The 71,590-nt window shown below is 42.6% G+C and overlaps 4 protein-coding genes across 13 annotated transcripts in view; 3 read left to right on the top strand and 1 right to left on the bottom strand.

Annotated features, from left to right (window-relative positions):
- The window catches only part of myt1a (myelin transcription factor 1a), a 19,637-nt gene extending 13,204 nt beyond the window's left edge, over positions 1-6,433 (top strand). Inside the window, exons 16-23 of the mRNA XM_076081709.1 lie at positions 1,248-1,316; positions 1,569-1,631; positions 1,724-1,807; positions 2,608-2,829; positions 2,963-3,054; positions 3,371-3,474; positions 3,813-3,956; positions 6,290-6,433. Of these exons, the coding sequence (XP_075937824.1) occupies positions 1,248-1,316; positions 1,569-1,631; positions 1,724-1,807; positions 2,608-2,829; positions 2,963-3,054; positions 3,371-3,474; positions 3,813-3,956; positions 6,290-6,433 (922 nt within the window). The remainder of the gene's footprint in view (positions 1-1,247; positions 1,317-1,568; positions 1,632-1,723; positions 1,808-2,607; positions 2,830-2,962; positions 3,055-3,370; positions 3,475-3,812; positions 3,957-6,289) is intronic.
- Positions 6,434-12,724: 6,291 nt separating this feature from the next.
- Positions 12,725-29,567, bottom strand: asxl1 (ASXL transcriptional regulator 1). 8 transcript variants are annotated; one of them, XM_076081753.1, is made up of 12 exons: positions 29,207-29,548; positions 25,922-26,011; positions 25,030-25,113; positions 22,083-22,202; positions 21,394-21,595; positions 19,146-19,315; positions 18,850-18,934; positions 18,375-18,541; positions 17,747-17,843; positions 17,273-17,378; positions 15,856-16,960; positions 12,725-15,762 (listed from the first exon to the last, which is right to left on the bottom strand). In XM_076081753.1, the coding sequence occupies exons 3-12, from the start codon at positions 25,084-25,086 to the stop codon at positions 13,162-13,164; spliced, it is 4,710 nt and encodes a 1,569-aa protein (XP_075937868.1). In that variant the 5' UTR covers positions 25,087-25,113; positions 25,922-26,011; positions 29,207-29,548; the 3' UTR covers positions 12,725-13,161. The 8 variants fall into 8 exon arrangements, 7 of the variants coding, with proteins under 7 accessions (XP_075937868.1, XP_075937867.1, XP_075937866.1 ...); XM_076081752.1 differs by lacking the exon at positions 25,922-26,011 and having other exon boundaries at positions 29,207-29,302; positions 29,405-29,538; XM_076081751.1 differs by lacking the exon at positions 25,922-26,011.
- Positions 29,568-31,500: 1,933 nt separating this feature from the next.
- LOC142938495 (zinc finger protein PLAGL2-like) lies at positions 31,501-48,710 on the top strand. The gene is made up of 2 exons (XM_076081708.1): positions 31,501-31,642; positions 41,788-48,710. Exon 2 carries the CDS (start codon positions 42,235-42,237, stop codon positions 43,522-43,524), a length of 1,290 nt encoding a protein of 429 aa, XP_075937823.1. The 5' UTR covers positions 31,501-31,642; positions 41,788-42,234; the 3' UTR covers positions 43,525-48,710.
- A 2,137-nt stretch (positions 48,711-50,847) lies between these two features.
- On the top strand, positions 50,848-70,053 carry mfn2 (mitofusin 2). Of its 3 annotated transcripts, none has more exons than XM_076081686.1 (18): positions 50,848-50,971; positions 53,451-53,632; positions 54,859-54,994; positions 55,582-55,744; positions 58,294-58,418; positions 58,878-58,986; positions 59,156-59,263; positions 60,338-60,491; positions 60,859-60,926; positions 61,331-61,452; positions 61,733-61,859; positions 62,118-62,222; positions 64,041-64,143; positions 64,358-64,578; positions 65,680-65,835; positions 66,206-66,402; positions 66,598-66,732; positions 68,180-70,053. In XM_076081686.1, the coding sequence occupies exons 2-18, from the start codon at positions 53,455-53,457 to the stop codon at positions 68,247-68,249; spliced, it is 2,277 nt and encodes a 758-aa protein (XP_075937801.1). In that variant the 5' UTR covers positions 50,848-50,971; positions 53,451-53,454; the 3' UTR covers positions 68,250-70,053. The 3 variants fall into 3 exon arrangements, with proteins under 3 accessions (XP_075937801.1, XP_075937800.1, XP_075937802.1); XM_076081685.1 differs by having other exon boundaries at positions 50,865-51,249; XM_076081687.1 differs by lacking the exons at positions 50,848-50,971; positions 53,451-53,632 and adding an exon at positions 53,649-54,364.
- Positions 70,054-71,590: the final 1,537 nt, after the last annotated feature.

The raw sequence follows: 71,590 nt of genomic DNA, 5'->3' as shown, positions 1-71,590 counted from the left end.
AATCATTTTAGAAGGAAAAGGGGAGTGACTGGTAAATTTGATCGCATTTTTCCAGTTGTATATGGAAACACTGAAAAAATTTGGCAAAATTACAAGCTCTATTAAATCTTACTTCCTGGAAAGACTCAACAAATCTGTTACCAGCCTGTGGAAATGTAGATAAGCATGACGCAGAGCTTGAATGAGTCCTGCCCCGTTAGATTTCTGTCCAACCGAGTACCACTGCTTGTCATTCAGTACGGCCACTTTCTAATGAATGTACGAATCTAATAATATAGTTACTGTAAGTGTTGGATCTAAATAGATCCTTTTTCTGCTCAAACAAGCCACAAGGAGGCCAAATGTGCAGCTGTGTTAAGTACAATATGTTGGAAGTTGGAAAGCTGGTGGATAAGAGCATAGACTTCTGCTTGAGCCTGTAAAAGCCTCTCTCCATACATCATGGCCTGAACAGAGGCTGGCAGGTAGCAGAGATATGTCTTAATATCATTTATGCACATCAATTTCTACTTGTATTTCATATCACAAATTAAGCCGTCAAATTAATAATTCTTGCACTTGCTCATGCCCCCAAATTCTGCATGTACATGCTTTGTAGGCTGAGTCGAGTACAGTTTAAGCACTGGCATGACAGGCTGCTCTCTGGTATTTAACCCCTTAGGAACACATAAGGAACATTCATTCAAAATAAATGTTTTTCTAGGTATAAAGATCTGCATAAACCCTTTCAAAAGAACCACACTATTTTCACATTATTTGCTATGACTGGTGTTCAGATGACATGGGTCCAAGTAAAATAATCTACTGAAAGTTGATGATGTTTCACCATTCAAATGTGGCCTCTTCAGTTCCAATGAGAGGGCTAGAGTACCGCCTGGTGAAGGAACATGAGTCCTGCAGAAATGCTGTCATTAGAATTAAAGAGGCCTTTCAAATCAGCAGCAAACATCAGCAGTGGATTGTTTCATTTGCACCTGATATCATTCTGCCTCGATGACTGGGATGACTCGACACACACACACACATACACACACACACATTCATCGCTGATTATTTTTCCTATCCAACTACTCCACCACTGTAGAGATCAGATAATAAAATAACTCCTGTCCTCCCTGTGTGTGTGCTGCCCAGTCCTGTCCTGGTTCTGTAGTCCAGTTCAGGTTCTGGCTCTTTCCTTCACTCATACTCAGACATCCTGTTCTCAGTCTGGTTTTCTGACGCTCTCTCTCTAACCTATCTTCCAGTCTGTCAGGCTGTCCTCTTGCTGATAAATCACTTCGGACCCTCATGGCTGCCCACACAGCTGAACTAAAGTATGTCTGCTTCTCCTGTCTCTCACCTCCAACATGTTCACTGAGCACTCAGTCTGCAGCTACAGCTCTGTCCCTGCTCTCCTTTTAACACAAATATAAAATAGTCAGAATCAATCATAATTAAGTCCAATATTGAAAAATCAAAACCCAAAACAATGAGCCCTAATGATTTAGTGAGAAAAGCTGGTTTCTGCCTGCAGTCTGCTGATAATGTAAGCCTGTGGAGTGAAAGAACGTCTGTGTGTGTCATAGGTGTCCCACTCCAGGTTGTGATGGATCAGGCCACATCACAGGAAACTACGCTTCACATAGAAGGTAGGAGCTCTCCTCCTGTTCTGCCTGCAGTACCATCAGTCACTCTGTGCAGACGGATACTGTGATTGGTCCTCTTTGTTCCTTCCTGCCAGTCTGTCCGGATGCCCTCGAGCCAAGAAAGGCGGGGTCAAATCAACCCCCACCAAAGATGACAAGGAAGACTCTGAGCTCTTGAGGTGAGCAACAGAAGCTCATTGGCTCTTGCAACCAAGCAAGACATATCTAACATTCGACTGTCACTGTACCACGACTGTTAGGAGATGAGGGATATATATAATCAAGTGATTAACAACAGTTGCTCACTCTTCATGAAACTTATCGTGGATGTTCTTACACTCTGGAGGAGGAATCCTAGTGTTCTGCGTGACCCCCTGACCTTTCAGTCAACACCACCATCAGGACAAAATGTGTACTCATACACGAGAAATACATCTAACAGGCAGGTTGTCATGACATTTACTGAACACTTTACCACCCTCAGAACAAAGGCAGATTACCATCCACTGTACTGAGCACATTCATGTTCTGAAGGTTTTTAGTTCAGTTATCTGTTCTATTTTACTATTCTATATGGAAAATGGAAAAGAGATCAATGATAGATTTATGCTATTGAGAAAACAGGAAATGTTAGGTCATTCAAAAGTAAAGTGGAGTGTCAAATAAGCTTATTTTTAATTAACTGAGGGGTGTAAATGTAAACTTTTCATTTAACATAATTCATTTTTAATTTTTAATTTTATTTATGTAATAAATCGTACATACATTTGAGTACATTTGTCGGAACCTTCTGGGACCTCCCAATTGACTCCCAATTAATTCCTGGTGCATTTTTCTTGAGCACTGCTTTCTATTATAATTCTAAAACTAAATCACCACATTTGGACTGATGTGTCAGTCTTGTGCTGGCCTCTTGACATCTCCGCTGTCCATCGGTGAGAGTGCAAACAGTCACACGATGGTCTCTGCCTATCTCCAGGTGTCCAGTTCCTGGCTGTGACAGCCTGGGCCACATCAGCGGGAAGTATGCCACCCACCGCAGTGCCTACGGCTGTCCGCTGGCAGCCCGCCGGCAGAAGGAAGGTCTCCTTAACGGCACTCCCTTCTCCTGGAAGGCCTTCAAGACTGAGGGACCAACCTGCCCGACGCCAGGCTGCGACGGCTCCGGCCACGCTAACGGCAGTTTCCTGACACACCGCAGGTATCCTCAATATCTGAGGGTCTCAGCACACACAGTGTTATCCCAAACCTAGCTGAGAGTTTAATCTCAGCCTAATAATCTCAGCCTTGTTAGAATGTTAGAGCTCTTGATCCTGATCTGCTGCTCCTCTCAGTCTGTCAGGTTGTCCCAGAGCAACGGCCAACAAGAAGAGATCCAAATTCCCCGGAGACGAGTATATCACTGCAAAGTTCAGAGCCAGTGATGGTAAGAGACAGAACTTTCCAATCTACCTGATAGTGTGACCCATATGTCCCCCAAACTACTAATAATACCAAAAGACATAGAGACATGAAGACATAAAACTTCCCTTAGGTTTGTCAGGGACAACAACACATAACATGCACAGACTCAGAGACAGATGTGTAGCCCAGATGTAATGTCCTCTACACTTTGATAGACTTGTTGCCACTGCATGCAGCACCACTATGGATCTGCAAATATAAGTGATGTCTGTGATAAAAATGTGTGACAGTTGTCTTGATGCTCTGTTTGCTAACTGTGTGTTGTTGCTTTCGCCCAGTTCTTGACAACGATGAGGACATCAAGCAGCTCAACAAGGAGATCAACGAGCTGGGCGAGTCCAACACAGAGATGGAGGCTGACATGATGAACCTGCACACTCAGGTGAGCTCAGCTGCTCAGCTCGCTGCACTTCTGCCAGCAGGAGGAGGATGAGACACCCAATGCCTTTTAAAGTACATCAAGGAGACACTTCCATGTGATGGGAGGCTGTTTAAAATTGATCAGAGGCAATAACTGACTGTAGAGAGAGATGGAAGCTGTACAGACCAGCTTCATTGATGCATTAGTAGAGCTGAATATGGTGCAGCCAGTAAGTCTCTCTGCCAGTTTGTCAGTGGTACTAAAACTGAAAAACCCCTGCAACCCAAAATCATGGTTCTATTGTCAAGCTCTTTGTTTTGCTACTTCAAGACTGAGTTCTGTGTCTGTCTCTGCTTCAGATCTCTTCAATGGAGAAGAACCTGAAGAGCATGGAGGAGGAGAACAAACATATCGAGGAGAGGAATGAGGCCTTATTCCTGGAGCTATCCGGCCTGAGTCAGGCCTTGATCCGCAGCCTGACCAACATCCGCTTGCCTGCCATGGTGAGAATACACAATGTCTTTTGGTTTGTTTGAAAGGACATTGGGTTCTCTCCACACAGTTACATATTCCACATGTTCGGGGGCTGACCCCACTGGGACAGTTGATGTGGATATTTCTTTAAAACACACCACTACGTGGTAGGGGTGGGAATCACCAGAGATCCCGCGATACGATATTATCACGATACTTAGGTCACGACACGATATTATCACGATACTTAGGTCACGATACGATATTATCACGATACTGCGATATTCTGAGTATTGCGATAACATAGGCCTATATTGCGATTTATTACTTTTTTCAACTTCAAATTATGTCCCTGGAAAACTGTGTCAACATGTTTTATCTAATAAGATAAAGTTTTCAGTCTGTTCATCTCATTTTTATTGCAGCACAATAGGATTGTCAAGCAGACAGACTGACCAACAATGTCATAAATGTTGCATGAACCCGACAAACTGAATGTATTACTACATAGTCCAACTTAACTAAATGCAAACGTGTGGACTCAGTATATGAACTATAACTTATATAAGTAGGATATAATAGTTATATAACTCAGTATAACTTGCGATGCGTGGACGTCAAGGGCAGAGAGACAGTTATGCGCTGCACTCTCCCCATGAGCCTGGCTACTGTTGGCAGATTTAACCCCGTTGTGAGGCCAGATGTCTCTATCTTTGTTTTGACCAACTTCCTACCAATCACGCTGACCCGGGACCTTTGCTGACCTCACCAGAAAACAACTCAGCACCATCTAGTGGACTGAAAAAGCAATTGATTTTTTTAAAATAGTTTACATATTAAAATATCGATACTTGGCGTCCGTATATCGATACAATATCGCCACGAAAAATATCGCGATACTATGCTGTATCGATTTTTTCCCCCACCCCTACTACGTGGCCCATGCTCGGGCTTATGTGTGCATGCATTCATCCATTAACATTGATTGGAACGGCCTCTTAGCGGCGGCCTTGAGAGAACCAATGTTACAATGTAACCAAGCGTTACCTTACACTTTCTCCCATTTTAGAATAGAAATACTGTATATAGAGAAATAATTAAAGAATATAAATAATACTAAGTATGTAAAATATGTGCATAATACTACAATATAACAACATACATGTAATAAATAATGTATAAAACAATAAATAACAAATAATAATTCAGTGTGTAAAAATGCAAGAATAAAATAAATAAATAGGAATATTGGTTCAAAAGAACAGTATAAAAAAAACAGTCTTAATGTAAACCAGAGTGTTTGAGTAAACCAGAATATTAAACAGTTGCACTAAATGATTGTACTCTTATTGTTATTGTTATGTCAAAACTGCTGACTTGAAGTTTACATGTGACATGCATAACAATGACCTCCTCAATGAGGTGTGGGTGTTATTCCTGTGGGACCCGTGGGACCCGGGCTGACCGTAACCACTTAGTGTAACTAGCATGGAGAGTGGCGCACATGCACGTGGGGCTGAAGGAGTCTCTGGGAAGACAGAGGCTGAGGGTCTTTTCAATAGAAGCACTTTCAGGCCCCTTTTGGAGAGTGACCATGTGGGCATGTGTTGTAACTGAGCAAACAGACAACAGCCTCTTTAAACTGGGATCTGTGAAGACCTATTAGCGTTCCCAGTTACTGTTAGCGAGCCAAACTAAGTGAGCTTAGAACACACAGTTCAGAGCAGCAGTTCTTACAAAGTAACAGTACAAAAGCCTCTCAGAACTGAGAGCACTAAAGCTGTAGATAAACCCTTGTGCTCAAAATCTGATCTGCTCAGTTTATAATTGAAAAATGAGAGTGGATGAGGTTCTTGTCTTGTTTGTTTGACCCATGAACCTCCCCTCCAGCCTACCCTGTGAGAGTTATTTTGGTCATATACTACGTCATCCCAATAATGACGCGGATGGGCTTACAATGCAATAATTTGAACGCCCTGAGTGTTTCATTCAGACGCTAAAGGATGTCTTGTGCATCCTATCAGACACCGAGGGGCGTGACCAAGCTCTTGTTTTGACGCCCTGGGAATGATGACAAGCTGTCCTTGATCAATCTGCTTTTCAAGACTAGCATATGACCTTTTTTCCCAGAGGACGTGTCTTCAGACAGCTATATTCTCATTTTAGAGAATATAGCTAACTCCTCCTACCACTAGTTTCATCTTCATTCATATTGAGGGGGAAATGTCCATAGCACATTATGTGCTCAACTGATGATTGTCATTTTGTATTCTATGAGTCAGTAATAAGTAGAAGTTTACCATTCAAACTCTTACTCTGAATCGACTCAAACTTTCTGACTTCTGAACTTGTGTGTGTTCAGCAGGAGCCGCTGTCAGAGCAGAACTTTGACAGCTATGTGGACACCCTGACCCACATGTTTACCAATAAAGACTGCTACCAGAACCCTGAGAACCGGGCTCTGCTCGAGTCCATCAACAAGGCAGTGAAGGGCATCGAGGTGTGACGGACAGGAGGAGGACAGGGAGCGGGGCATCACAGTGACTACACCAATCTTTCTTTCCCAACCCTTTAGATACTGTATGTAATTAATTCTTCTCATTTGGAACTTTGTCATCTGTTCTTTGCATTAGTTTGCTGTTTGCATGTTGCTTTATGATGGTATGAGCGTGAACAGATTAGGGTGTGGACGTAAAGCGTGGTACAACACTGGAATGAAACTGTTACTGTAAGTAAGGGCATCTCAAGGTATACGCAGACAGGCAAGAGTACAGAACAAAGTCAGGAGTGCAGTATACAGCCTGAGCTGAGCAGACTCTCTTAGTTAGTGAACATATTCCATCTCCACTTAATAATGTTGATAGTATTCTACTGTATATGAGCATAGTGATGTTGCACCTCCAGGACTAGTTTGTAGATTCATTCTTACTATTGCTGTGTAACTAGTTAAATCCTTTGCAAATGTTGGTTTAATAACTTATTCATTCATGTCTGCTGTATTATTTTTTATGTATGCCTATTTATTATTCATTATATATTTATTATTTTTTTTATTTCCAAATGCTACCTGAGAAGATTTTAAATGGTAACCAAGAGAAGGGAATCATTTCCTCTGCATTGTTGAACAAAGAGGAAATATTTTAAGATATCAACTATAAATTGTTTTATATATCTTATTATTTATTTAAAATACTGGGATCTTTTTAAGTGCAAATATTTTGTAACTGAAAGTTTTTTAATCATTTTCTAAAAATTTTTTTTTTGGGTGCTTCTGTTTATATTATTTCCCTTTTTATTTTCACAAACTATTTTGAGTACATTGCAATACACTGGGAATATTGAGCTACACATATTTGGTATTTATTTGGTGATGAAGAACAAAGTGATGGTGAATATTTATTTTGTATTGTCTGTGTGTTAATGATGGCTGTGTAAGGATTAGTCTTTAACTTGCTCTTGAAATAAAGGTTAACCCACAGTATATGTGGACTGGACCGATTGTCTTTTTGTATTGACTCAAACTTACATTATTTAATTTTTAGGGCCCGAGCACCGACGTAGTCGGAGCGGAGGACCTATTGTTATTCTAATGTTTATTAAAAAGGAGGTACTGGGGATACTGGGAATTTTTGGAAATTTGGCATGCAAGCAAGAATTTGCGTAAATTGCAGTCTGATTGGGGTGTCCAGCTACGGTATGAAATATTGGCTCGATAGCGCCCCCTATTTAGTAGCCCCAACATTGGGTTTCACTTAGCTGTATGAAATTTGGTAGGTATGTGGAACGTGATGGGACGTACAAAAAATCCTCACCAAACCAAACAGGAAGTCGGCCATTTTGAATTTGCTGACGTTTTTGGACCATTTCAAGGAGCCCTACTTTAACGAACTCCTCCTAGAGATTTAACCCGATCGACTTCAGATTTGGTCAGTAGGCTCTTAAGACCTTGGCATTTAAAAGTTGCTCAAAGATCAAAAAGTTATTGAACTATGTGTCCGTGGCATGGCGGCAAAAACACACCATTCGCCATGAAAAAGGAAGTTGGCATAACTCGGCCGTACATTGTCGAATCTGCTCCAAATCTCTCATATGTCATAACATCCTGACTCGGAACACATCTATATGATAATTTAGAATCATAGTAATAGCGCCACCTAGTGTCAACTGGAAGTTGTAAGTTTTGTACTTTGACATCCTGCTCTTCACAGATTAATCAAATCCTTCTCAAATGTTGTCAGAAAAGCCTTAAGACCTTGATAATGCTTCATTGTGAAAATTGTAAGACGTTGTTGAAGGGCGGCGACGTGGCAGCTCGGCGAATTTCAATTCTTTGCCATGAAGAAATAAACTGACGTAACTCGACTCCACATCATCAGATATTTACCAGATTTCACATGTTTGATTAGACTCCAGGCCTGAAGACATTTGCAGGCCAATTTTGAATCAGTCATAGCGCCACCTACTGGTAACAGGAAGTTAAAGTCTTTATACTTTGGCTTGTTTCTCTTAGTAGGTAAATCAGATCAACATCAAATTAGTCCCACACAAATATAAGAAGTTCATAATGCCAGTTCATGAAGCTTTTGATGTTTCGTCGAACGCCATTGCCGTGGCGATGCAGTCTTCGCCGTGAAAAACGAAGGTCATTTTGAGAGGCTAAAAATGCTCGAAACATAAGCAAACTTGGCATTCATATTTAAAGCCCAAAATTTAGTTATATAATATGATTTTATTGCTTCAGTGTCAAATCGGCTCAATAGCGCCCCCTACAACATTTCGAAGAAGCAGCCCTCGCAGTACGTTTCACGTAGATTTACTAAATTTGGTAGGAACATGTATCACATGTGGACTTAAAAGAAAGTCTCTTGGTGCTCTAAACCCAACCGGAAGTCAGTCATTTTTAATTTTTTATGAATTTCTAGTGTCGTTTTTGTCATTTCCAGGCGCTGTACTTTAACGAACTCCTCCTTGGGAAATAATCGAATCAACTTCAAATTTGGTCGGAACAATCTAAAGACCTTTGTGATGAAAAGTTACTCAAAGCTTGTTGTTTCGTGAAAAGCCGTTACCGTGGCGACGTATTCTTCGCCATGAAAGATTAAGGTGTTTTTGAGGGGCTAAAAATGCTCTAAACATAACCAAACTTGTCACAAACATTTAAAATCCTGAATGTAGTTATCTAATGTGATTTTAATGCTTCAGAGTGGCAAGTCGGCTCGATAGCGCCCCCTACAATATTTTGACGATGCAGCCCTTGCAGTACATTTCACCTAGATGTATAGAATTTGGTAAGCAGATGTATCACATGTAGACTTAAAAAAAGGGGTCCATGCTCTAAACCCAACCGGAAGTCAGCCATTTTGAATTTTGTATGAACTTCTCGTGTTTTTTTTCCATTTCCAGGTGCTGTACTACGAACTCCTCCTAGGGAATTAATCCGATCAGCTTAGAATTTGGTCAGAACAATCTAAAGACCTTAGCGATTAAAAGCTTGAGGTTTCATTGAACAACATGGACTTGGTGTGGCGGCCATTTTATCGCCATCATCCATCAAGTTGTTGTAACTCAACTGTACTTTGTCAAAACTGTCCCAAACTTGACATGCTTGATTAGTCATGATTTTAGGACTTCTGCATGCCAATATTAACTCATACTCATAGCGCCACCTATTGATAAGCACGGACGTAAGCAGGATTCTATAATTACAGTGGCCCAAACACTGAACTTATTGAAAGGGTTTGTGGGCACACCATGAGAAAAAGACTTCTCTGATCTAAATATGTGCAAACTAAGATGCTTGGAGAGCAAAAGTTAGATAACAATGGTTCTCAAACCATGTCAGTGGGCATTAGTATAAATGATCTGTCCAGAGCTTCTTCATGACAATCAGGTTAAATGTTACAATGAATGCTTCACACTAAAATCTAAAGTTACAGAATAACTTAAAATGAAAACAGTGTCAAATTAAAGTGTTCAAGTAACAGCAAATGGCACTACTGTTTTGTTAACTTTCATGTAAGTCCAAATACAATCAGTAGGACACTGCAGGGAGTTGAACCCCATCCCAGTAAACTGACAGTCTGTTATGTTACAAACACTGAAGCACATTCACACACATTCATTTTCTTAATGATCTTTAAAGGCTTACATTTATGATTGTATCGGAGATACACTCAAAACATTTGAGGCTTAAGACCTGGCAACATGATCTTGCTACGATGCTGGTCGACGCAGGAAATATCATCTAACTCGTGCACGCAGAGTGTGATGGTCACAGAAATGCATGGCCGTGTCAACCAGAGTCCTGCCAGTACCCTTGACGTGTGTGAAGTTGCGAGGGCCCGATCAATGCTGCTTGCAGCTTTAATTTAAATTTAGGACCGTTTGATTCAACAAGAAAAAAAACCTCCCTGTATGTAATGCAAAGTTTGAATACAAATGCTAAGAGAAGAAGCAGGAGAAGCTATTACCTGATCACTTATCAGTTAAGATCTTACCAGGGCCGGTGAAAGCGACCACAGCTCCTTTATCATATGTGTACACTAAAGGACATGTGCACAGCTTCCCACATGCAATACCTTCCTCCTGATGTACAGTGCCTTGCATAAGTATTCACCCCCCTTGGATGCTTTCCCCTTTTGTTGCTTTTATACATGAAATCATGGTCAATATAATTTGGCTTTTTTGTCAAGAATTTGCAAAAAAAGCTTCTTTCATGTCAATGTGAAAACAGATTTTTACAAACTGTCAATTAATTAAAAAGATAGTGTAAAATAAGTGTTTGCATAAATATTCACCCCTTTTAAAGTGACTGACCTAATTCAACAGAAGTCCAGCTAGTTGATGCCAGCAGTGTCACAAGTAGTGAAATGGAGATGACCTGAGTGCAGTTGATGTGTGTCAAGTGATTGTAGTATAAACACACCTGTCTGGGAGGTCCAGTCTCTGGTTCATCAGTATTCCTGCTACAACTGCAACATGAAGACAAAATAACACTCCAAGCAACTCAGAGAAAAGATCATTGAGAAGTACAAGTCAGGAGATGGCTCCAAAAAGATTTCCAACTCACTGGACATCCCACAGAGCTCAGTTCAGTCCATCATTAAGAAATGGAAGGAGTATGGCGCTTGTTTAAATCTCCTAGAGCTGGCCGTCCTCACAAACTGAGTGACCGGGCAAGAAGAGGACTGATCAGGGAGGCCACCAAGACACCTAGGACCACTCTGAAGGAGTTCAAAGCTTCAGTGGCTCAGATGGGAGAGACTGTACATACAGCAACTGTTGCCCGGGTTCTTCACCAGTCGAAGCTGTATGGGAGAGTGGCAAAGAGAAAGACACTGTAGAAAGAATCCGCCCAAAGGCATTGTGGGAGACTCCAATGTCAACTGGAAGAAGGTTCTTTGGTCTGAGACAAAAATTGAGCTTTTTGGCCATCAGACTGGACGCTATGTTTGGTGAACACCAAACACTGCACATCACCACAAACACACCATCTCCACCGTGAAGCATGGTGGTGGCAGCATCATGCTCTGGGGATGCTTCTCAGCAGCAGGCCCTGGAAGGCTTGTAAAGGTAATGGGGAACATGAATGCAGAAAAATATCGCCAAATCCTGGAGGATAATCTGACTCAGTCTGCAAGAGAACTACGACTTGGGAGAAGAGTTATTCTCCAGCAAGACAACGACCCCAAGCATACAGCAAAAGCTCCACAGAATGGTTCAAAGACCACAAGGTGAATGTTCTGGAGTGGCCAAGTGAAAGCCCAGACCTCAATCCAATCCAGAATTTGTGGCTGGACTTGAAAAGAGCTGTTCACGCCCGATCCCTGAGTAACCTGACAGAGCTTGAGCTGATTTGAAGAAGAATAGAGAAAAATCTTAGTGCTGTGATTGCAGCCAAAGGTGCATTTACTAAATACTGACCTGAAGGGGGTGAATACTTATGCAATCTTTACTTTACCTTATATATTTTTTATTAATTTACATTATTTTGTAAAAATCTGTTTTCACTTTGATAGTTTTTTTTTGCAAATTCTTGTCAAAGCCAAATTATATTGACCATGATTTCATGTATAAAAGCAACAAAAGGGGAAAAAATCCAAGGGGGGTGAATACTTATGCAAGGCACTGTACTGTAGTCATGTGTATTACCCATTTCCTTCCTGCCTCCCTTTGCAGTCTTTCATCTGGACTTGGGAGGCTCCAGCCCAGACTGTGCACAGATGTTTGCCAAATCCCTCCAACTTTGTGGTGCTGTATCAGTGTGTGCTGTTCCAGTCTCCCAGCAGCGTTCCTCCATAATGTAGGAGTGGGCAGATCACTAATACTTGTATCGATACTACTGATCATCAGTGTTGTGTTGAGTATCACTAACAAAAGGGAATAAACAAAACTCTCCCCCTAGGATACAAAATGAGCATTTACCATGCATGCGATTAGGTAATTAACAACTGCAAGACATACTAAATGTTTGGTATGTTATGCATCAATCATGAACTAATAAATGAAACTCCTCCCCCCTTCAAGTTGTGCATTAGCTGACTTTAATAATACAACTGTATTGGTGATTGTGCCCTTGTATTACATGGCATGGACCACAGCTATCTTTAACAGGGTGGACTTTCACAGAGGAATCTTCATACAGTCTGCACAAACAGGCCCGTCTGGGTCAGTATCTGTGATTATCAAAGGCTGCAAGGATCCTATCACCGTTTATGACCACTTTATTTGGTCATCGTACTTAGCAGACAGGAGTTTAAGGGAACCATGAAATGAGTCAAAACACAAACCAGTGAAACAATGTCATTTACTCATTTTAATGGTTAAAAAAATACTTCTTTGCGGAAAGAGACAATAGGTCCCCGTTTGCTGAGAAAACGAGGAGACCAAAACAATGGCACCCACCAAATGATGACTGGTGGAGAGAGATAAGATGAGGTAAATGTTTTTGAGGAAACAAAACAAAAAAGGCACAATTTACAATCAACCATGCCCAAATTCACAATAATAATAATAATGATAATAATAATAATATATAAGTACAGCTAAAAAAGAAATCTGAAAATCTGCAACAACGAAAATACAGACCACTTATATTATACAAGACAAATCTTGCCCGTCAGGCTCCTCCTGTGTGCTCTAGCCTAATCGGGCTTCTGTACACCGTGGAGCCTCCCAGTCCTGCTGCTGATACTGTACAGAGAGCAGTTCTCAAGTGACAGGAGCTCCAACATACTATCTCACCACCAGACATGACACACACAGTTTGGAGGGCCCGATGCAATCGTCATGGCAGAAGGCACCGCAGCCTTGGCACATGATCATGGCTTTGAGGCGGCACGAGCACTTGAGCGCGACTTCCTCAGCCGTACTGTCAGTAAAGGCCTGGATACTGAGGGTGGTCTGGCTGGAGGCCAAGCGGGGGCGCAGCTGGAGCACACTGTTTGCCATGCTCCGGGAGAAACCGCCATTGTCCATCACTGACACATTGGCTGTGTAGCTTACTCCTCCAACACCACTATGCTTGGGGAACTTCCCATAGAGCTGGAAGGGAAGGGCGGAGGGGGAGGAGGAGGGAGAGCCAGAGGAGTAGGTAGCTTTGCTGTGCTCCTTCTTTGCCATCCTGGCTAAAGTCATCTCCATGTTGAGGAGTCCTTCCATCGCCCCTCCGCTCAGGTAGCCGTCCACAGAGCCCCCCGGCTCCTTTTTGGTAACACTCATGGGTTTAATGGGGAACAATTTGGCAAGAGCCTGGCAAGAGGGCCGTGCACCTACTTCATTCTTTACCGTGGGTGCAGGAGACAGCTGCAGTTGGTGTGAGGGGTGGGCCTGAGTATGTGAGGGCCGCCAGTTGATCCTAACAGTAGGCACCACCTCTGTGGGACAGGGGTCTGCATGGGGAGGAGAGGGGCCATTAGGCATGGTTCGGTGGGTCAGCTGCGGCCTGTCTGGAGTGACCCCCTGGGAGGGCTGAGGACCATGCGAGTCTTTTATAACGGCAGACTCCACTGCGGTCTGAGAACTACGGTCTGACTTGCTTCTGAAGGACGAGGAGGATGAGGAGGGTGGCAGAGAGGTGATGACCGGGACAGCCCCGGGAGCCTGCTGAGACTGATACTGCTGCGCAGCTGGGGCCTCCATCAAACAGGACACTGGGCAACCTGTTGGAGACTGGTTGTGGATCTGCGAGGCTGCACCCAGTTCTGGGCTAGGAGACTGGGCTGTGACCTCAGGCCTGTTGCGAGGCCCTAGGGTCCTTGCCATTGGTGGTCTGGTTTGTGGTCCTGGCAATCGGCTGATCTCAAGCCTGTTGGCAGAGTGTGAGGGAAGAACTTTCTCCAGGGGCAGGCTGCCCTGTAGTAGCTGAGTGACCAAAGGGTTGTTGGCCTCAACACTGGATACTGGTCTGACTGAGCTGGCCAGTCTCTTGGAGGCACCTGCAGCAGTTGGGTGAATGACAAAGGGCTTTAAACTTCCACGACACTCGTCTTCAGTAGAGCTCTCTCCGGAGGCTCTACAATCATCTCCGGGTTCCATTTTGACCACAACGTTGGTGTCAATGATCCCATGTGGGTGGGCTGTGGGGAGAGACTGGTGGTCCTGGTAATAAGGGCCACTGTGCTGAGGGTTAGGCAGGCCATTGGGAAAGCAAGGCTGAATGACAGTCTGACCTTGACGGCTGGAAACGTAGGCCTGGATGACTGGATGCTGGTTCTGAGGAGGAGGGCTGCAGATGACCAGCTGGCCGTTTCTCTTGATGCTCACTTGGGGGCACCAGTCCTGGTCAGGCTGCTGCTGCTCATCCTCCTGGATGTCATTCTCACAGTCTGAAGCAGTTTCCGTGGAGTCGCTATGTGTCCCAGCCTCGTCGTCTTTCTCTCCACCAGAGTCTGCATGTTGGGGAGAGGATGCGTCTGTTTGCAGTCTCTCTGCAGCTGAGTGAGAGAATACCTCGTGGGGTTCCACGTGGTAGGAACCATGCTGGATAACGCCGCCCAGCCCAGCCTCCTTCCCTTGTACCTGCTCTTTGGACTGACAGGAGCTTGCCAGTGTCTGAATAACATCCACACCCTGAGCCCCGAACCTGGGAAGGGAATCTGGGATGGAGGTTGGGGCCAGTGAGGGTTTTTTAGAACCCTGGTCAGCCATCTCTGTGGGGGCAGCAGCAGACTCAGGCACCTCAGGCTTTGGAGTGGGCGAGTCAGCTGCCTTGTCTGTGAGCCCATTGGAGGAACTCTGGACACTGGCTGACGCTGTTTCTACTTCCTCTAAAGCCTCTGACCCCCCAGCTGCTTCCTCTCGAGGAGGGCTTGGGGTCTGTGGGGGCTCCAAGGACATGGAGGTTGAGGTAGTGGACAGGGAAGGGGATGGCTGGGGCATCGGCTCTACATTGAGAAGCTGTAGTTGTGTTCCAGACGAATTAGTGCCTGAAGACGATCCCTGCTCCTCCATCCCACCACCTCCCCTTCTTCCACTTCCTCCTCCTTCACCTCCTCCTCCACCTTCACCTCCTCCTTCACCTCCTCCTTCGCCTCCTCCGGGCTCGATAGGTCCTGGATGCTCTCGCGCTCGTCGTCCATTGCTGCTATCCGGTAGCCCAGAAGCAGGCCGCAGCCTGACCCCGACCGACCCTGCCCCTTCGCCAGTGGCTGCAACAGCAGCAGCGGCCTCGCGCTGGGCCCGGGCTTGCTGGGCACGGGCTTTGATGTCCGCCAAGGTGCGCGCGCCCCCCGTCCCCGACCGCCGCGAGCCCTCGCCGGGGGGCACGATCCGGGGACAGATCTGGTAGGTGGGGTGACCTTTGACCCAGGGGGGTTTGATTCTGGACAGTTGAATCTGGGATAAAGACACAAGGACAGTGAGTCAAACTTTATCTGGACAACAACTCATTGCTGAACAGGCAAATTATTTCTGTGCACAAAGTCTTACCCGGATAGGTGGCACCTTGGGCTCCTCTGTTGTCGGCTGCGGCTTCTCTGAACGGACACTGTCAATTGTGGTACGAAAGGACTGACGGTCATCAAGCCGCGGCCTCTTTTCGGGGAAGCTGGAGAAGGCCTGAGTCTCATCTGGCCTTCTCTTCTGCTCCTTGAGCTGAGCACTGGACACAGGGGTGGTGGCTGGGCTGGCTGAGGGGCTACTCTCACGGCTGCTGGTGGCGGTACCTCCTGTAATAGAGGTGACCACAGAGGCTGTGTCATCCAGGGGATAGGCAGCGACTGCAGCACTGGAGGAAGCTGAGGAGGATGAGGAAGAGTCCAGGCCTGCGGCAAACGCTCCCTGTCTATCAGAAGGTGAGGAGGGTGAGGAAACAGGCGAGGAGGCTGACGAAGAAGAAGAAGAGGAAGAGGAGGAGGAGGAGGAGGAGGAGGAGGAGGAGGAGGAAGAGGAGGAGGAGGAGGAAGAGGAGGAGGAGGAAGAGGATGGTGAGGAGGTGGGTGCCAGTATTGGTGGAGTCTCCTCTGGGAGCAGGCGGGCTGCTGCTTCTGGCTCTTCGTTTGTGCTGGTGGAGGCTGGGCTGGGGCTGGGAGTGGGAGTGGGAGTGGGAGTGGGAGTGGGAGTTGGAGTTGGAGTTGGAGTTGGAGTTGGAGTGGGAGTGGGAGTGGGAGTGGGAGTTGGAGTGGGAGGTGGCAATGTGACTGGCTCTGGAGTGGGAGAGGGCTTTGGCTCTATGGAGGCACTCTCAACTGGGAGCTCCACGCCACACTCAGCCTGCAGCACCACCTCCCCTAGAACAACCGTGTTGTCAGACATGGGAGAGCCAATAGAAACTGCCGGGCTGTCCAGTGCGGCACTGGCCTCAGCTGCTTCTGTTGACTGCAGGGCTGGAGGAGTGGCCTTGCAGAGGGTCCGACGGGCCCGCCGACGCAGGTCCGCCCGTGTGCGTCTTCTCATCCTGCCGTCTCTCCTCCGCCGACCCACGCTGCGTCTCTTGGGCGCACCAGTTGCCACATCACTGTCCAGCACACTGGCTGCAACTTCACTGGCTTCACTCATGGTAAGCTTTAAAGACTCTTCTTGTGTCAGACCAGACCTACAAGTACACAAACTACGTTTTAGTGCATTGTAGAAACACTGATTTGTCTGCATATCGCAGTACCCTTATCTGATGTAGGTTATACCAGAGTTGTCTAAATTACATGGAGGACAGAAAAAAATGGAAAAACAGCCTAAAACAAGCGGTCAAAATGAATATCTACATCATGGCTTCTCTAAGTAACACTATTGACACTAGCAGTCAACTAATAAATGTTAACTTTAAAGGAACCGACCCAAATATGACAAACTAATATGGCTGTTGTGTGAATAGTGGATTCAGACTTGGATGAAATGGGTTGGCTCTTACTTTTGCCCATGGTACTCTTCAAAAAACTTTTCCTTCCACGCCTCTACCTTCTTCTCTTTCTCCATTTCCTGCCGGAAACGCACCTGCATCTCGTGGGTGAACTCACCTAAATGTGTCAAACACATGTGAAGGTTTAAAAAAGTAGCTCCAAAACTGAACCTTTTGAAGTGTATAACCAGTATAATTTTTGTTAAAAACCTGATTTAGCCACCCTTCAGCTGTTAAAATAAGCAGCTGGTTTTCAGTTGCAGTAATGTTCCGGGACAGTGCTACCAGCAGCAATATAAAGACAGGACATTCGCTGAATCAGATCCCTAAATGGACTGATTCACCAAGATCATGCAGAAGTGTTTGTGATTGTGTACTTCTACACTGTATGGCCTACTCCTCATTCACAACATCTTCTGAATATTAAAGCCTGGCAGAATTCTCAGACAAATGTCGCAACTTGTCCATGATTGACCAATCACGTACCCTCGGACAGCCTTTCTTTCCAGCTCTGGGAGGCATGGGTGAAGAACTCATTGTTGAGAGCCGAGCTACTCAGTCTAGCCATACCATCTGGTCCAATCTGAAAGAAAGTGGACACAATGCATAAATAGCAGTAAAACCATATACCAGAGGATTGGAGTAGCCTATACCTCACATGCATCATATTGACTCATAAAATGACAAAAACAGTGTTTGCCAGAGCTCAGCCTCACAAAATTCTAAAATACAAAAAACTAGGCTAGCACACTGCAACAATATCCGACAAAATGCATATTTCTCTTGTAATAGCCATTGCATTGCCCAACAATTCACAGATTGCAGGTCAGCATTCTGTCAACACTACAGACTAATGTGTCAATTACACAATGCTTCATGTTTTAGCTTTTTTCTCTTTTAATCAACAACAATTGCTACCTATTTAGCTGTTAATTCACAATCTTCGATGAATCTGGCAGCGGTAAAAGGCACAGAGCAATGGCCTGTGATGTTGATTCCTACTACTACACTAAATGTCCAGAACACTTTTTCTCAATTCTAATTCAATTCATGTTTGGTAGTTATTGGGGTATCAAAGCTAGGGATAAAGTGGAAGGACAGAAACAAAACATACCTGACGGTCCACCTCTGGCAGCAGCTGCAGTAGCTGCTGCTGTGAGTGTGTGGGGAAGGCTGAGAAGGTCCGCACGTTGATGAGGGCTCTGATGTTGGTGTTGACCAGGATGGAGCCTGGTGTTTCAAAGTCTACATCCACTCCTCCCCGACTCCTCTTCATGGGCCCTGACACAGCAAAACCACACGTTTCATTTAGCCTCTCAGCCAGATGCTAAAGCTATCTGCAGGTCTAGGCTGCTAACCACAAAAGACCACACGCACACAAAATCACACTGGGACATTTTTCTGACCAGTGTCTGACATCTTGCCTTCAGATAGTGGCTTCATCTTCTCTGTATTCTTACTGCTGGTTGGGTTTATCAATTAGGATAATGTTGAGGTCTGACCAGTGAGGCCCATAGGCATTCTGAATTATTGCTTTGATTATTTGTGTTGTTAATCCAGGTGTTCTCAAGACAAAAAATGGTTCTTACCTGAGGGGACATGCTCTCCATTCACTTTAAGAGGGGTGAGGACAACACGAGGCATCATGACTGCTTTCTTCCTCTGCCTCCCTGACTGTAGCAACACAAATAGCAGGATGGACAGGTGGACATAGTAGACAATTTTACACTCCGTATGTTAAGCAGCACTGTTTTCCTGTCCCTCTACAGATCAAGTCCAAATGCATGGCATAACAGGGAGACATGGATAACATGTTAAACTTGAACACATGTTGTAATTTCCACTGTAACATGGAGCAGCTTGTGGCTTCCTGCATGGTGCTGACCTGTCTTGAGCGGCTCAGTCTGGTCTGGGTGTGTTGAGCATGTTGGTTCTGCTGCGTGTCTGTGCGTCCTTGCTGTCCTGCTGCCCTGCTGAGGCGGGTCTGGGGCTGGGTGCTGAGAGTCTGCAGTTCTGTGGAGCAGGATGCGCTGGACGAGCTCTCATCCACCGAGGCTTCAGGTCAGAGAAAAACACATTTACAACTCCACTCTGTCACACCCATATAACATTATAGGCCGTTTGTGATGTGAATGCATTGAACTTGGCACTATCTGTCTGCACCAGTCTAACCCCTACAACTTAAGGAATGATGTAACTCAATTTTATAGAATAGAGGAGTTAATGAAAGGCCATTTTTGACTATGCATGTTCACAATGTTTTTGCATGTACAAAATTATACAGGTACTTATGCACATTTGTTCATTCATTAAGGCCACTTTTATGCACAGATAAGTAGAAGCTGGAACAGATTTGCCAAGACGTTCAATAAAAGAATGACCCACACTGGCATTCAAATACTATAGACATACTGAACTGTTGGAAACATCAGGCTGAGCCTCCCCTTGAGTCAATTTACAGTCCAACCCTCAGCTATGATCATGAGCCCTGGGCACCAACAGAAAGAGTGAGACGGTGTAAAGACTACCTCTCCAAAATTAATACTTAAAAAAATCAATACACTTTTAGGAAATATGCCCTCATCTTCTAACTTAACTGATGATGAGACGAGGTACTTCAGGATCTGGGTGGCTTACCACCCTTGCAATTTTCTTGGGGAAAACATGAAATGGTTGGAATGAGTTTTCTTCCCGGGGTCTGTGGGCTCAGACATCCAGAGGAATGGAGCAGCAGGTGTCATAGGATGCCAGTCGGAGGATGAGGAAGCCCTCTGTTCATAATCCATGCCGCCCCATCAAGATCTAGGACACTGTAGGATTCAAGTCCTTTCTCTTATTACTCTTGCCAGAACTAGAGTAGGCTTGAGAATGGAAGGATACCAGTTCTATCCATAGACTGTATATAAGAAGTGGACGTAGCTGCTGTGGTGTCACCCACTGGATTGTGGACTGCGGTTTAGAAGCCTTATATTCGACATTTAGGCCATCGCCATCTGTGATTTTGGCCGTCGCCATATTTGGACTGTGGAGGAGGGTCATTGCAGTAAAGACGCCGTATACGTCTCTGGTAGAGACCTGTCAATCGCTGTGTAGCCCCGCCCTAAAGCATCCCCTGCTTTATGGTCTGTTTGACTCTAAATGGACCATAATGTACTAAATGAACATCATGCTGTATTGAAGAAGACTTGAAACTAGAGATTGAGACCATAAACTCATGTTTACAATGTTTACTGAGGTAATAAATCAAGAGAGAAGTAGAGTCATTTTCTCATAGACTTCTATACAACCAGAGGAGTCGCCCCCTGATGGTCAGTAGAGAGAATGCAGGTTACGACATGAAGCGTTGGCTTCACTTTTCAGAACCGGATGTTTTATCCCAAGGACAGCAGGATCAACAGCACTTGCCTCTCCCACATTAACACCACTGAAGTACCCTTGAGCAAGGTGATCCAGGCTGCACAATTAAAGTCTTAAAGAGGGAAAGGAGGCAACTACAGCAGGAGACAATCATTGTGGTATTTGACATCGTTTCATGCTGTACATTTGTCCCTGTACAAAAAACATGAAATCATTAAATATACAGAACGTGACTCTATGGTCGATAATCAGTTTGAGGAGAACATAATAATGGAGGTATGCTCATTCACTGCCAGCTCAAGCTCTGCACTGGTATTCAATATAACTCTGTCCTAGTACTCTGGTACCAGAACATGATCTGAACTATTCAACCTTTGGAAAGGTGAATGCCTTTAATATACATTCTCCCCATATGGGTCTCTGCCGGTAAACACGTGAGGCCACATGTAGGTCACCAATGACATGAAATACCAGTAGGGTTTCTCCATGGGTCTGGGAAACAAATCCAATGGAGTTGCTTTCCTAATAGTCATAATCTTGTGTCTGTTGAGAGAAACCCACGTACCAACGCACAACACGGAATAAACAAACACGACAACAGTGTGTAGAAACACAGCCAGGTCAGTGATGAGCATGGTAGGCTACTTCTTATACCGCACCTCCGCTTGGTAATGGGAAAAAAGAGTTGAGTGTTTCATTGCATGGCTTGGGGCGACTACCCCACCGTAATGGAAAACCCCCATTAGAGAGGCATCTTGTGTGTGGTGTAGTATTACCGTCATTGTCTCCACTGGCAGCAGCGGTGGTCTCAGTGGAGTCGCAGCTTTCTTGCTCAGTGGCCTCGGTAGGGCCGACAGAAGCCACCACCGTGCCTGCTGCAGGTGTGCTGCTGCTGGAAGCTGGGGCGGCGGTGCTGCTGGCCGGCTCGGCTGGAGTCTCAGACTCTGACGTAGTCTTTGTCCACTGGAGGGCGTTCTTCTACAGTGTGAAGAAAAACAATGTTCTCTGAATGTGTGATGCGCATCAGACGGATTTCTCCTATCAATTGATTTTTGTGGTTCTGCATCAAATATACAAAACAATATGCGATTAAACAGATTGGGATTACCCTGTGGTGTACCCTGTGGTGTACCCTACAAGCAATTACAGCCACCCATCAATACTGGCTTCCTTTGGTGTCCCTGTGAACAAACTCCTTAGCAATAGATTACCTGACTAGCCCTACACAAAACAACTGAGCCAACTCTTTGTCTGCACAGGAGTATCATGAACTAGAGCATCTCATCAATAAGTTGGTCAGCAGTTGGACTTCACAAGAAAAAGATATTCACTGTGGAACTTGTGTACTATATTGAGTAACTGTCGCATATTTTTTTCAAATGCAACTTTTTGGATCAATATATACGACTGCCACCCATTATGATGGTAATGTAAAGTGAGAAAGAAGAGGATGGTGTTTGTGTACCTTGAGAGTGAACAGGCTCATCCGTCCAGGCAGCTTGAAGAAGATGCTGTTCTTGACTCGGTCTCCCCTCACCTGGGAGTGGAGCATGGTGACCAGGCATGCCAAGGGTGCTGTACCACTGCGCGCACACACAGTTACAATTCATGTGACTGGACACAATGGACATAAAGCCACATTCAGATCAGAAGACGTGATAGTTCTACCTGGTGCTCATGTCTGCATTACAATAAAGCTTGCAATAACAGTCCTCCTCTGTGAAATTACTGAAAGCTAATGTTGGGCGATATGACCATACACTGCACACGGTGGAAGATATTAACATCTCAACTGTCAGAGATTTTGCCACAACGTTTCTATTGTGGTATCCATCTTTCAAATAATTATGGTTGTATTAGTCATTTTTGGCCAAATCCTTAAAATGGACTGTTTGATGGCAATATTGGATTTTTGCATCAATGTGATTTTGTTTTTGCTATACAGTGTATTGCAGAGCACTCTCTGCTTCTTTTATCAATCAACAGTCTCTAAACTTTACTATATATATATATGACATGCAACAACACTAAACATTAACATACAAGCTTGTATGTTACTGTAAATACTCAAATCTTCCATAATAATATACAATAATGTCAAACTACTAATAACACCAGTGGAGGAACGTAGAGCCAGGCTCCTTCTTAGAATATCCTTTTAAAATGACATGTCCTTGCCTGAATGTCTTTTCTCTTTGACATTTAAGCACGGTCCAATTGGAATTCAATTCTGTGAATGGATGAAAAATGGACTGTACTCGTATAGCGCTTTTCTAGTAGTGGTGCAACGGATCATGAAACTGACGGTTCAGATCGTATCACGTATCAGAGTCACGGATCACAAATCGGATCAGCACAAAAGAAAAAAAAAGGAGCAAATATAAGTTTCAGAGATCACTGATCATGTGTCTCTTTGCCGCTGATACTAACTGATCATTGATGATCCATATTAACAGATACAGATCCCTTTGTTGTTTGATTATAGCAGCTGGTCTACAAGGATCCAGACTATTTCTTTCTTTATGCCACTGTCCCAAAAATACTTTCAACCACTCTGAAGTCTGTAAACCTTCAACTATTCTAAATGTTATCCTTTTAGGCATCTATACGGTTTTTTTCTTCATAGAAACACAATTAAAATTATATGGAAATAACAGCTGCTGTTGCAGGTCCACTCACTTTGCAGAACAAGTCTAGCAGTTCTGTGTCTGGGATCATTTTATATAATTTAATAACCAAAATATTAACAAGTAAGTGGGGAGATGATAAGAGTATTTACCCTGTGGTGTTATCAGTGTAACATTTGGCATTTTTTATACTCCAATTTGACCTATTGATTTGATTATAGATGTCACCAGCTGTAGCTAACCAATGTTACAGTCACCACCTGAAAAACCACAAAATTGAACTTGAAATAGTACTTTGATTGCGGTGTGCTTCTTTTTGTCTTGAACAGTAAAAATGCCTCTCTGTATTGTTTTGCTATTTGAAAACACAGAAAGTGTTTTTGCAATTAAATGGGACAAACAGAACCGTTGCTATGGTAAATGTTGATTGCATCACTTTTCTGTCTGATACCAGACCTGATTATTTTGTTGGGAAAGTTACAATTAATTTGCATATTGTGTCAAATGAAAATAGGCCGAGCACATGAGGAACTGTGTGCCCTAAAATGACTGACAGAGTGCCCCTACCCCCGAATAATGAGAGAAACTTTAAATCAGGACCCATGGCAAACATTGTATCCATCTATTCTACCTAGTAAAACTGCATTTGACTGGAGTCCCCCAAGACCCCAATACATTGGTATTTCAAATTATTAAAAAATGTAAGCATAAATTAAAACAGATATAAACAAATTATGATATAAAGTCATTAGGAACTTTGGATCGACAAAGTCATGAAAATTTGGAATGATAGAATAAAGCACCAGTGAGATATGTTTTAATTGTGTATTGTATTATTTACATTGCCAGGCCGTGCATGCTTTTGCTCCATGTTAGCGCATGGAGTGCATGTGAGCGTGCTCCACTGGTTAGATTAGGCTGCCGCTCTGCTCTGATACAGCCTAGTTGGCTACAGCTGATAACGCCGTCTAGACCGACAGCACCGCTGCTGAAGCACAGCACCCTCTCTCAGGTTAACACTGTTTACTCTGTCAGCACTTTCACCATAGTTAGAGCTGTTAGCATCATTAGCTGTGAGACGCCTGCCATGTTGAGAGCCAATCATTTAAGGTGAAATGGTGACCGTGACATTTTCCAGAATTAGAGTATTGGGCCCATTGTGTTTGCCTTAACCATGAAAGCACACTGTGCCAGGAGCAAGTGCTTGGTTACAGAAAATAAGTTATTAATATAAGTAATGAAGATCTCGGATCCTCCAACCTACCTCCTGTTTAGGCCAGCAGCAGGACAGGTGGTCCATGTGGGAGGAACATAAAAAACATCAGTTACACACACACACACACACACACACACACACACACACACACACACACACACACACACACACACACACACACACACACACACACACACACACACACACACACACACACACACACACACACACACACACACACACACACACACACACACAATGCGTGTGCTGTGAGATCAGTTCACCGACTGCTTAAAAGACTAGATAAATACAAAAGATAATCAATAACATTCTTATATTTGATAATCAATCAAATGCAATGATCTACTCTGGATTGAATGATGATCAAAAAGCCAGTGTCACTGTGCTGGGCTTATGGTTCTACACTTAAGGTACAGCTCTGCCACAGAAGACTCCTAACATTAGTTACAGCAGTCAGGTTGAAGAGAACAGCGTGTTTCATAACAGTTGATACCACTTCAACAGCAGCAGCTGACACTACTACAGTGTGTGTGTGTGTGTGTGTCTGACCGCATTTCCTTCAGCCCCTTGGTCTGGATGACGTGGAGGATTTGTTTGGGAGTCATGGGTGCATCTGAGAAGTTCTCCAAAACCTGAAAAAACATCCACATTTATTTTTTACCGCAGACTGACGAATACTTCTGCACTGCCAAGAAAAAAAACATGAACACATGACAAATGAAGATCCATCTAGAGCAACTCAATTTCTCCTCGTGATTTAACCTGCTGGTGTAGGAGACTAACATCTTGGCTAGTCTTTGCAGCAGTTTGCTCATACTGACATTACCAGAAGCAGGTGCAAGTCAGAGAGAAAGAGCGCGAAACGCACAAAGATTCACAATTCTGATTAGAGCCCAGCTGATACGGAGTGTTTGTTGAGTTTGATACGAATATTGACATTTGAAAGTAAGAAAATGTATACACACACACACACACACACACACACACTTCTAAAAGCATTTATAAGTACATTTAAGTAGTAAATGAACTTGACTGAAAATGATATCAGCACATGAACATTAAGGGAATTTGTAATAGTTAGAATAACATGTCATCCAGGATTCTTCTTTTTGTATTTATCCTTCATTTACCTCAACTCTTTTGTTTCAGTCCATTTCATGAGAGTAAAAAGGAAAATCTTTTCCAGCATTCGTGTCAACAGATTGAATGCCAATTCAAAAGGTTTTGTTACAGACTGGGAGCCACGTAAGCAAACCATGATAGTGATGAGCTAAAATTGCCTGATAACATCCGCCCAGCCGTTACAGGCACAGCAACAGCTATTTATTTATATCCATGTCAGGTCATGTCATGTTTAGAGGGACGGTGTGTAGGATTTAGTGACATCTAGCTGGCAGGTTGAAGACTACAACCAACTGAACACCCTATGCTCACACCTACTTTTCCAAACAGGTCTGAGAACTGAAGTGGCCTTCAGGTAACGCCACAACGTGAACCGCTCTCTGGAGATCACTGATTGGTTCTTCTGTTCTGTAGAAACATGGTGGACTCTGAAGAGGACCTGCTTCCTATGTCAATATGAAGGGCTCATTCTAAGCTAATGAAAACACAATGGTTCTTAGTTTCAAGTGATTGTACACGAGTGAAAATATAGTTCTGAATATTATATTCCATTTCTGGTAATAGATCACACAAGACACAAATGTATAACAAAGCAAATTTAAGAAGCAGTGACGCACATTGTTGTATTTAACTTATCCGTTAGGGTTTTTTGGTATTTATTTTACTACACAATTGTTGCACTTTTTGCAGTTGTTTTTTTCTCCATCACTGCGTTTCAGATTTTCTTTAAACTCTTTTAAAAGAGTTTTGGAACATGATGGATCTTTTTTGAATGTACCACAATAAATTCAATAGTCAAATTTAATTAATTTATATGTAACAACAATAACAGGGAGAATATCTGATCCTATATTTGCCTTCGAGGGTCGAAATTGAAAGCATAGTTTGATCTATTTTTTAATGAAATCGTGACACCCTTACTTACTCGTGGTTGATAACGCACTGCTCTTGATTTGTTCGAGTTTTTAAAAAAACATTAGGAGAGTTGCCGTAGCACTGCTACACCTGTTTATATGTGAAGCCTACTTAACCGTACTTTAGAATGCAATAAAATGTAATGTCAATTTGCAATGCAGATTTTAAGCAAAAAGAGTGATGCTATCAAAATCTGCAGATATGCAAATTCAGATATTGGAACAGAAAAAAAGTAGATTGATGCATTGCCAGTTCAAATATGAACAAGCTAATATCCTACAATGCACATTCATACCTCATGAAATAGGCCTCAATGCTCTCACCATCTACCTCAACAAACATCCAGATAGGATATTGCCCCATAACTGATTCCTACCAATCCTATGCTTGTCTTTGGTTCTAAAGGAAGATAAATGCATTCTAAACCCACTCCCAAACACATTGTTTTCCAAGGCTGCTTTGTGGTAAGGATTAGTTGTTTACATTCTAGCATTATCAGAGATAGGCGACTAGAAAAGCAAAAATAATGTCCTGGTCGCATATTTTACTGATTATTGGGGGTCAGTAAATAATGTTATTTCACACTGTGATGGTTAACATTAAACTATCATTAATCTGCGTGAGGGGGGGATCCGTACGGATCACAGATCGACAATGGTCCGTTACACCACTATTTTCTAGTCTTCTGACCACTTTAACACTACATTCACAAGTTGATATTGATGACATTGTGGTCATATGGAGAGGTAATAGCGGCTGATTTTCTGAAATATACAAATTCTACAACTACTATCGTTGTTTCACTATGGGAAAGCAGGAAACTGAAATACCCTTTCTAGACTAAGCTTCTACAAGGGAAACAACAGTATCATTGAGGCTAAAATCTATCTCAAACCCTTGAGCAGAAACTCCCTTCCAAAAGCCGAGAATAAGCCCCTATATAATTACTCCTATAGCAGAATGCTAATAGATGCAGGCAAACCATTGTCCAGCACTGACACGGCGTTGTAGAGATGGGTCTGGCTATGCAACTATGTACAGGATAACCAGGGCTCCACAGCTTCATATTGGATTCAACACAGTTGAGCCATTTGGTCTAAAGCGAATTTGTCATGTTTCCTCTAATTTATTACACTTGATGGATGCAGTACATGTAGTTTGTTGTACTTCAATCTCTGTAATTTTAAGATACGTCTGTGTTCTTTTGTTTCTGATGTGACCATAGTGCACAGGGAGGTATTTGGCTGTGACAACACCCACCTGCATCATATTGAGAGGTGAACTAATGTTCCGCCCACCCCATTTTGCTAAAATGAGGGGCAAAGAATACCAAAATCTAATTTCAATATAACCACAGGCTCAGTAAGAAAGACGTAGTAAAAGTTTAAGCAAAAATTGGTCACTATACGCTTCATAAAAGCAGAATATGTGGCTGAGCTTTTGTACTGAATTGCACATAAGATTGTATTGGTGTACCTAATGAAGTAGCCTGGAGTGTATATGGTGAGCAGCAGCTGTGAGACCACTACAGGGAATATGACCATGGACCATGAAACCGAATCCTTCCCATGTACTTCAACTGCAGTCACTATAAAATAGGGATGTGCTTTAAAAATACCAACTACTCCTTTAATTGACTTTCTAAACAAGAGGAGTGAATAGAACTCATTCCGTGGTATACAGCACCTTCATGGTTTGAAATATATGTCACTGTACACAGCTAAGAGACAGTGGATGTGGTTCTCTTCTATACCAGCTGTAGTAGTAGAAAGCCAGGGCCTATCCGGCCAAAACAGACCCAAGTAGCTAGTGAACCCATCGCCCTCACACAGGGGATCAACATAAACACACTTGACCATTATTTTACACAATTTTACACAGATGTTGCCCAGATTGTCCGTGCGCTTTCAAATAATTTAGTATATATTTAGCGATACATTTTGAAAATAATCCCACCAGTTTGCTAGTGGTTAGCGTTTATCTTCAACTGTTTCATGTGACAGCACTGCTTTCATAAATATCCAATTGCTTTCTTGCTGATTTTCCTTAGGAGCCCGGTTGATTTACTCTTTTATTTCCCTGCAGCATTCCGTGTCAATCTGCATTCACAATACAGCGGATTTAGCTACTAGTGTTTAACGTTAGCTGTTAGCTTTGCTAACGGTAGCGTGCATTATGGTCAGCATAATCATCGAACGCTAATAGCGACTTTTGCACAAAGTTAGCTGTTCCAGTAATGCTACGAGTTTAACAAGGTCACGTTGTATTGACTGGTTTGTTTACATTAAGTGCATAAACTTATCGCGTACCTTCAGATGCTCAAGTTGCTCAAATGGTAATTAGCGTAAGGCTAGCTAGCCTGCTGCCTAGCAAACAAAGAGCTCAACACATAGAGGTGGATGTTAGCATGCTTGCCAGCGTTAGCATTTTGCGTTACGTAGCTCTTTATGTCAGCAGCCAGAAAGACATACAGCACATGTAAAATGTACCCCCAGTTACATTTAATCCAAACATAACCTGCCTGCTGGCTGGGCTAGCACTGCTAATAGCTAACCTAGCTGATTTTACAGCAGAGTACAAGCAGTGGTCGTGAGAAGAATGAACACAACACACCTGGATCCATCACTTCACATCAATCCATTCATAATTTACATGCAGCTAGTTAAATGATCAAAATAGACCGTTTACCATGCGAGCTGCCTCAGCCCAGGTCCGCTCCTTCTTTCTCTTTTGTTTGTCCTTCATTTCCTCTGCGCTGGTGTCTGCGGCTATCCTGCTGTGTGTCTACAAAGCAACCTCAATGCGATGGCGGTTTAGCTGCTTAGCAAAATGGCTAACTACGTTCTAGGTTAACTGTGTAGACCCAGAACAAGGCGTTCCTTTTACCTCAGGACGATGCTATGGTGTCTGCTGGTCTCTGATAATTCTCGCTAGAGTGTCCAGTGCCTCGTCTAAACTACCTCAACACACATCGCCTCTCTGTAGCACAGAAGCAGTGTGAGTGCAGGGCTGGTGCTGCTGCAGGACAAGCCTCTTTGGAATGCAACAACCAGGTCAAAGGTCAAACACTCCGCAGGAATGCAACAAAACAACGGCCAACCATGCAAATAGTACTGTACATTTGAACAGATGCTCCTTGCACATAATCATTTTATATTGTTTCAGATTGAGCCCTCCATCACCCACCACACATATATATTAACCACATACTAAAAATAGAGTCCATCTGTTAGAACACCAAAATGTTGTGTGATTCGTAATAATGTGAAAACGAATACAGAGCTTAAACTGACTGACCCCTGGATCTACTTTCTCTCTGTGTGAAGCTGTTTACTAGTGGATGATATGAGACAACAGCAAAATTTGATATGTGGAAAATAAACACACCTAGCAGCCACGACACATTGAATACAATGACATATAGCCATTAAAAGTCATTAATAATGTAGCAAACATTCAGGCCTATTTTAGTCAAGTAGAATAAATATTTCCAACAAGGCTGTTGCTTGGGGATTGAATTGACCCTATAAGAATGTGAAACATTAACACAACAATAGGCTATCAATGTATTTTTGACTTAATAACTTGGTATCAATAATGTTAATAAATTGCTTTATTGCTTTCACACAATATTTAATCCAAACTAGGGCTTGGTGATATGTTGAGATGAATGTGATGACCGAGAGATGACTGGTTACAAAATGAAATCTTAGACCCTTGGTACTGAGCAAACTCTATCTGCTGATGAAGGTTCTGAGATGTGTTTGAATGCTAGCTATTTCCATCAGGAATGAACTTTCATACTCAATAAGAAATACATTTCATGTTGTATCTGAGGTCAACTGATCCTTTAACAAAGGGAATCCATCAACACACAGGATGGAGCCAGTTCACATAGTTGGTTAGATAAACAAAGAATCATTCTGCAATTTGACGCCATCACCTTGGGCTTTAAGAAATTGAGATGGGTATTTTTTTTTTAATATGAACCCTGCCTTTGCCCAATATCAGCTGGGATCGGCTCGCATGTGCATACCTATTTATCTACATTGATTTTTTTTCAATATTATTTTTATTCAAATATATTTTTGCAGAACTGTGACAGTGTGGTAAAATATATATAATATCTACAACCTATCCAGACCTTGATGCGCCCGCTAGCAGGATACGTCCCGGTACATGAGGAACAGTGACCCCTGTTATATTATTGGCTGTGCCCAATAAATCTCCAACACCCAACATGACCAAACATGTAAGGCGTTCTGTCAGATGCATGGGTTTGATTCCAGCCTCAATTTTGAATTTTACAGTAGCAAAGTAATCAAATCTTGCCTCAATCACCGGAGAAATATGGCCACAATCCTTTCAGTTTTGTGTTTTAAGAATTACATTTTTTACTGTATTATTTTATGTTTGATTTTTGTGAATCACTTTGTACTTTTTGATTTTGATAAATGCTGCATATAGTAAATAAAGTAAATTATTATTGTAATATAATTGTTATATGGTCTTTCTGTGTGTGTGTATTACACCTCACAAATATTTGCGAAAGTCCTTTTAATGTTTGGAAATCAATCCGTTTTAAATGTTCATTGTTCAGTTACATTTTTATATAATCTGAAGTGGCCTACTGTTTGAAGAGTTAACATTGGAAATTACTTTTGTGCAACACCTTTCAAAGATAGACCAACTATTTGTTGTTTCACTAGCTAATAATATTATGGAGGGACATGATACGGAGTCAAACTTAATTACTGCTGTGAGAAGGAGACATGCAAATACTGCATAGGTAAAGATCCGTGGAATTCACGGATCTTTGGACCTCAATGCTTTGCAAAACATAGAATGTTTTAACATTGTTTTATTTTAAGGTTTACTTTATTCTGTTTTTTACAATACGTGTATTAGAATATGTGTGTGTGTGTGTGCGCGCGCGCGCTTACGTGCGTGCGTGAGTGTGTGGATGGATCGGGTGTGACGTCACTCTCCCAGAATGCACGGCTTCCAGCGCGGCGCCCAGCAGTTCAGGCCCGAACTCCAAGAAACATCTTTAAAACTTGTTCCAAAATGTCGATATCGAAACGGAATGGAGTCTGGACGGAGAGCTGGACCGAGGTTCAATCGGTAAGTAGCGTTGTGTCCGTGTCTGTTGACCTGAAGTTTTACCCTACTCAGTAACATATACAGGAGTTAGCTCCCGTAAGACTAACTCCGATACAACTTAGTGAACCGCTCATCTTTTGTTTTTTAACCAGCATGCTGGTTTAGCGAACTCTCTAACTTCACCCACAGCCATACCGACCCTAGTATGCGGGATCTCTCCACATAAAACTATCGCTATATACACTCAAACATCCGAGCATTATATAGTTTCGCCTCCGCCGCCGAATTTAGTGAACAGAGCCCGGCTAGCAGTGAAATGTAGCCCGGTCTGGTAATGACCCCGTCCCACCGCTCTCTAACGCTACCAGCGGAGACTTCATAATTTCAGTCAAGTCCTATCAGCCTGGGTGACGTTTTCCCCACTTCATTCGCTTTCAACGGGACAAGCATTTCCGCAGAGTTTAACACAAGGGGAGAGGGTTAAACCAGAAAAGGTGTGGGGATTAAAGCCTTGTGGCAGCTCCATGCTGAGGACCCACAAGATGGCACTACCAGCTCCCATCACCGTGCTCTTGGTCGTCCTTTAGTCATTGTATCCAGACTTCCACTGGCTGTGCTTTTCCTATAATGACATGGAGAACATCCACTGATGGCAAATGTCTTCACACTCTACTCCAGTGAAAGTAATGTGACTACAACAGAAGACTGGGCCATTTTAAAGTGAAAGTCCTGTATGCAGATATTTCTTACGTGTAATAATAAAGGTATTTACAACAACTATGAAAAGTAAAGGCATCATTCTGAAGCATGGTCCTGTTCAGAGTGTTACATTATTGATACAAGCTCTGGTCCAGCTCATGGCAGGTCTAAAAACTGGATGGACACTCTTGAGTAGTTTAAAATACATATAAACATATTCAATTTATGAAGTAAGATTTGATCTTGTCAGTCAAATTAATTTCACATCCATAGCCCCAAAACCCAAGTTTGTCACAAAGAAAATTCCAGTTCTAAATTGAGCAAGTGCAGTTTTCAGGTAGGCTGCTTTTTTAGATAGCTTTCTCCCCAAATGTAGTTAGGTTGTAGGATTAGTCTGATGATATTCAGTATTTGTCTTTTTGACAACAAATGCCATGTGAACCAACAATCTATCGACTACCAAGTATAGTGTGTGTGATATATCTAATCCCTCTGTGCCATAGAGCTCACTGTTATCCACAAACACACCAGAGAGCCACACTGCACACACCCTGCACTTCATTTTGATTCAATTCCACATTCACTGTCCTGCAGCGTCAAATACTCAATAGAGTGCCAAATGTGGATTAATCTGTTGCTGAAAATAGTTCCCAACAAATGCACTATTTCATTCTGTTTGAATAACGATTACAAACTACAGTGACCAGCTGTAAAGGAAATTACTGAGCCTTTTGTAAAGATGGAATTACATATTGGTGATAGTGCTGGGCGGTATACCGGTTCATCCGGTATACCGGTTTTAATTTCCCGTATGATATAAATTTTCCACACACCGCCATACATAGCCGAAACAACTGCTGTCACTCTTCAACAGGCAGCAAAATATATTGTTCGCCGCTAAAGGCGCTGCGGTCGGAGCTAGTTGCCTTAACTGTATTGAGAGGGACCCCTAATCATGGTTATAACTTTATAACACAACAATTAATAACTCACAACTAACGCTCTTTAACAGGGCAAAACACCACGACACAACAGTTTGTGACAAATAAACAATTTGTAACATTAATAATTGTACATTTCTAAAACTGCATACTGGGTACAGCTCACTAGCTAGCCCGGTAGCACAACAGTCTGTAAACAGCTGGGAGAGGCTCCGTCGCTACAGTAACGCTACATTAAAGAACAGAGCGATGCAGGATGAACAAAGACAGACCGGAGATGCACCGATAGTCTGTGCCCAAGAGAGGAGCTGGGTCTGCTGTTTGGAAGTGTTTTGGTTTTAAAAAATCCGTCAAAATCCGTCTTTTGCGAGTTTGTCGAGCCACTGTTGTTGCCGCTGGTGGTAACACGAGCAACTTACTCCATCACCTCAGCAGAAAACATGTGTTGGAATACCAAGAGTGTGATGACGGCCGTCGGATTCGAGGCCGTCAACCGGTAACATTAACGCGAGTGAAACAGTGAAGCCGAAGGGTCACACATCGCTTGAAGAGGCATTTGCTCGAGGCACTGCATATGACAAGAAAAGCAAGCGGTGGAGCGACATTACGAACGCAATAACGATCCAGCTATGCAAGGACATGGTCCCGCTACAGACAGTCGAGAGACAGGGGCTCAGAGCAATGATTAAAACACTGGATTCAAGGTACGTCTTAGCGGGGCGACAATACTTCAGCCAAACTGCTATCCCAACATTATAGGAACAAACGAGCACACCCTATAGTAAGCAAAGCCTTTATACATGAAGACATTAAAATGTTTTTATATTCTATGTACTTCTGACAGTAGAGTAAGCCACTATAAACCTATAGAAAAAAAATATACCGTGAAACTGCCAGAATCTTAAAAAATACCGTGATACACATTTTTGGTCATACTAATTGGTGAGGTGTTTTTAAAAAGTACATATGTATACTTTCATCAGACGCATTATTAGGTACGCCATGTTAGTTCCAGTTTGGACCCCCCTTTGCCCTCAGAACATCAAGGGGAAAATTCCTCAGATTTTGGGCCATATTGACATAATGGTATCAGTAGTTGCACTTGTTGCAGATTTGTCGGCTGCGCATCCATGACAGGGCTGGACAATATATCTTTTTAGCATAGACGATGTGATGTGTCCATGTGCAAAAGTCACATCGCAGGACGTGCAATGTCGGCAAATTAACCCAAACACACCATGCTACAAGTTTTTTGCTGCTTGATACGAAAGGAAAACTTGCACGGTTCTCGTTTTCCATGACCAATCTAGTGTTTCCTGTTTCTACCTACAGACGAGGTAGGCTACTGTATATAATGAACCGCATATATTTTTACACTTCTCAGTGGGAGGGGTTTACTCAGAATCTGAATCGCCAAGTGTGTGTGCACATACAAGGAATTTAACGCATTTTTTTTCATCTCTCTTGATGTACTTAGACAGAAATAGAAATAACAGCTAGGAATAAAGTAAAAGTAAAGACTAGACAGGACAATAGTGAAAAATATGTGTTAACTTAAACTTATATATATTAGGGGTGCAACGGATCACAAACCTCACGGTTCGGTTCGGATTACGGTTCTTGAGTCACGGTTCGGATCATTTTTCGGATCAGCAAAGAAAATGGGAGGAGTCAATTATAACTTTGCTTTCCATTTATTAATTAAAGAACTTCAAGAACACTTAAAAGAACTTTGATCTATAGTCTTACATAAAAACAAAAATATTGAAGATGTCCAATTTAAAACAAAATGAAATATATAAATAAAACATTCAAATATACTCAATTCTGTTAAGTTTAAGTGCAACATGAGGTATGTTGATATCCTCGTCCTTTGATCAATATTGAAAGGAAGAAACAGCCAGTGACAGACAAGTCGCCTCCAATGCATACCCGGTAAAATGGGCGGAGCGAGCCACATCCGGGCATTTGGACCGTGCTTGGCTCGATGCGAATTTTGAATTGGAACAGTACATTACATTACATTACAGTCATTTAGCAGACGCTTTTATCCAAAGCGACTTACAATAAGTGTATTCAACATAGGTTTTCGAGAGAACTAGTCATCAGAAGTCGTAAGTGCATCTCCTCTCCTCAAACAAGCATCTAAGAGCATAAACCAGAGCCAACGTACAGTGCAGAAACAAATGAATGCAATAAGTGCCACAAACTCATAACAAAACAATAAGTGCAATAAGCTAGTATGAATACAATAGATGCTAAGTGCTCAGGGTAGGCCTTTTTGAAGAGGTGAGTTTTCAGCCTGCGCCGAAAGATGGGCAGCGACTCTGCTGTCCTGACGTCAGTGGGGAGTTCATTCCACCACTGTGGGGCCAGGACAGAAAACAGCCGCGACCGGGTCGATCGGCCGTAGGGACCTCTGAGCGACAGGGCAACCAATCGCCCCGAGGCAGCAGAGCGAAGTGGTCGGGCGGGGGTGTAGGGCTTGACCATGGCCTGGAGATAGGAAGGAGCTGTTCCTATTCAGTGAGGTAACGTTAGCTTTGGCCTTAATGTATTCGTCATGCTCTGGTTTGTGGTGATTGTTCAGGTGGTTGAACAAGGTAGTTGTGTTGCTATGCGGCGCAGACACAACTCTAACGCACTCTGCATATGATTTGTTCTTGGTTAACATCACTTGCCCTAAATCCAAAAAACTTCCAGACAACGGATGATGATCCTTTTCGAGGGGCTAGCTCCTCACCTTCTGCTCCTGACATTAGATTTACCTTTCACACGACACCCGTGACCGTCTGCTCTCTGTTCTGTTGTCTGTCTCTCTACTCTTCTACTAATACCGGAGTCGACTGCAGACAGAACTTTTTTTGAGGCTGCCGCTGCAGGGTGCGCACATGACACCTCCCATCTCGTTCGCCCCCTGGTGGTTGGCTGACTGTTAGTTGAGGAAGCGCTTGATTTGATATGTAGCAGAGCATGCATTTTAAACGTCAATATCGCTGACGATCATGCTCATTTAATCGTGGCAGCCAAAATCGTGATCGCGATTAAAATTCGATTAATTGTGCAGCCCTACCATGTGGGTAGGTGGTGGAAGTACGGGGGGAGAGGGAGAGGGAGTAAGACATGAAATAGTGGTCAGAGAGCTGGAGGGGAGTGTCGGAGAGGTTAGCAGTAGAACAGTGTCTAGTGAAGATAAGATCCAGCTGGTTGCCGGCCAGTTCTTGGGCTGAGACTGATGACGTTTCAAAAGTTCACAAGTACAGAGAAGTATGCATATTGAGAAAAGCCCACAGTCTTCTCATTCTCATAGAGGCCTGGAACAAGCTTCACATTGAAGTGGGTGCGTGAGTGGATTTCGTAGGGTGGCTCAAGCATTTTAACCAGATTTTGAAATCCTTTTTTTCCACACCGGAGTGTCCCCCGTCGCTGACAGACGGGATGGTGTCGCTTCATAATCATATGTGTGGACATGCCGATGTATTGCCGTTGTCGTGTGTCTTTCTCTTTAAATAATGCCTACATACCGTAACAGTTTCGTCCACCACCCTTATCCGTCATTATAAGTTACAGGGAAGACAAAATGCTCCCAAACTTGCCACTTAAATGACGACGGGGGCTTCTCAAGTTCCTCCGCTCACCATGACTTCTGCCGTTAAATGCGTTTAAGCTGCTCCGTTCACGTGAACACACTACTGCTTTATATCTGTTCACTGACACTCTGCATTGATATTCGGGGACTTGTTACTTGAAAAGGAACAGCAGCAGTAGAACGTTATTACACACTGTGATGATTAAACTGAAAAAAATAAATAAAAAATACTCAATTGATCCGCGGTTCACGAGTGATCCGAACCGTGAGGGGCGATCCGAACGGATCACGGATCGATCCGTTACACCACTAATATATATATATATATATATATATATATATATATATAAATAAATAAATAAAATGCATCAATGAACAACAATAACATAAGAATTCTAACGTCTATATACAATTTAAGGGTTTTGTAAATAGTGCAAAGAAATATTGTAAAGATCTTTAAACTATGCACAGTGTTTAGGATTTATATTGACAGTGACATTTATGTACATATTAAAACAACTACATATAATCTATAAAGGCAGCAGTAAACATGTTATTGATTGGTTCGACTGATGTTAGCTGTCCACCAGAGTGACTGAATGAGGAGATATCTATAACCTAAACCTAAGTAAGGTTCAGCTGGCTGGAGGGAGATCGCCAGAGAGTTGACAGTATCTGACTTGCTGTTTAATATTGCGATATTTACTGTAAATATCAGTAACATAATACAATATAGATGTTTGTTTTTTGTTTAAAAAGTACAAACGTCAGAAGATAGCAAGTACTACTCACCCATCTTTTAATTGGTGAAGTCTCCAGTGTGATCTGGAGTGCACAGCTGATGGGTATGTGCTCTGTTTACATGATGTAACGTACCGCCGTGTCTCTCTCTGTTCGCTGCCATCGTTGTGGCTGTTTTTCAGTTATTCCTTGTTCCGCTTGACCAATTCCCACTGAAAGCGTTTTTGACGTTCGACTACTCATTCATTTAAAAAATCCTTCATACGATGACCTGTACTATCATTCAAACTCTTTCCTTCATACAGTAAACCGTACAAGCACTAGGATCACAAGACTCACGGTTCCGATCATATCACGGTTTTGAGTCAAGGATTGGCTCAGATCAGCACAAGAGGAACAAATAGAACGCTTAGAGACTAGGGGTGGGGGAAAAAATCGATACAGCATAGTATCGCGATATTTTGCGTGGCAATATTGTATCGATACACGGAAGCCAAGTATCGATCTTTTATTATATAAATAAAAAATCAAATCAATTGCTTTTTCAGTCCACTAGATGGTGCTGAGTTGTTTTCTGGTGAGGTCAGCAGAGGTGCCGGGTCAGCGTGATTGGTAGGAAGTTGGTCAAAACAAAGAGAGACATTGGAGAAAGAAATCAGAAATGCATAGTCCGCGTTTAAATCAGACGTCTGGACTTATTTTGGATTTTTTAACAAGGAAGGGAAGAAGGACATGAATATGACACATGAATATGACTCAGTCGCTGCGTTTTTTCTCCGACACAGCCGTGCCCAAGCCCTACAGACAAGTGAAGCTTAAAGTTGAGGAGTCTTTGAGTACAGCAGAAAGAGTTGCATTAACTTGCGATGTGTGGACGTCAAGCGCAGTGGATTCCTATGTGACTATAACAGCACAATATCTCAGGGGACGGGCGACTGCTGTCTCACGTTCTCCAAACTAGAGCAGTACACGTAAGTCACACCGGGGCAAACATTACAGGCCTCCTGCTAAATGCAGCACAAGAATGGGGGATTGCCGACAAAAACCTGGTGGTTGTAACCGACAACGCTTCTAACGTGGGCGTTGCCGTTCATTTAGCGGGATTCCTGCATGTGAAGTGTTTCGCTCACACACTCAATCTGGCCTCACAACGGGGTTAAATCTGCCAACAGCAGCCAGGCTCATGGGGAGAGTGCAGCGCATGACTGGCTCTCTGCCCTCGACGTCCACGCATCGCAAGTTACACTGAATTATATAACTCTTATATCCTACTTATATAAGTTATAGACACATTTGCATTCAGTTAAGTTGGACTATGTAGTAATACAAACAGTTGAGTTTGTCAGGTGCATGCAACATTTATGACATTGTTGGTCATTCTGTCTGCTTGACAATCCTATTGTGCTGCAATAAAAATGATTGAAGTGAGATGAACAGACTGAAAACTATCTTATTAAATAAAACATGTTGACACAGTTTTCCTTTGGGGACATAATTTGAAGTTGAAAAAAGTAATAAATCGCAATATATGTTATCGCAATACTCAGCGTATCGTGATAATATCGTATCGTGACCTAAGTATCGTGATAATATCGTATCGTGATAATATCGTATCGTGACCTAAGTATCGTGATAATATCGTATCGTGATAATATCGTATCGCGACCTAAGTATCGTGATAATATCGTATCGCGGGACCTCTGGTGATTCCCACCCCTATTAGAGACGATGATATCTTTTTGCTGCTGTTACTAATTGCCTATCATCGATGATCTGTACTGGTATGCATACTGATTTTTTTATTGTTTCTTTTGTTATAGCAGTATACAAGTCACCAGACTATTTTATTTCACCACTGTCCCAAAAATAATTTCAACTGCTCAGTCTGTGTAAACTATAAAAAAATCGAAACGTTTATCTATATTGTTTATTTATATAAAAACATAATTCAAATGATTAGGTACTAAATGTATTTTTATTGATAAAAAAATTTGTAGTTTTAATGATGTATTATAAGCTGCTTAGAGCTAGTGTTAGGAAGTTAAACGGCTCATAATTCTTCTCTAATATTTTATATTGCTGTGAAAACATCTCCTTTAATAAACAACAGCTTTTGCCCAAAATTTTATTTTGCAAGATTACATTTGAACGTAATATAAATAATTTGCTCAATACTTATTTATGCTGAGTAGAGCATGAACGCATCATAATGTAACTGGATGGAGCTGAATAGAACCTCCGTACCTTAGTGGTTAGCATCGGTGCTGCCAATGTTACTAGCTGTTCACAAACATGAGCAGGGATTAGTGACTAGAAAGCATTAATGCTGATCTCCGGATCGCATATTTTTACTGGAAACGCTATGATGGTTTCATCTTTGGTTCACATGCATGTGAACCGCGATGGAGGATCCATGCAGATCACGGTTCAACTCCGGTTCGTTACACCACAAAGTAGTACTAGTTATTCATTTCAAACAGCCTCCTTCATACAGCGAAAACATTTTCTCTCCATCTCTCTAGCACTTTAGCTTTCTTTGTGAGCGTTGAGGTTAGAGAAGGCTAAGCTAAACTATTAGCAGCATTTATTCCCCATCTCTGAAAAGTTTCGCTGATATTGTAGTTTGCCTCAAATCACAGGTTGTCATCTCAAAAGTATGCGACAAAATTTGAAGTTGGAGCCATACTCCCAACAACACAGCAAGAGGACATTTTCCAAGTGTAACTGTAGCCCACTACTCTGAGGTGATTCCAGTCTGTCTTTAGTTTTGCCTCTAACACTTTTTGATGTAATTGTGACATGGAGACGAAAAGGGTCTGTAAATGGAAAGGAAAGCTTGTACACATTTCTGTTGTTGTGCGTACACAGTTTTAGTTGTGAATCTACACCGTTTCATGATATAATTTACATTTTCATCACTTTATTTTAATACATTCAAAAGTAATCATGCTTTTTTCAAGATGTTGTAGTAACATACAGCCGTCTGTCACAAGATTGCAATAGCTCCATTTGAAGTACCTTTCTTTACCATTATAACCATGTCGGGACAAACTTTAGAGGGCTTTTCATTCAAAACAAATGTATTAACATCATGTTGTGCAAAAATGTAACAGGGCAAACATCAGAATAGAAAGAGGCTTCATATTCAAATCCAAACAAATATACCTGAGTGAATAGAATATAAAAGACTGCCTCAAATGAACCTCTCGCTCTGCGGCACATCGATTTCTGTTCAAAAGCTTGTTCTGAACCGGTTGTTTAGGACTACCCAATGTAACAAAAACAGATTCAAGACATTTCATTAATATACTGTCGAAGGAAATGAGAAGCTATGTGTCCATCCAAGAGACAAAATTCAATGTCATATTAACTTCCACTTCTGGAAGTTGATATGACAAATGCGCGATGGAATCAATTTTATAGAATAAATGATGATGTAGCAGTCAGTTGTTCAGTCTGAGTACATTGCTCAGTCAGTCAAGTGCACTGCTGCACCCGAAGGGAGACCCTCTGGGCATCCTCTCTGGCACCATCTTGCTTTGGAAAGCAAGAAATATGGTCTGTTTTTTTTTTCTTGATGTTGGGACCTTGTGCTCGGACCATTTATTTGCCTCAACCCAGCTGATGCAAACGCACATAATTCACATTCCATTTGTTGCACATTTCTAAAGTGGCTTAAAATTCACTTGATTGTGGTCAAATAATCGTGATCAGGCGATCGTGTCATAATTGAACAGGCCTTGTTAATAATCTAAAAATGTGATTTATTAAGCCTGGGCGATAAAACGATAGCGATATGTACTGCAATAGTTAATCAATAGTAATAAGTCAAATTGTTCAATAGTTTCACTTTCACTTGGAGCTGTAGTTTAGTTTAACCATATGCGTTTGTTCCACTAACGGGGCAGTACGTCCATGTAGGGTTACATGCTTTGTTTGACTAAAGTGTCAGAAACAAGAACATGAATGGGAGCTGCCCCCTGCTCTCCTCTGCTCATCATTTTCTGTTGTTGTTTTTGTCAAAGCAAAAAAAAAAAAAATCTCAAAACGCAATACAAGGCTCCAGACTAACTTTTTTGTGGACTTGTAGAGTCAAATGTGTGTATTATGTTTTGCTCTTTTTATAGTTCTTTAAAGTCAGCTCATACAGCATGCCTCTTACTACGCCAGTATTGACACTTTTTTTTGTTTTGCAGGTCTGTAACGATATCACGCTGCCTCTGTGATTCAGCTGCTGTGACTGTGGCATTCAGGGCTGCTGAATACTAAAATAGACTGTGGGCCAACACAAGAGCTCTTCTCAGGAAACACACAGACCCAGTCAGAGCTTCCACAACTCCTCATCACCGCAGCCCTTTTGGGGTTGCTATGGCAGCTGCTGTCACAGAAACCAAGTGCTGGACACAGGCTTGCCCCAGTGAGGCAGGACAGACCACTAGTCATTGCCACAAGAGACCATCAAACGGTCAACAAACAGCTCTTAGCATTAATTCTAGCACTCTAAGTTAACAAAACGACAAGAGGTCTGTAGGCTGATGGTCAGCTCTCTGGAGGATCCTCATGAGTCTTGCCTGTGTCTGCTCCGGCTCTTGGCCAGAGTCCCTGTGCAGCAGCAGAGCCAGTACTGTTCCTTCTGTTAGACCATGTTTCACCAGCAGGACCATCTGAAGAGCCAGCTGCAGGAAAGCCACCCAGCCAGCAGGCAGCTCTTCCACTGCCAGGAGTGTGGAAAGCAGTACAACACCCAGCTGGGTTATAGACGCCACCTGGTGGCAGCCCACAGCGCTGCATCAGGCCTGCCCTGTCCAGAGGGGTCGCCATCCCTGCTGGAGCACCTGGGCAGCCATATTGACAGGCCTCCACCATCAGAGGGCAACTCGAACGCTACTGTGCCTGTGAGAGAGAGAAAGTACTCGTGTGAGCGATGCGACCGCCGATTTTACACCCGTAAGGATGTGCGACGTCACGCTGTGGTGCACACTGGGCGCCGTGATTTCTTGTGCCCGCGCTGTGCACAACGCTTTGGCCGCAGAGACCACCTGACTCGCCATTTGAAGAAGAGTCATGCCCAGGAGTCAGGGTTGATGCCACCCTGCACACCCAGCAGCACTCCTGTGGCTACACCGACCCCTGCCACCCAGTGCCCAGTGAAGGAGGAGCCTAGCCCTGTGGCGTCTGATATCCGCTCCAAAGAGCCCATGGAGACTTTCTCCAGGGACATGTACAACTCCTACCCCATGGCCAATCCTGTCCCTGGAATGGGCCACCCTCATGGCCTCATGCAGGGCTCCTTGTCCTCGAGTATGGGTGTGGCTCGCCACATGCCCCCTCAATCTTCTCACCCCCACCACCATCACCTTCAGCCCCCGGTGGCTCCGCAGCAGCAGCCCTACGGCAACATGGCCAGGTACCAGCACGGATCTACCTCATACCCTCGCGCAGACGTGGACAGTTTCCTGCTGGACCTGCAGAGTGCACCCCCACCTCACCTGAGTGCAGTCAACTCCTCTACCTCTACTTCTGCCTCCCCTCAGAGGGAGGTGCTGGGTGAAGGCGTGGGTGCTGGCGGTGAACCCCACCTATTGTCCAGGAGCCCCGCTATCTCCTCAACCGAGCTGTCCTGCACCACTAACATGGACCTGGGGCCTCTGCTGGGCTTCCTTCCTTTTAGCCTGCCTCCCTACAGCCCTCACATGGGGATGGGGGGGTTAGTGATGAGCTATCCACCCACCACCACCACTTCCCCTCCATCATCTTCCTCTGGGCTGTCCTCCCAGGCACCAGGGCCTTTCACCTTCTTCCAACCTCCACAGGCTCATGTACCACAAGGCCCCGGAGCCCATAACCACAGCCAGCTACCTCAGGCATACAGCAGTCCTGCTATGAGCACTTCCAGCTCCCTACCTCACTACTACCAGGCCTTTCAGCAGTAAGCAGCTCTGTCCCTACAAACGTTGCCTTCACACGCGCTCATGCCTTTTTACGAAAAGGGTAAAACATGAGAACGGCATCTTTATTGTAAAACAAGTGTGTGACTTTAGCCTGTCAGTGCTAATTATGCTAATCTTAGTTTTTTTTTGTTGAACACAACAAATCACCTCATCAGTATTACCTCATTATTTAAAAGGAAGCTTGAACATTTGAGGAAAGGTGGTCTCACTTCAACCAAAGTAGAGAAGTACTTCTTTTTGTCAGACCTGTTACCAACAGTGGATGCACTTAACACACTCGTCACAGGTGCTGCACCGTACTGAGAGTTATCCAGTTTTAGGTTGTCATCGAAGATGCTACTGTTTTAAGGAAAGTCACCTTCCTTATGGATGCTGACTTGAGATGTTCTCATTTTAGAATATTGGATCATGAGCAGCCTTACAGAGTTGATGAGAAAAGTTGATGTAAGATGTTTCATTTAGTGAGTTTGTGCAAAAAACAATAGAGAATGCAAACGGCACTGTCCGTATTTCATATCTGGTTAACTCACTAAAATATGCAGTAAAGAGCTTACCATCCAGCATCACACCCACTGATGTGTCCAAGTATATCAGCAGACGGGAAATGACCGTTGATGAAATAACCAAATGTTATCATCAACCATTGTTTCAAGTAATGGAAATCTAACCTTTGTCTGTCAGAATGTGGCCTATTTTGAAGTGTCTGTAAGTGCAGCTAATAGCAGTTACAGTAAACAATAACTGTAAAGCTTGACTGCACTTACTATTATTAGAAAAACTAGTAAATCGAAAGTGTAACACAATGTTACTGAAAGTGAACTGCAACAGCATTTGAGTGTGGGTAAACCTTTTAACAAAAGAAAACGATTCCAATGTTGTGTTGAGTGAACAGTTAACATAGTAGTTACTGTTCAGACGGAGAAGTGTGGCTTAGAACCTGTTCTTTATAATGTTATTACTGTATCTAATATACTGCAGTTTTTGTGACACTTCATGGATCACCTGCTAACTGCAAGTGGCAACCAATGGGGCTGCTCGATATATTTCAGCATCGACATTGCCATGTTTGCAACACGTCATGCTACAACTTTTTTGCTGCTTGATACAAAAGGAAACGTCCCACAGTTCTCATTTTCCATGACTAATCCAGTGTTTCCCATTAATTAGTAGGCCCGCCACAGTTTCATAATCAACTGCATATATTTTTACACTTCTGTACTAGGGATTGTTACGATTTTGATTCTAAATCAAATATCTATCGAAATGAGCTTTCAATTTTGACTTTTCAAAGTGAAAAGCAGGATTGGCGATTGGCCCAGTATTTTTTTTACCTCCATCCCCGCCTACTTGGCGCGTCCAAAGAAACAACAACCAGTAAGACACTTGATAGATGGCACAGAGTAGCCCACCAGTTGCCTACCCTGCAGCTACACTTTTTGAGACACCAAGGCTACTCATCGAGTCACAGATGACAGAGAAGCAACAGAAGTGTAAAATCCTGCTTCCCTGAAGTCACGTGTTGCATTTTTGCCAACATGTAAAGAATAAATGTGTTTGTGGGTTGTAGAGGATTTATGGACTGCAGCAACCAGTCTGGCTGCCCAAACTCCCCTGTCAAAAAAGTCAAATCAAACCGTGGACTTGGAGAATTGCCTTGCACCCCTATTCTTGCAAATTTGGGTCCGCTTTTGCCTGGGGGAGTTAACTCAGTGGGTCAGAGATGGCCGTTGGGTGTGCGAGGATCCTCCTCCATGGCGGTGTTGAATGGCCCCGGGTGGAGGCGACTGGCGGCTCCAGTTGTGAGCTATTTAGCACCGTGGACTTGGTGCTGGCTGGGCCCTCTCCTCAGCATGAGGGGTCTACGGTGATGTCGGCATCACACCTGACCGGTCTTGAAACATGAAGCCCGCCTCATTAATATACATTACAGGTGTGACTTTTGTGTTGTGTCATCACCATTCATATCTCAACATCCTATGTGTTTTGTAATTAAATTGTTTAGGCTACTAGAGCACAAAATTGTTTACAAGAGCACAACATTGTTTATCTAGCCTCTTAAAATGCACCAAACTGATGCATTCATCTTTAAAATGTATAAATTGAGAGTGAATATTCCTGTGTATTTACACATCACAGTATATATCGCTGAAAAATGAAAATATTCCTTCAGACTTTTGCTTTCAGTCACAACTAGTCTATTTCCTCCGGCGATGCTGTAGCATCCTCGGTGTGTTTCGGCCCCAGAGAGCAGTGCAGCAACTGTTTGTCCTCTAATCCATTCAATCCGCCGTGTTAAAAGGTCAAACCGTGAACTCTGAAATGTACATTTGCTGACACTGCAAACCAGGTCACTGATCTTAGAATGGCTGCCTGTCCCACAAAATGCATAAAAACACTCGTTTGAGACTGTGGGGAAAAGAAAATATAAAATGTTTGTCACGTTCTAGTTCACCTGTTTGCTCACATAGTAAGAAACAAAAGCGCTTTGCAATATGCTGATCAAGCTGTTTTTGAGAAGAGGTCATCAAGCCCTTTTTCACATATTTTCCATAATGGAAGGTGGCAACCCTAGCTACACAATGTGACTTGAGAACAGCATTGTGATGAGGCAAAAAGAAGTCTCAAAGCTCTCGCTGTTTCCGGTTTTGTTCTTTACAAACTGGACCACTGGGTCTGAGCAGGTTGTAACTGTGACGTGCTTGCTGTGAATTTCTGACTTTATTCCTAAATAGAATGCAGCATAGATTCCACAAGGGCCTTCAAGAGCACTTGTTCCTATTTCCTAGCTTTTACTATGTATTGACACTAATTTCTCCACAAGGTTGTGGATCTCAAGAGTATCTGATATAATTAGGACTAAAAGGTGACCCCCCCCCCCCCCCCCCCCCATCCCAGCTCAGCCTCCTCCTCAGGAAAGCCAGACAAGGGAAGCAGTTGAGGGAGTGTTGGTCTGTTGAGATCAAGGTTCCTTTACTGGAGTCACAGTGCAGCATGGCAAGAATAATTCATCTAAACCAGCAGCCTTCCGACAATGGATGATCAGCTCAAGAAATTGGTCAAGTGTAGTGGAGATGGAGAAGTTCTCCAGCTGGAAGTTGTGAGTGATGGATGTGATATTGGAAAGAAGATCTTTGAGAGAGATTCAGATGATTCTCATTTCTGCCTTAATTCCAAGAACTGTATGTTGAAGGACTTCTTTCATTTTAACCATCCAAGTGTTGCACCAATGTCTTAAAATACTACTGTTGTGCCTCTCTAAGAGTGTCTAATGTCCTGACTGGGTTTAAGCACTTAATAACATTTCTAAAAAAAGATGAATTTGATCTGTACCTCAAACACACAGAACTGTGGGTTTTTGTTTTCATTTGTATTTGCTTCTAGTTATTGTGGCTCTTACCTGTGCCATTCGATTCAAACTATAAAGGTAGATTTTATGAATCTAAACTCTTAATCTAGCGACAGACATTGACACTATAATTTGGTCAAATTTTCTACCTCTACCGTGTCATATATCCTTTTGCAAAAATCCTTAGTAATAGTTTTAACCTGTAACAGTTAGGCAGATTTGACTACTGCTGAAGATGGCTGAAGGACATGGTACACAAGTCCTAGTGGTGTATTCCAGAGTCAAACATTGTTCTCTATACTTGCCTTTAATGATATTTCTACTTACTTACTACCTCAGAGAAGAGACAGGTGACTGTCCATCTAACTGCAGAGAAAATGTCTGTGTAGAGTTTTATTTTTGTCAGAACAAGCACATGTACTTTGTAGCTCCATAGTTTTTTACTGAGGTTAGCTCACAGCAGAATGATGTCTAGTGCAACAAGTACCACATTGCCTGGCAGGTCACACTGCATCAGTCCTGTTTTCAGTGTCTCTGCCTCTTCAGTCTGGAATGTTTACTCTGTTTATGAATCTGGGCCTCAGTCTAAAGGAATTCCACAGTTGCATGTTGGAATGTACAGACAACACTTTGGCACTGTGTTTGTTCACTCGGAGCTTGAGGGATGAGTCATCGTTTCATTAAGTCATTAAGTTGCAAAAGAAAATAGTTTGACTGTCCTGCCTGTAAAATGCTGTTTTACCGCTGCGGCCTGGTAGTAACGTTATGTGTGTGCCACGTTAGGCTCTTTGTCGAACATGACATGCACACACACATAATGCCGACTATGTTGTGTGTGTGTGTGCATGTGCATGTGCATGGCAACGCACCCAGCAGTTTGAACTGGGAGATGTGTGAATAAAACTCACCGACATTCACCGTCTTCTTTCAGGTTATGCAGATTTCTCATGAACAGTCCCATGGGGTCTTGTAAATAGAATTCGTCAGTGTTGCCTGTCATCAGACTTACTCTCCTCATGCCCGCGTCTCACTGCCTCTCTGATCTCTAACAACTCTATTTGTTGTTGGCACACACTTTTAGACAGTCTCACCTTAGAGGCGTTGATGGTGTTACATTCCGTTGTTCACATGAAAGTGACAGAAGTCGTTTAAAAAAGAGAGCTTGGGAGAGACAGCTGACCAATCACTGCATGAAGTGGCCGTGATTGTTGGATTGTATATTTTAGAACATAGCAAATATTGACGGACTCCCTCATTCCCTGCTTCAGCTCTGAAGTAGAATGGGGTGTTCAGATGCACTTAGAGGATCCAACAAGCATTTATTGTGAAGCATACCGAAGTCCTTGAAATGACCCAGGTTTACATTTCACTGAAAAGGACCTCTTGTGGCTTGAGCAAGTCAGTCCATTTACCATGGTTTAAATGAGCGTTTGACTCCAGAACCTTGAGTCATTAACATGTTACATTATGTGGTACATGTCTGCTGTCGCTGCATTGCTTAGGACATATTAAGATGTGGCAGCTTGTCTGCAAAACAACACTTGACACGTTTAAGCATTCCAGACTGAACGTAGAGAAGCGGTGGAGAGCTGAGGATGCCAGGATTCATTTCACTAAATGATCATCCAGTACTGTTGTGTTGCTTGCATTTAGGTCGGCTCTGAGAACCACTACAATGCAGGTTTCGACACCTTTAACTTAGATATATTTTGCATTAGGTGTTTGTATTATCACTTAATAGATTTTAGAAGACAGTGAAAAGAAGTCATTTTCTGATTGTCTGAACATAAAGTAATAGAAAATAAATTAATCTTTTGATTTCTACTGTGTCCCTGTGTTTTACTTCAAGTGTTGAAGGTGGTTTATAATATCCCTAACCCATAGAAGCAGTGAAAAATGAAGAGGAAACCTGTAAATCCAGACACATTCAACCTCCCATCAGCACATATTGTATATCCTCCTGATGTCGGCTTGGACCAGTTTGTGAATATCTTATTGATGTCTTTTCATGTCATGAAAATTGAGGGGAAAAATTGAAGACAAATCTTGAAATATGATAGATCTTGTTAAAGCCATAAATTCAATATAGTTTTAGTCTTATTCAGCTTGCGGGTGAAATTAGGCTTATTATGAGGAATGTGTTGTGTTTCATGTTTTGTATTTTCGTTGATTTTTCAATTTGTTTTTATTGTGATTTATATCATCATCTTCCACTTATGATGACATCCCTTCTGGGAAAGCACCTGGCCCAGACGGCTTCCCCCCAGAAATATATAAGCATTCAAAGACATTTTTACTCCACTCTTAAGTAAAATGTACGAATATTCCTTCCTGAATCAAAAGCTACCTGAACCAACACAGCCTTAATACCAAAGCCAGGTAAAAACCCAGAGGAACCTTCCTCGTATAGACCAATTAGTTTGCAATGTGTGGAAAACTAAATATTGGCCAAGCTCTTAGCTAAAAGACTCGACCCCATCCACCATCATCGGGCCTGATCAAACAGGATTTGTGCAAGGACGCCTCACTAATGTGAGGCGTCTATCAATATGTCATCCAATATGTCAAAAACAAACCTCTATGCCAGGGGTATTCAATTAAATTTCCAAAAGGTCCAGATTGAGAAAATCTCCTCGTGCAAAGGTCCGGAACATTACAATAATTTCTAACTTGCGCTATTTAGTGCCATATATATTGTATATATTCAAGAAGTCTAATAGTAGTAACGTCAAATCAAATAAAGTACACATCAATTATATTTTAAAAATTATTATTCTCAGTTTTCAAATTTAACTGGATGGATTATAAACAATACATAGAAATACATAAATAAATGTTCATAAATAAGTAAATCATCAGAGATGTCCGATGGCTCATATCTGTCAACTTGCCGTCAGAGCCACTGTTTCATGGAGTTATGTCACAACAAAGAAATGTCCCATGATTCATTGTAATGAGGATGAAACAACATCTACTCATGGACTGTTACAGAGCTCAAGAGGTCTGGTCCTTCAATGCCTCGGCCTAGTTTTCCATGTGAAATATAAATCTGTTATGTTTGATGAGAAGATGCCTGTGAAACAATGAGAACTTTTCCAACTCATTGTCAGCATTACATGTTTTAAACTGGAAAACTAGATGTGTAATTGTAATAAGTCAGACTGTTATAGACAGCCACATGGTAATAAAACACAGTCACTGACCTCAGAAGGAGGACAACTCTGGATAAAAACCAGACCCTCCCATGGCATTTAATAAACTTTTCATCCAGGCACACATCACTTTCTTGCATCTGTATCTGTCTTTGTGTATTATGTGTCTGTCTATTTATAAATTGGGTATGTATTTATAAAACTGTTATAAATTAAATAAAGTTTTTTCCCAAAAAAAGAAAAGGAGGAATTTTGGCGCAATAGATGGTGCATTTTGTGTCTCATTACTGAACTTGTGAGTGTTTATGAAAGTAAACAAAAGAAAGTAAAGTTGACCGGAATGAGGAAGGGGTGGGGGCACCAATCTGAACAGCAAACTATTCATCTTGGGAAGCACCCAACTGGCAGAAAGAGAAGTGATGTTAATACATGTATTCTAGAGTATGGAGGCAAAGAAAAAGGAAGACAATGCCTGTTTGACTTCTTGAGAGTCACTGGTCTAGTAAAAAAGATCAAGACCGAAGATGGCACAGTAATGGATTGTTCCAGAAGGGGTCAGCAATGCTACATCGGCTTGAGGGATGCCGGCTGTCGTAAAACAGCAAAGAGGCGTTGCCAGATTGGGCTGTTTCCGGTCAACCGATTACCTTGACGTCATTCTCATTCTCATTAATTTATGTATTTAGTTGTCTGACTGCACTCATTTTGGGTTGCATTTTGTCTTTGGTAAATTGATGCAGATATTTTTATGATGGGTTTTACAGTTTCACACGGATTTCTGGCAAGGTTATGATTTGTGCTGTTTTTTTATTGAATAGGGCGGATTTTAAATTGTGATTGGGGGGGAAACTGACAATCGGATCTGGCAACATTGGTGAGCAGTCTGCCTAGAGCGCAACATCTCAAGGAAACGTGCTGGAACGACGTGCAGGTTGGGAAACAACGAGTTTGGAATAGATTTACTGTCGTCTCCGTCGTCATTTGCGCTGTTAGAACACCGTCAGTGCTGCAGAACAGCTTGTTATCAAGCCTGCGCTTGCTAAAAACATTTAGCGACGCCCCCTTAACCTAGCATAGGTAGCAGAAGCTAATAGCTTAACTGGCATTCAGTCGCGCAGTAACGTTATCAGCTAGTTAGCTTCTAGAGATTCAAAAAGCCGAGGGGCCAGGATGCAAGAGGATTATTTGTGAGGAACGACCCCATCCACGGTAAGTCACAACCCAAACAGCTGCCTGTCTGTTTGGCGGGTTTCTGAAGTAATGTCACACTAGCTAACGTTAGCTGCTATTCGAAATGGACTTCAGTGGTAGGCTAAGTTAGTTAGCTTGTAATTCAACAAGGACCCGTTCCCACTTAAATGCGTTGCAATGCCTGTCAGGGGCAGTAACGTTGCTACCTGATAACGTTAACACAAAAACAAGGACTGGCGGTTATTTGACTGGTATATGATACGTCAGCTAACTACATTAGATATGGGACGTTAGACAACTAGATGACATGGACCTTAATAAAGGCTAGCTTGCTATTTACTGCTTGCGTCAACTTAATCGATTTCAGCTGAATGTGTCAGTCTCGCTGTTCCACTTGGGTTTGTGCTGGTGTTCCATTTAGTACGTTCACGTTAGCCGGTTTTAAACGAGTGAAAGAAGACACCCAGACCATGACTGCAGAGTTACCTTCACACTGTGTGAAAGGACACAGCTGAACAATGGCCTGCTCGGCCTCACCACACAGGTGGACACACGCACACGTTCTAGAAGCGTTACAATCACGTTCAGTCTAATGGAAGGGCGGTACAGGTAACGGGTAGTTAATAACGTTACTGCGTTAGAGAAGATTCGTCAAGAAGGTTCTGTTTTTACTGGTCATTTGTGAGGCCGCAGTTAGTGTTCGACTGCACTGTAAGTTATCCTGTTGTGTACATTCAGTAAGTCCAGTATGTGTGTCAATGCGTTCATTACTACAGAATGAGCAGTTAATGCAGATTCCAGAGGAGGAAGCTAACGTAAACAGACATACAAAAAACATTTAATTTTTAAATCGTTACCCAAAACAATCTATTTAATTATAGCAGGTAAAGATGGCAGTATTTTACATTTTTTATTTCAACGTGAAGCTCCCCCGAAGAGACTAAAAACAACCCTGAATTTGCCCTTGGTATACATAGAGAGAGAGAATGGGCCAGCATGAAGAAGACATTGAAACTGAAATGAACTTACTGGCTAAGCCATTAAAACACAGATTAATTCCTCGGCTACACCCAGCCAGTGTTCTGAAAGGTGGAGATGGACTGGCTAGCCCAGGGGTGTTAAACTCTTCTTCACTCAGCATCACGGTTTCCCTCAAAGGGCCGGTTGTAAATATAAGACGGTGTTAATGTAACTGCTCCTAACATATTGGTAAATAACTGTCAAGTATAAAAATATTGTACATGCATATAGATGTAAAAATATATTTCAGCACATTTCTGTTATTACAACTTAAATCCTTTTAATTTAGGGTTAATAAACTCACATTACTCTATCAAAGATCAAACTATTAAAGAAAATATCAAAGACAAATATCAAACACAAGTTATTATAATAACTTTGTTCAATGCGTAAAAACCTTTCAAGGGAGCGTTTGCACAATCCCACATGAAGTATTTCATGTGTTTTAAAGCCACGTTTAAAGTAGTCTTCAATGTACTCACAATACATTTCCATGTCAAGTGTACAGTAACCAGCCAAAGAGCTGCTTCTATGACTGTTGTGTTGAAGTATCTCATTTTGCATAAAGCATTTCGACTGTGGGAATTTTTTATTATCAAGTCTAACTTTTAAATGTATATATATTTTTTTGCTGGCGGTTTTGTGGGCCACATAAAATGACGTGGCGGGCTGGATTCGGCCCGCGGGCCTTGAGTTTGACACCCCTGGGTTAGCCCCAATGCTGATGTGTAATGTTGTTGGGCTTCTTGAGATTGAGTGATCAGGACTTAAGAGCAATGTAAATGAAGGGACTGGGCTGTAGTTTGGACAACAGTCAGCAGTTGTCAGTCCAGTCTACAGTGAGTAGTTGAAGGTATTTAGCATAGATGGCAGGGGCGACTGTGGCTAAGTGGAGAGCAGGGTTGTCCTGCTCGGTTCGCTCCCTGGCTCTGCTAGTCGCATGTCGATGTGTCCTTGAGCACTTAACCCCCATAAATTGCTCCCGTAGCTATGCCTGCTGTGTATGAATGTGATAGAATCTGAATTGTAAAATATATAAAAGCGTCTGCTAAATGACTGTAATGTAATGTAATAGATATCACATTTGCCCTGCTGTCAATCTTTGTCTAATTGTCTTTCACTATAAGAGGATTTCAGATTTCAGTCACACTTGCCAGACATGCTTATATGGGTGTTTTGATGTTTTATCCCCTGTCCAGTGCCATGTCTTTGGTTTTCCCACGAGCCAACACCAACGCAGTCCACGGCAAAAAGGATAAGAGACTGATGGCGGAAGTGAATGCATCGCCGCTCAAGCATTTTGTCACCGCAAAGAAGAAGATCAACGGGATCTTTGAACAGTTGGGGGCGTACATCAAGGAGAGTGCTTCCTTTCTAGATGGTACCCTCCTTACTGCATTTGCTCTCTAACCCTTTTCACACATAACGCACTATTGCCATATGCATTATGATAATCTGAATACAATCTGACATGTTCGTCTCATATCTGAATAAGCACCCGGGTAAAAGTCAATCAATCAATGATTTATTATTAATGACCTTACGACCGAGGTTGGTGGAATTTCCTTTCAGTACAACATAGTGGGTTAGCTCAATACAGCAGTGTCGGTTACATCAAAAACAGACGTCAACATCAATACATTGAAAGAGCCAATGTTAAGGTGTTGAGGAGGTCTAACTTCTCACATCAAATCAGTCTAAAAAAAATCTTTTTTTCTCTTTGTGGTACGACTGGAGCAAAAGACATAAAAAACCCTAGTACAACCATAGTGATAATCAGACCAGCACACGGTGTCTGTACTTTTAATGTTCATGTATTTAAACTGTAGAATAGATAGATATAAATAATAGGTTTTTATTGACGTTACTAGCTCAGCCTTGCTCTCAGTCAAACACAGGAAGCAGAAGAGCAAAAGAGCTCTTCTGCTTCCTGTGCAGAAGATACTAGACAGTATCTCAGTAACATCAGATGAAAATCTTGTTTTAACTCACCTTGTTGCATTCATGTCGAACTTTACTCAGGGGTGTGTCATAACACCATGACATCACTGTTGCGGGGCTCGAAATACCATGTGCATATGCTCGGTAGTACATGTAAAATTATGCTTTCAAGGTGAGAATCGAGCAATTGACACTTTTCACACACTCACGCCACACATCCATTTCCTCAAGATTTTCCTCAACAAGTTCATAACGTTGTGTATTTACACTATTGTCCTCTATTTAGAGGACACTGACAGACCAAGGTCAGACAAGACCGCGCAACAGCAGCACCTTAAAACTATGCGGTCAGGCCAGCCGCCGCTTGAATTTTGATGCGCGTCTATTCTTGGAATAATTACAGCAATCATTTATTACACGTATGTTGAATATGGGATGTTATTAAAGCAGTCCTAAAATGATGGAATTGGTTTCCATAATAGGTTTATTGTTACCTTGAAACTCAATGGGTTTCTGCTCAAACTGTTCCAATGGCCATATACAATTTGACGTAGTTATACTTTACATTACTGTACAGGGAAATTTAGCTCAAGTTATTCTATAACACTTTGAAAATGTCCTAATTTTTAAACTCATAAATAAACTGGATAAATGTTTTCCTTTTAGATACTTACAAAAATGATGAGCTGGATCCAGTCACCACAGAGGAGCAGGTCCAGGAGGTCCGGGGTTACCTCGCCAAGGTGGCAGGGATTGGAGAAGTGCTGGCGCGCAGGCATATGAAGGTGGTCTTCTTTGGGAGGTTTGTAAATCTGCTTCTTAGCCTCTCTGTCACATTTTAGAACTTCCTTTATCTATATTGAATAAAAATGACTTGGTTTTATTGCAGCTACTTTTTGTTTTACAATTTTTAATTCAATAAAGGTCACATATTATGCAAAATGCATGTGTGCCTGCGTTTTCTACAGACCCTCAAAGTGTCAAAAAAGACAATCTTTCCACTTTTTCTTCTGCTACTTCCATCAGAAAACCTGTGTAAAAACAAGCAGATCAGGGTCCAGGTGGATCAGTAAAACCACCTCCAGCTAGGTGACCCTGCCTACAGACAGTAGAGAAGAATTAAGTGTTTTTGGAAACATGACATTTACAGTATGTCTTTACATCTACGAGAACATCTTTATGTTCTAGTAGAAACCACAAGTACATTTATGAACCTGAAAATAAGCATACAATGTGACATTTAAACAGATTTTTAATCCAATTCTGTGTAGCTGTAGAAAATCTCTAAATGTTAAATTTGACCTGAAACTAGAGTATTAAAAAGCAACTTAAAGTAAAACTGTGGAAAGGGTGCAGGTATTGCTGACAGATATGCTGTTTGTTCTGTAGGACCAGCAATGGGAAGAGCTCAGTTATCAATGCCATGCTGTGTGACAAGGTGCTGCCATCTGGAATAGGACACACTACCAACTGCTTCCTGAGGGTGGAGGGCACAGATGGCAATGAGGCCTTCCTCCTCACTGAAGGCTCTGAGGAGAGGAAGAGCATTAAGGTTAGCAGAGCTGGATCCGAACTGATCACGGATTGATCCGTGATCAGTTTGGATCACCCCTCGCGGTTCGGCACATTTGTGAACACGCTTGTTTTTTTGTTTACTGATTAATCATCATAGTGTGTGAATCCTGATTTTCTAAGTCACAAGACGCCTCTTAATTTCCACACATGGTCTGCTAAAGGCATCACTCATCTGAAACATCTTCAATAACAACACCATGGTTTCATTCCCTCACTTGGTTCAGAAGTACGGCATCAGGAGCAATCAATTTTTGGAATATCTGCAACTCAAATCATCCGTTCAATCCAAACTTAACACTAAGGCCACTAACCTAGAACTACCCCCCTCAACCTCAGAATTAACTAGAAAATTCCTAAAGAAATTTTGACAGTGTGGCTTCTACTGCCCGAAGAAATCGCAATATATATACACGCCAATGTTACCGGTAGTGTCATTCAGGTTGAATTGAGATAGCGCTACTCTCTTTTCTGCATTTTAGATTCATACTCTTGGATTGAATCTTGTATTTGTCGGGCTTTTATTTTGAAAGGGTGGGACTGGGTGGGTGAGAGAGGAGGAGAGGAGACAGAATCATAATGTTTGACACTAAAATGAGAGGCTTCATCACAAGCATTCCAGTTAGAATTCATTCTGTGGGGCTTTTAATTTGAAATGGGGTGAGGGGTGTGAGAGGGGAAAATCCTCTAAAAATATCTAAGACCTGAATGACTGTATGATAGAGAGAGACACAGAGAGAGAGTGAGAGACAGACAGTTAGATGGACTGAGTGAGTGGGAGAGAGAGACAGACAGACAGTCTGAGAGAGAGTCTCTCTCTCTCTCTCTCTGGCAATCGTTCTCATTTGGAGATTGTCCTGTTTTATCATTTACAGCTTACATGACTATTGTCCTGCTCTGCCATGTCTTTCCTCGTCTCCCTCTTGTGTCGCGGTGTGTGTAAATGTCACTCGAATCAGGAAACTTATCAGAATACCCATATTTGATTGGCTGAGCTGTATCACGTATATCTCAAAATCATGTGTGTGCGGCTTTTATTTTAAAATGGGGGGGGGGTCCTCTAAAAGTCTCGAAGACCTGAATGACTGTATGAGAGACGCACACACAGACAGAGAGCGATAGAGGAGTGTGTGTGCATGTGTGTCTCAGTGCCTCTGTGTGTTTATGTGTGTCTCAGTGCCTCTGTGTGTTTATGTGTGTCTCAGTGCCTCTGTGTGTTTATCAACATCACTAATGAGCTCATATAAACACCTGTGTGCTTGGGTGCATGTTGGTGATTGGAGCACCTGTGTGTTAGAGAGACTTAAGCTACTTAAGAGAGAGAGTGAACAGTGATTTTCAACAAAACTACCTGTCAAACATATGCCCTCTATACCAAAACCATGAGACTAATCAATAAAATATGGATACCGTGAGAGAGATAAGACTCTGGCAAACGCGGAGATGTGTTTTTTATGTTTGTGGTGTTAAAAATGTGAGCTCAAGCGCAATATGCAAAACTGGTACCGTCTGCTTTCTTTGAGAAATGAGTGGTCAGATTTAACATGGAGCCTAATGGAGCAGTTTGTTGGAGTTGATGTCGCTCTGCGGCTCTTTGAGCCAAATGTGTAAGTCCGTTGGATTCCACAGACATCTGTGTGCGACAGCACAACATTTCCAAGCTTTTTGGCCAAAAATGGTCTATAAAGAGTAAACATTGTGGGAGCTGGAGCAATTTGTTTGGAAAAATCACAGAATATTTTCCTGCTCCACTCTGACGGTTATGCTCTCACTCTAGCTCTTAACGAGCCGTGCAATACACACCCATTATAAAATCTGAAACAGACCCAAAATTTTCCTGAAACTTAATCTGTGACTTCATGAAAACTGCTAGCTATCAAAATGTCCATTTGGCTCAATAAAGTGCAGCGTTTTGTCTACGATTTAAACTTTGAATCATGTTTCTACGTTAATGTACGGCTCGTCAATATGGGCCCAAAGTTAAGTGTTTTTTTTTAGCTCTCTTCATGCCGCAACCCCATTCAAGTGAATGGAGAAATTTTGCTCCGTTTTTGGGGATTTTCGGGAATTTTCGGGAAAACCGCTAGGCGAATCTCTCCGGAAAATAGATGGCACACTATTCCCGATCAGGCCGCACGTTTTGATGTATTTTTCACGCCGCTGTTGGCAACGCTGTGTGAGGAGAGGCGCGCCAAACATTTGGATAAAGCTGATGATTATTATTATTATTATTATTATTAAGACCGATGGATAATATACAGTGTGCTTTGGCACAGGCAGTTTTACTGCCTTGTGCCACAAAGCCACACTGAATCATTCAGTGTGGCTTTGTGGCACAGGCAGTAAAACTGCCTCGAAAAATGATCTGATCCGTGACTCAAAAACCGCGGTACGATCCGAACCGTGAGGTTTGTGATCCGTTGCACCCCTACTGAGTATACAGGTCAAACTACCTCCAAACTCCAGTCAGCAGGAGTTCAAGGAAGGTCTTTGCTGTGTGCGGTAATCTGCTGATTTGTGTGTTTACAGACGGTGAACCAGCTGGCCCACGCTCTCCACCAGGATAAGGACCTGGACGCCGGCAGCTTGGTCTGTGTCATGTGGCCTAAAGCCAAGTGTGCTCTGCTCAGGGATGATCTGGTGTTGGTGGACAGGTCAGACACAAGTTAACACTCTTTCATCAACAAATTCATTTTCATCACCTTTTTGTAACAAAAATGTTTTTGTGGAAAAAGTGTTGAATGTAAAACAAATGACTGTTCAATCAAGTGGTTAACTTGATAGTATTAATATTACAGGTGTACTGTATGTCACATAACTTGACAGGAATTTATTGCATTAAAGTTGTTCTTCTAGCACTGTAGTGTTGTTCAAGTCTTAAGAAATACTATGCTGTGAATACATTAGCATCCTTAGCATGCAGATCGGCAGTGGAGCATAGACCTGTTCTAGAAAGGTCACAGCATTTTCTACCAAGGCTAAGATGGGATAAGCTGTATGTAGTGCTAGCAATTAAAAAAATACAAACCTGCTCGTAAAAGGAGAATATTTCATTTCTCTTGCTTAAGCTGCCATGCTCATCTGCGATTTCTACTTTGTGTTTTCCTCTCCAGCCCAGGTATCGATGTTACCACAGAACTGGACAGCTGGATCGACAAGTTCTGCCTGGATGCTGATGTATTTGTTCTGGTGGCAAACTCTGAGTCCACACTGATGCAGACGGTGAGACATGGCACCTCTTTAGTTTGAGACATCAGCTTCAGAACTGAGTGAACTGTATGATGAGATAGTGGAATAATCTGACGGACTGCGGTAGTTAATGTCAATGTCATGCTAATGTTTTACATGTATGATGTCTTTTAAAACGGTTGTAAATGATGTCTTCCTACAGGAGAAGTCCTTCTTTCACAAGGTCAATGAGCGACTCTCCAGTCCCAACATTTTCATCCTTAACAACCGCTGGGACGCCTCAGCCTCAGAGCCTGAATACATGGAGGAGGTCAGTCAGCTGGCAAAACATCTACAACTGGAAACACACATGGAAATTTCAAACGTATTTAACATTTTGTATGGTATATGCATGAACCACTGGTGTATGGCTGTTGTGCCACCATACACCAGTGGTTCATAGGTGAACTTACAGTCTGTAAATTTAACATGGGCAGTGAACAGAAGCTTCTGAGCCCAACCACTTAGGCTGTTCAGAGTAGCGCGGCGCCCGGTGTTTGTCTCGCTGTGTCATTCAAAGGGATTCAATAAGCAGGCAAACGTTTCAGTTCAGAACCGATCTGATCGGCCTTTATAGAGACCACAGATCGAGCTATTTAGAACGAATGTTGGCAGATAATGATCATTGAAATTCCAGCACCTCTAAATGGATAGCGTTTGAAATACAGTGCCAAAGCTCACTGTGTCAATGGAGCGCCTGACTGAAGAGAAAGTGCCTTTTGCGTTTCATGTCATTTTAAAAATGAACCAGTTAGTTACCGGTTGATGGGTGTAGACTAGCGAAAGCAAAATGAACTGAAACTGACACCCATAATTCATACGTCTCCTAGCAACTGGAGCTGCCTTCTCGCACATGCGAGTAGTTCGTTGTAGAATGTTTAGTTTGTCTTTACAATATTAGTCCTCTGCAAACCCGGACTAATATCTTTTCAGTGACCCCCAGTGTCATATACTACCGTTTTCCCCGGGCGCCTGTCATTGACAGCCCACTGCTCCCTATATACAGGGATGGGTCAAATGCAGAGACAAATTTCCCCCTTAAAGGGATCAATATATAATACATTAAAAATAAATTAAATTACAGGCTTTATTTGCACGGATGTTGAAATATCTGCGGTTGAGAATTGATGCCACACCTAGTTCAATTGGAATTTGTTTGTGGTTCATTCACAGGTCCTTGAATGACTAGGCTGAAAGCTACACAAAGACTAAAACTGTTTACTCCCAGATTGTATTATCTTTCCTAAACTTTTGCTACAGACCGATGTAGGCCAGCAGCTTGGTGGCTCAGTGTCCATTGTTGCTTTACAATATGGTTCAACAAAGTGTGTTGTTGTCGTGTCAGGTCCGCAGGCAGCATATGGACCGCTGCACCAATTTCCTGGTGGATGAGTTGGGTGTGGTAGACAGAGCCCAGGCCAGTGACCGCATCTTCTTCGTCTCTGCGAAGGAAGTACTTCAGGCTCGTGTACAGAAGGCTCAAGGGATGCCTGAAGCAGGTGGGAATGCTAGTCAGTGTGGATTCTGATGGCGTTTATGCAGTCATGAAAAACCTTGAATTTAAAATCATGAACGGTTTTGCGAAACGTCATGGAAAACAGTTTCATAGATATTTTAATGTGGTTCATTGAAGTTCAGCTTTAAATGTAAATCTTGTATTAACAATACAATGCTAGAGTAGACAAACCATCACTCAGGTCATTGATGATCACTGATGTACTAGGCCACAGTGACGTTGTCTTGTCTGGAGTGACATACACATGGATTATACATACCATAGCTTTTAAAAGAACACACTAAATGTGGACTGTGTGGAAAAATATTCCCCAGTTTTCTACAGTATTACTTATTGTTGTTCTGTTTCAGGTGGAGCTCTTGCTGAGGGATTTCAAGCCAGAATGTTTGAGTTCCAGAACTTTGAGAGGCGATTCGAGGTAAGACCTGCATGCCTGTACCAACTCTGAATGCGATTTATAATAGGTCACAGATTTTAATACTGAGTTACATTTAACAGAAAGTCATCCCCCAGTTATGCTTACTTCCATGGTCTTCCATTTCATTTATCACTGTGACATCCATGACACTCCAGCATTGATGGCTGTGGGCGAGCAGTTTCCCCATGCATCCAGTATATATTATTATTATTATTATTTAGCTTTTATTTCACGACACTTTCTGACTGAGCAGTTATGTTATTCCTTGTGTAAAATTACAAAATAATCCAGATATCAAAAATTACTTTTAGTTTGACTTTGAGTTGTGCAGTGAGTCAGGCAGCCCATCCATTGAGTTGATGTGTTGATGTGTGGATTGTTGGCCTGTCTGCTGCTCTGTGTAGGAGTGCATCTCCCAGTCAGCGGTGAAGACCAAGTTTGAGCAGCACACAGTGAGGGCCAAACAGATCTCTGAAGCCCTGCGCCGCATTATGGATTCTGTACACATTGCTGCACAAGAGCAGAGGTGAGTCCGGTATTAAAAGGAGATTGTACAAGTGCATGGATTGAGACAGCATGTGAAACAAAGACTGGAAACAAATGTGATCATCTTCCCTCAGATGCCTCTACACTGTTAAATAACATCTGGATTGCAGGATTGACAGTTAGTTTGGATTTTAAACACTCTTCATCCAGAGATGGGATGATTGGAGAAATAATTCAAATAAATAGTTTAATTGTAACAAAGACACCATCTTCAATGTACAACGTTATCAAATAGCATTCGGCTATGTGTGTGTTGGTAGAATCTACTGCTTTGAGACCAAAGAGGATCGTCAGGACCGATTGGAGTTTATAGACAAGCAGCTAGACTTGTTGACCATGGACTGTAAAGCCAAGATCAAGAAGATTACTGAGGAGGTGGAGAGACAGGTGAACCCCAACATGACATCATAACATACCTGCCTTTTTAGCAGCTGCATTGAAACAGCTGGACTTTAGTTCCTGAATCTCAATGGTGATTTGTGAAATGATGGAATTGTGGAATCTAATTATTTCCTCACTTATCAAATAAAAGCCAAAACTTTTTTTAGTCAAAAAACAACTTCAATATCAAGTTTATTTTCAAGTTCTGTTTCACTTGGTTCAACAGAGGGAAGGTTTTCACTCCTGCTGTCTGCTCATGTTCAGGTGTCCAATGCCATGTCAGAGGAGATCAGGAAGCTTCATGTGCTGGTGGATGACTACCACATGGACTTCCACCCATCACCAGTGGTGCTCAAGGTCTACAAGAATGTGAGTTTGAAAAAGATATTCAACAGAAATCTTTGACCTTAATGTGAGCTTCACAGGGCTGGCTGAAACTGAGGCCCCGCCTTCTGTCAGTCTAGTTCAGGGGTCGGCAACCTTCTCTATCCAAAGAGCCATTTTGCCCTATTTTCCACCAAATAAAATTGGTCTGGAGCCGCAAAAGCTATTTGATATCACAGCTTATAAAGTTGTATATATACTTATATTATATATACAAAAACTATAGTTTGTTGTATTTATGAAAATATAGAACAAGAATAAAGACAATTCTTGAATTCTTTTTGCAATTTTACCTGATATAACAATATCAAGCTCTTATGAAGAGGAGAGTTTGCTGCTGCAGCTGAGAAATCGCTCTTTGTCGCTCATCTCCAGCGTGAGACTTTTCAGCACATGCTGTGTGCTTGTTCTGGAAGCATAGAGGTAAGCCAGCATCGTTGGCAGTGAAAGCAAATGAAGACGTCCATGCAGAGTTAAACTCTATTTTCCTCCGTGACTTTTCTTTTTTTGGATTTATCCATTGATAGTTTACTGAGGGCGGGGGTCTGAAAATCATGATGAGCCACCTGCAGGGAAAAGCACTTGACGGGGGCAGAGGATTTAACTGCCTGTGGGAATAATTAACATATAAGATTCTGTTCCTTCTTGCTTATAAATTATATTCTCTCTGAACACGTTTCTCTTTTTGGAGAACATCATGTGAGATAACTTCTTCTATCAGCGCAATTTCCCTGCTCTTCTTTCTATTTCCTCGTCTCAGCCCCGTGTGTCACGTGTGTGTAAACCTCGCTCGAGTCAGGAAACTTGTCAGAATATCCATATTTGATTGGCTGAGCTGCATCACGTGATGTGATTTACAACGCATTGGTCGGTGTGTTTCTTGCACCGCTGAACAATGTTGATATTGACATTGGTATCAGCTGACAAGGTGTGTTTCTAAATGGCAGTGGCACGGCCACCCTACTCACTGTACCTTGCACATGTTTAAAATAAAAACATGAATATATGAACCTGTGGATTATTTGAATAGCTTAGTATTGAATGCACAATAAAGATGTATGTTTATACATGGCACGAGGCCCAGTTTAATATAAAACACAATTTTATACAATATATATAGTCGGGGTCCCTGCTCCATCTCTCTATCAGTTTGGGGGTCCTTGGCCTGAAAAACGTTGAAGACCCCTGCCCTAGGTGTTCTGAGCTGACCTAGAGTGCCACCATGGAGGGAAAGCGCCCAGCGAGGGCTGGTCAGCACCACACATCGAGAGGCTATCCCCGACCCGCTGAATGGGGCGAAAGCACACCACTTTTAAGGAAAGAGGTGCGCTAATTTATGACACAGGCAAAACAAGAGCGTCATTGCAAAATGGAATGTGGCACAATAATCATTTTATGTCAAATATCTTGTTTTCATAATCTTTGAAAGCCAAAATCTTAATTGAAATTGGATTAACTGCACAGCCCTATCTCCCACTCAACATGCCTCTCTGTGATTTAGAGCGTCCTGTAAGGCTTGAGTCAGTTTTTTCACACCTGGACACGTTTCTATAAAATGGTATGTTTTTCACGCACCAATTTCTCATCAGATTTACATCAGTAATCTAAATCTTTCAGATATTAGTTTACCTTTGACTCACACGATACAGGTTGGTATTGGCAGCCATCATTTCTACAAACTGTGATGGACATCCTATGTCAGTATGAGGTGGTCTGGCACTTCTGCCACAGCACTAGTGTGGATGTACATGTAAGGAAACCAAACGGCAGCAGTTGATATTTCACTTGTTTGTTTTGTTCTAGGAGCTCCATCGGCACATAGAGGAGGGTCTGGGCAAGAACGTGTCAGAGAGATGCTCCACCTCCATCACCAGTGCCCTGCAGGCCACACAGACTGACATGATCGGTAGGACTCCTCATGTTTACACCTGAGACAGCCGTCCACAAACATCCCCCTGTCTACAGTGCACATTTATGAGCATAATGCATGTAACATTGTTTACTATGACTGTAGTATCCTCAAATGGAAACATGTATGTAGCCACACACTATGTGTCACTGACATCTGTGCTACGTTATAACTGAATATATTCTCTTGATTCTTTGCTGTGTGTGTGCAGAGGGTCTGAAGCCTCTGCTGCCCAACCCGGTTAGAGAGCAGGTGGACAAGCTGGTTCCTCGTCAGTGTTTCAGCCTCAGTTATGACCTCGCCTGTGACAAGCTTTGCAGTGACTTTCAGGAGGACATCAGCTTCCACTTCTCTCTGGGCTGGACCATGCTGGTGAACCGCTTCCTTGGGCCCAAGAACACCAGGCGGGCCCTAATGGGCTACAGCGACCAGGTAACACATGCAGGAACCAGATCAGTGAGACAGCACCTGGATGTTCTTGTTGGACTGAGTCAGTGGAGCTTCTAGAGAGCAGATTTACAGTATTCTTACAGGTTATTTGGCAGATGGCCTTCATAATGGGTTCTAAATCACCTTGTGCAAGAGCATTTTTGTATTCCTCTCCTAAACCTCTGACTATTTTCCAAGAGGTTTGCTTGTTCGGTTGGTTGAATACCACTTGTTCATTAGTATTAACTCATTTTGCCTGATTGCTCATACGATATACACACATGCATGAGCATGTGATATACACACATATTTACCCACTTAATTGCAGAAAATCTCTCTTTAGGTGGAATTAAATGATTTGTATGCCTTCTGTTGTCATGATAGCCCACTGGCAGATGCAGACAAAAAATACAATTATTTTCAAAAGTGTACACATTCACTGGGAAACTTAGGTGACATGTTGGGATTAACTGATTTTGCCATAACCACAGTTATGTAACATCTCAGTTTCATAACCGTAAGAACTACAGAAGTTACGATATCTATGGGGGTCCTGCATTGTTGCTCTGTTAATACAAATCTCAGGAGGTTTGAACTCGGCTGTGACTCGTTCACAATGTGTTGCCGTTTACTTTGGGGATCTTGCAGAGATATCATATCACCGGCTGAGGAGGACTGTCCTCCTCTCTTTCTCTGTGTAGCCATTGTGTTTGAAGTAGCCAAATGTTCCACTATAAGAGCTAACTGGATATAGTTGATGATGATAATAAATAGGCTACTTTAGTTCATTAGCTGTATTAGAAATATTTCATATTTCATAATTGTGATATGATTTTTTCATATTGTGACATCCCATGTAAACATGCAATATTTATTTATATGTAACATGTTGAGACATGACTGAGCAATCCATGCTCCTCTGCCAGGCTTTGTTGGATGATGCTGTAATAGGCATGTGGTCATGTTCACTAACCTGTAACATGGTTACTCTGGATTTCACCTCATATCTTCACTTCTCATAGAAGCATTGTAGCATTGTGCTGGATCAGGACTGTCGGTAGCATTTAGAGCCAGTCTCTGTGCTCAGCTCTGTTCTCGCTGCAGGTCCCTCGACCAATGGCCCTGACTCCAGTCAGCACCAGCATGCCTCCATTCCCACAAAGCTCCGTGACCCAGGAGGAGCTGATGGTCTCCATGGTGACTGGTCTCGCCTCCCTTACCTCCCGTACTTCCATGGGTGTCCTTGTGGTTGGTGGCGTGGTAAGGACACACACACACACCTATATGAACAATAAAGGCCTGTGTAAAAGAGGACCAAGTGAGATGTGGTTGAAAGCTCTGGTAAAGACTAGAAGGTGGATCTTGAGTTAAGGGTGGTTTTTTAATATTCTTTTTTATGATGCATGTTTTCACATTCAGTTCACCATATACATTTTAATTCCATAATGCACATCTTATAACATTTATTATGAAGACTCAAGTCCTTGCCCTCAAGTAGCTTTTGTACACCAGGACAACCCATCATCCAACAGTAGTCTTAACAGAGCTGCATCAGCTTCAGTGTGTGTTTAGATATGAGAGGTAGGAGGGCACCGTTAAGCCAGACCTAAAGCTTTGTTGGTGTGTGCAGGTCTGGAAGGCAGTGGGCTGGCGTCTGATCGCCTTGTCAGTGGGTCTGTACGGACTCCTCTACATCTACGAGCGGCTCACCTGGACCACCAGGGCCAAGGAGAGAGCCTTCAAGAGACAGTTTGTGGACTACGCTAGCGAGAAGCTTCAGCTCATCGTCAGCTACACCGGATCCAACTGCAGCCACCAAGTCCAGCAGTGAGCAATAATAATGCATCAGATTTATGTAATGCTTTTCAAATCAATTCAACATGAAAACTCTTAAATAGAGACAGAAAAAGAGGAAATAAAACCGTGGGGGGGGGGGGGGGTTGTTATGAAGACGGTGAAGAATCTCTTTCTTATTATAATGCTGTCCTATCGTGGTTGTGTCCCCTCTGTCTCTGGTTAAAGGGAGTTGGCAGGTGTGTTTGCTCAGCTCTGCCAGCAGGTCGACGTCACCCGTCAGAACCTGGAGGATGAGATCACTGATATGAACAGCAAGATCGAGCTGCTGGACAGCCTACAGAGCAAGGCTAAGCTGCTGCGGTAAGAAGCTCACCACACGCAGCGTACATTTACATACAGACAGACTGGTGGTGGGGCTAACCACCAAGGAATACTACACCCACAAAATGTGTTACATTGAATACTTGAAGAAAACTCGTCTTACCTTGACATCTTGCATGCCTCAAAAAATCAAATCAAAAGACTGACAAAAGTCTTGATGAATACAAGTAAATGGGGGCCACATTCAACAACAGCAAAACTATATTAAAACAGTTTGCAAACGGTAGAGCGGTCTCAGCTGGAGGCCCAATGGAGTCTGAGCTGAAGGAGTTACTGGTGAACCTGCATGATTTCATCTGATTTAACTTTCAATATGTTTGAGCACCAAGCATCATTGATGGAAACAGAGTCCACCTCTTCGTCCCACAGGAGTGCTGCGCTCCGTCCTGACATTTGCCCGTCAAGTGCTGCTTGATCCGGGATGCCCAGATAGAGCCAGGTCTCTGAGAAGATGTGGGCTTAATAGTCACCCACTTCCTGTCGCTGGGTTCGCCTAGTCTTATTTCATCTTTTTTTTTTTTTCTGTGAGTGAACATCAGACAGCCAGCAGCATGCTGGGTAGTGGAGTAGCCTCAGGTCCTAACTGGGTTAGCTTAGCTTCCATCGCGACTCTCCTGCCCCTCCTCCCTGAGGAAGTCCGGTGGAGTTTGGTCTGGCTCGATGGTCGGCCGTGGGCGGTGATCGTATTCTGTCATATGCCATATGTACTTCAGTATTAAACATGAAAAAGCGTTGAATTAAGACAAAAAATGTAATGAACTTCATGATAGCACATGTACATGTTGCCATAGAATGATAAGAATAACTTTATAGAAATAGACTGATGGTCTCGTTGATGCTTTTTTACTTCTTCCATACTACTTACTTTATGAGCAGCGTGGACATTGTATTCCACACGTAGAGGCTCTTGGTGTTATCCAAAGGTTCGTACTGTCAGCATATTGTATATTGGTGATAACAGACCTCAATCTGTGCCAGACTGCATGACTTCAGTATTTGGGGCATGTGAGATGGTGGGATAAATGCCTGCTCTAGGTAGTAGGTCAAATATGCAAGAAGAGACTTGCAGATGTCCGATGCATGTATGAAGCTACTTTTCCTCTCCGTTCTGGCCCTCTATCCACACTAAGCCAAAACAACTCCCAAAGATAGAAAAAACTGATCCATCCAGACTGCATGGATCTGAAAATGCTGGCCTCATATTTCACTTTGGACTAGGAACACAGAAGTTCTGAAAGACTGTATGTGAAATGTGTACCTGCTAAGAAACAGTTGGGTCCTCTTAGTCTCTCTGTGATCACTTGTTTAGATTAGTACAGACAATTACACGGCACAGTTGTTTTCATTAACTTGTATTTATAGCCCTTTCAGACATGCACCTTATTTCATAAATATAGATATTAATGTGTGTGCTTTGTTGTGTTAGGAACAAGGCGGGCTGGCTGGACAGCGAGCTCAACATGTTCACCCAGCAGTACCTCCACCACAGCAAGTAAAGCACACAGAGCATCCACCTGAGGGACACCTGGTACACCTGCTGAACGTCCTCCACAATGTTGTGTACAGAAGAGGAGAAATAGATGTGATAAGAGTGGTTGTGATATGGATACATGGACTCAGGGTGGGAGTCCTGTTGTCTGCTGGTGACTTGTCACACAAAAAGAGAGTTAAAAAAAGTTCATTAGCTATTTAACGAGCCACAACATGATTTAAAAGGATTTAACCACGGACTCCAGAACTCAACCTCCCCTTAGTGTATTTACTGATGCTCATTTTTCATATTCAGTTGTGGTGATATGCAAAAGAGCATGAACCTGAAGTCACCAGATGGCTGATCGATCTGACCCCAGAGCAGTAGTACAGTCTCAGCTGTCCTTGCATCTTTGACACTGTTGCGTGACCAGCTTCTGTCAGAACTCCCACACTGTCCTTTACATTTGACTCCAGTGAACTCAGCCATATTAACTTGTGTAGATTTGATTTTGTATATACATTGTGAACACTGGGCAAGTGCCATGCTGAAGTAAAAGGTAGTCCACATGAGGGAATGATGTTATGATAGCAGGATAATGCATCCAGTTGCAGTGTATTTTGAAAATGGAGCAGTGAGAAATGATCTTGTTGGAGGTTGTCACTGAAAGAAAGAAAACTACTTTTCACTATTGAAGCTTATGTCTATGAGCACTGAGAGGAGCATTTGGAACTGATCCAGACAGCATCTCAACCAGATATTCAGCCCTCATCTGAACAGATTGTAGCATGTTAAACAACAAAGGAGTGAATTCTGGACTCCTGAACGTACAGTAATGCCAAAGCTATGTCAGGTTATTTTGACACTGTGTCTCCATAAGAGTCAAATGTCCCAGAAAGCACTGGAGTTTGTTTACACTGTAAAATGTCCCAATTAGCAGAAATACAGGTCACGATTCTTCAAAGACCAAATTGAAGGGATTCTCATCAGAAACGTGTTCATGTAAAACAATGTGCAAAATGTTGTACATTTTCAACACATCGGTGTGGAGGTCGGAGGGCATTTGGTATGTCGGGTACGCTGGGACAAAATGAGGGTGTGCAAATAAATTTTCAGATTTAATTCCTGACTTCCATCACTAAAAACTCATCTCAGGCCTCAGAACGTCTTTCATGTGGCCCTAATTGTCTCCCATACATATCTAATACACGTTCTTTCCTAATCCCTTCCTCAGCATCTTGTGTATCATCACTACTCAGACCTTTTCTTTGTGTGTAGGAAGGTTTTTGTCTTGCACTGAATGCAGATGTGGGCCAGGCACAGCTGTCTGTCATACTGTATCATGTATGATTTCACTTCAAAAGGAAGAGGAAGGAATCTGAACTACATGTGATGCCGTATGTCCACCAACAGTTCCCCTTTTAGAAATGAAATTGTACCCTTGGTTTGTAAAATGTGTATATAATGTAATTTAATAATTTGCCTTTCAATGGGAAACAATGGGAAAGTGCTGAAGAAGACAAAACCAGTGGATGTGCCTGAATTTGTCCAGTGTGTAAATGATATCCATACACTGTCTTGCCAAGTGAGCAGAAGGCTGCCGTACAACACTTCTTTTAGAGTGAAGATATGCACTTTATCAATTTGCTGCTTTTTGAATTTATTTTCCTTCCATTGTTTTTACCCAAAATCTACTTTACTCTCCACAAAGTAGTTTGGCTTCAGGACGGTGACGGTACCTGCATGCAGTGGCTATTGTAGTTTGTCGTCCAGTTAATATGTTCAAACATAGGTGTGTATGTAAAAAATAAAGATGACTTCATGCAAGAGAGCTGCCTATTGAACGTTTATGAAATAGTTTCAAACATTCTAATGAGCTGTGATGTGTTCATTGTCAGCTGAGAGGTGTTCAGGTAAAAACCAACAGCTGCAGATCCACTTGTTTTCTCTGAGGCTTTCATCTGATTGAATTCAGCCATCACGTGTCCTGCTTGGTCAACTGATAAGTGGTTGTTTATACTATTCTCTCAAAAACTCCTTGTTAAAAATCGCTTTGTATTTAAAAATGTTTCATTACAGAATTTTCTCAAATATAAACTTCAATGTCCGCCTCACAAATCCAGTACCCTTCAGGCATGAAAGTTAATTTACATCCAGTGTGTCTACAAATGTACATGAGGCCTGATTATTAGTGGACGAGGAGTCACACTTTCATTCAGTCTTCCTCTGAACTAACATGTTGAACCAGTGTCAGTTTGTATTTTCAAACCATATTTTCCCTTATTTTTGTGCGGATCTGACTATTTGGGATAATGCATTTAGGGTTTTCTGCAGTATTGAGGGAGATTGTTGCAGCTGCTAAATGGGCTGTAATGTAATACCTCCTCACCATCAGTTTGTCTACTAAAAGTGCTTGTTTTAGCCACTGACCAGCTCAGTGTCAACAACATTAAGGAAAGAACCCTACAGCGAAATAAAACCTCGCTTCACCTTTCACTTTCTGTTCATCATGGTTACATGACATGGAAGACACCTGGAGAGAGGAGTGTTTGTGTCGGACTACATGAAGCGTAACTTAGTGCTCTCAAGAATTTTCATTGTCATGGCTGAATATTAAGGTCTTCATTCTCTTCTTCATTCTTTCTCTCTCTATCTCTCCCTCACACACTCACTTTTTCTCTTCGTCATTCTCTCTGCTACCTCTCCACAGGTGGGGTCCAGCAAGTAAGTCTGCTGAGTGATAGAAGACGGGAGGACAGTCTGCTGAGTGATAGAAGACGGGAGGACAGTCTGCTGAGTGATAGAAGACGGGAGGACAGTCTGCTGAGTGATAGAAGACGGGAGGACAGTCTGCTGAGTGATAGAAGACGGGAGGACAGTCTGCTGAGTGATAGAAGACGGGAGGACAGTCTGCTGAGTGATAGAAGACGGGAGGACAGTCTGCTGAGTGATAGAAGACGGGAGGACAGTCTGCTGAGTGATAGAAGACGGGAGGACAGTCTGCTGAGTGATAGAAGACGGGAGGACAGTCTGCTGAGTGATAGAAGACGGGAGGACAGTCTGCTGAGTGATAGAAGACGGGAGGACAGTCTGCTGAGTGATAGAAGACGGGAGGACAGTCTGCTGAGTGATAGAAGACGGGACGACAGTCAGCTGAGTGATAGAAGACGGGAGGACAGTCTGCTGAGTGATAGAAGACGGGAGGACAGTCTGCTGAGTGATAGAAGACGGGAGGACAGTCTGCTGAGTGATAGAAGACGGGAGGACAGTCTGCTGAGTGATAGAAGACGGGAGGACAGTCTGCTGAGTGATAGAAGACGGGAGGACAGTCTGCTGAGTGATAGAAGACGGGAGGACAGTCTGCTG

Source organism: Anarhichas minor, unplaced genomic scaffold (assembly GCF_050575085.1).
Source record: "Anarhichas minor isolate MPS153535 unplaced genomic scaffold, ASM5057508v1 ptg000086l, whole genome shotgun sequence".
Lineage (NCBI taxonomy): Eukaryota > Metazoa > Chordata > Actinopteri > Perciformes > Anarhichadidae > Anarhichas > Anarhichas minor.
This window is presented reverse-complemented; position numbering and strand designations above follow the sequence as displayed.

Excerpts from the sequence above, each read along its gene's own strand:
- asxl1 (XM_076081751.1), bottom strand. The coding sequence starts at position 29,263 with ATGAAGGACAAACAAAAGAGAAAGAAGGAGCGGACCTGGGCTGAGGCA. Across the intron at positions 25,114-29,206 it reads GGGCTGAGGCAGCTCGCATG|GTTTTGGAGAACTTCTCAGA; the intron begins GTAAACGGTCTA and ends ATGTTTTTTCAG. Across the intron at positions 17,844-18,374 it reads TGCCAGAGGTGGACCGTCAG|ATTGGACCAGATGGTATGGC; the intron begins GTATGTTTTGTT and ends ACTTTCTTTCAG.
- LOC142938495 (XM_076081708.1), top strand. The coding sequence starts at position 42,235 with ATGTTTCACCAGCAGGACCATCTGAAGAGCCAGCTGCAGGAAAGCCAC.
- mfn2 (XM_076081686.1), top strand. The coding sequence starts at position 53,455 with ATGTCTTTGGTTTTCCCACGAGCCAACACCAACGCAGTCCACGGCAAA. Across the intron at positions 61,453-61,732 it reads ATTGCTGCACAAGAGCAGAG|AATCTACTGCTTTGAGACCA; the intron begins GTGAGTCCGGTA and ends GTGTGTTGGTAG. Across the intron at positions 64,144-64,357 it reads CACACAGACTGACATGATCG|AGGGTCTGAAGCCTCTGCTG; the intron begins GTAGGACTCCTC and ends GTGTGTGTGCAG.